The sequence below is a fragment of the Benincasa hispida genome, chromosome 10 (assembly GCF_027475165.1).
Source record: "Benincasa hispida cultivar pf3 chromosome 10, pf3_genome.v1.1, whole genome shotgun sequence".
NCBI classification, from domain to species: Eukaryota; Viridiplantae; Streptophyta; class Magnoliopsida; order Cucurbitales; family Cucurbitaceae; genus Benincasa; species Benincasa hispida.
The window spans coordinates 16,970,000-17,042,088 of record NC_143487.1 but is presented as its reverse complement, the minus strand read 5'-3'; the positions used below and the strand labels follow the sequence as shown (position 1 = coordinate 17,042,088).

Below are 72,089 nucleotides of genomic sequence, written 5' to 3'. Positions count from 1 at the left end.
GTATACCTCGCGCCTAAACGATCGCACACTGTTGCCTAGACGATCGGATAGCTTCTCTATACGATCGTATAGTGTGCCGATTTAGTTAAATGATCATATACTTTTTCCTAAATGATGGTTCAGCAAATCCTACATGATCGTGTAGCTTCTCTAAGCGATAAGCACTTCTGATATACGATAGCATTGTTTACTCTCCCACTTGCTTATCGCCTACACGACTTATTTTTCCTCCGTCCTCTACCAAATTCACCAAAGCCCACCCTTTGGGTTTTCACTCCGAGAATACCCAGGGCTCATTAGTGGTGGTGTCGTCCCGATTACAGCATTTGTGTTCGCATTGATCGTGCTGTTGAAGTCGACGTTTCCGCCGGGCATTGGTAGATCTCTTGAAGGGTTTCCGCTGCGTTGGAGTTCCGGAGTGTGAAGATAGTCTTCAATGGTATGGAACGCTATCCCTTATGATTTTGTTTGTTCTTAGCATGCCGATAATTAGATTTATTTGCATAACTGTATGTGATGAATGTATATTGTTATATTTTAGTCACAGTGAGATCGGAGCGATCCGAACGCGCTCATGAAACTCTCGGTATAAGATCCTTCAATTGGTGTCAGAGACAGGTTCTGATACTCTAATTTCATCTGTTGCAACGAAATGACTTTTACATTCATGGTGGGTGCATTTCTACGTTGTTTTAATTGTTAAATCTGCTGTGGATGTGCCGGATTAATGGATGTTCTCGGGATGTTTAGCCTCAGTTTGACTTAAATCCTTTTACATTTGCGGTTGTTTATAAAGGCCCCTGCGTTTATGGGCATTAATAATCATTATCGAGTCTGCATTCAAAGTTCGTTTGAATTTTTGGTCATTCGTCGAAGTTCTGGGCAAAGGTTGCGGCTGTTCGAGGAAGGAGGCGATCTAGGATTGATCGCATCGTGCAGAAGAAGTTCTACACGAGCATTGTCCATCACATCGTAAAGATGAAGGAGTACGCGATCGTTGATGAACACATCGATTAAATGATGGGGAATGCAATCAAGAGTTGGTCACATTGGGTTGACGATCGAGTACGCGATCCCTGAGTATCACATCGTGTAGACGATGAGATACTCGCAGATCGCTTAGCGCGTGGGCGCACTAGACAATCGTTTAGGTCAGCAAGCTTCATCGCTTAGTAACTGACTAAATGACCGCTTAGTATCGCAAGGTAAATCGTTTTCCTGGTTGCACGTATTGTGTAGACGATGAGACGCTCGTGTATCGTTTAAGGCGCGCACGCTAGACAATTGTTTATGTCAGCAAGCTTCATCGCTTAGTAACTCAAGGTAAATCGTTTACCTGTCGTCACGCTACACGATCGCGTGGATGGTCAGGCTTCGCAGCATTGTCGTCATCTACACGATCGTTTTCTTATGCTCCTATCATCTAGTGCGCGCTGAATGAACGTCTACCTACTGGAGTTTGCTACACGTTGAAGACCTCCTGGCGGTTCAAGACCCGGTTCACCTGTGAACCGGTTTGCTCGATGAAAAATGTAATAGATAGGGTTTCTCATTCCATTTTTTTTTTTGTAAAGGCTTATCCCGGTCCATTAATCCTTTGTTTATTACATGCAATGTATGTTTTATATATGTCATATGGTATGTACATATAGTAAATCCCACCTTAGGTTATGCAATGGTCATGCATCATCTCTTTATTGTAATTGTTATAATTTAGAGAAGCATGTTTTAATTATGTAAGAGCATGCTCATACATCATATAATATAAGAGTTATATTTACGCATGCATAAAAAGCATTAACATGCATCATCTTTATATTATAAATATTATAGTATAAGGGTGAATGATAGCATGTTTTCTTGGTTGTTACGCGTTATATAAAAGTTATATATAGTAATGACCGGACATTGCATGAAGCATGACACATAGGTTATTTTATAAATGTTATAAACGCCTCGTTGTGCGCAATGTTTTAGTTGTTTCTTTTTAAAAGTTAAAGAGAAATTAGAACTAAAAGAAATAAGAAAGACATGCATGCTCACTTAGGTTTAATTCATGGTTTTAAAGTGTTTAAAACTTGGATCACATAGACCTAAGATCACGGTAATACGATTAGCTACCCTAAGGCTTTAATCTTTTAATCAATTTAATAGGATTAAATTGGCTAATAAAAGGTTAATGTGTAGAACTTGTTCATAAATTGGCTAATAAAAGGTTAAGTTGACGAAAACGTAACACCCCTACCTAGGAACCTACCTAGAGAGGTGAATTAGATAGATTTGATGCATGCATGCAAGTTAAGGACAGTCCATTCAAGTGTTTAAATGTGACTACTTGAACTTGTTCATAATTCATATACAAAGGTTGTTTATGAGTAGACTTAAAAATATGACTTATAAAGATGACTTATACTAAAATTAGTAGCTGGATTCTCTAGGTTAATGATCCCCTAGATAGAACATTCAGTGGGAGGTACTTGGGGCATATGATGCTTCACTTAAACCTTTCACGTTTCTCCTATATAGTCCACACCGTGAGATTTACCCTCGGCCTCGTGGCACCTTGGGAGTGTCCCCTTAAAGAATAGTGTTTGGGTAGGTCAATATCAAGGTGGATGGAGAGAGTGTTCATCGTATGTAGGAGTGGGAAGTGTGACAGCATATCCCACGGTCTCCCTCGTTGGATTGAATAAAGTTTCTGCGCATCGCCTCGAGGCACCCTGGGAGTGTCCCCCTATAGAATGACAGTTTTGTGCGTTTCTTTATTTGATCTCCTGTAAGAGGATAAGGTTACTTAGTCTCTTGTCTTAATCTATCTTTTCCCTACGATAAGCACATTAGGGCGGGACTTTGACATCGAAAGCGAGGGGTTACACTTACGCGGAATAGTTAAAGGTTAATGATTCTAGACCGAAAAATAGTTCCAAGAGTTGGTTCTGCCTAATGGTTGAGAATGTCTCATCCCAGCGAAGGGGCAACTGATCACCCCACTGGTGGCATTTGTCCTGCCTCACTGATGCATCATTGCAAAATAGAAGTCTATAACTTAGGGTACTTGAAACTGTTTTGCAAAATTGATTGGTTTAAAAGTGGTTTAGCAAAATCTAATAAAGTTTTGTTCGTATTTTCAGCAACATTTTCAAATGGAAACAACCACGTTATCGTTGTTAAGCACCGAAAAACTTACTGGCGATAATTTCTCAACATGGAAACACATGATCACGACGATCCTAATCATCGAGGATCTCATGTTCGCTCTCACGGAGGCTTGTCCTCCTATTCCAGCTCCAAATGTCGCTCGAAATGGTCTACTTTAATGTGGTGGAGTTGAATGGGTCTACCATCGATGAGGGCAGCCAAGTTAGCATAATCCTACATTCTTTGCCGGAGAGCTTCCCGCACTTTGTTAGTAATGTGATTCTTAACAAAGTGAAGTATAATCTTATAACTCTCCTCAATGAGTTGCAAACATACCAATCTTTACTGAAAAGTAAGGAGAGGCAGAAGGGAGAGGCAAATGTTGCTTCATCCTCTAAGACGTTCCATAGAGGTTCGATCTCAGGAACGAAATCTGCACCTTCTACTTCTAATTCTGCAAAGGGGAAGAAGAAGAAGAAGGGTGGTAAGGGAAAAAGGAAGGAACCTGCTAACCCACCGCCTGTCACCCCAAGGAGGCGTCCACAAGTTACTAAAAGAAAGTGTTTCCACTGCAAACAAGATGGACACCAGAAGAGGAATTGTCCTCGGTATCTAAAAGAAAAGAAAGCAGCCAAGGCTAAGGCCAAGGCCGATAAAGGTAAATGTGATTTACTTATGCTCGAAACTTGTTTGGTGGAGAATGATGATTCTACCTGGATAGTTGATTCAGGCACCACTAATCATGTTTATTCTTCTTTTTCAGGGGATTAGATCTTGGCAACAGTTGGAGGCTGGTGAGATAACGATGCGAGTAGGCACTGGGCACGTCGTCTCAGTTGTGGCAGTGGAAGGACTCCAGTTAACTTTACAGAATAGGTTTCTTATTTTAAATGATGTATATATTGTTCCTGAACTAAAAAGGAACCTTATTTCTGTAAAGTGTTTATTGCAATGTAAATATATTGTCTCTTTTAATGTGAATAAAGTGTTTATTCATAAATATGGTGTTTTTATTTGCATAGCAAATCTAGAATCGAATTTATATGTGCTAAAGCCGTTAGCCATTAATTCCCTCCATAATACTGAAATGTTTAGAACTGTCGTAACTCAATCAAAACGTCGACGAATTTCTCCAAAAGAAAATGCCCAACTTTGGCATCTTCGTTTAGGGCACATCAATCTCAATAGGATTGAGAGATTGGTAAAGAATGGACTTCTAAGTGAGTTAGAAGAAAATTCTTTGCCAATGTGTGAATCTTACCTTGAGGGTAAGATGACTAAACGACCTTTTACTGGAAAAGGTTCTTGAGCCAAGGAGCCTCTTGAGTTAGTCTATTCTGACCTTTGTGGTCCTATGAATGTGCGAGCCCGAGGTGGCTATGTGTATTTTATCAGTTTTACTAATGATTACTCCAGGCACGAGTATGTTTATCTTATGCAATAGAAGTCTGAATCCTTTCAAAAGTTTAAATAGTTCAAGGCTGAAGTTGAAAACGCATTAGATAGACGGATTAAAACATTTCGATCGGATCGAGGTGGAGAGTTTTTGGACTCGGCATTCCAGGATTATTTGATAGAACATGGAATCGTTTCCCAACTCTCAGCGTCGGGTACACCTCAGTAGAATGGTGTAGCAGAAAGGAGAAATAGGACCTTGTTAGACATGGTTCGCTCGATGATGAGTTACGCTTCCTTACAGGACTCGTTTTGGGGTTTCGCAGTGGAGACTACGGTGTACATACTCAACTATGTTCCCTCCAAGAGTGTTGCAATAACAGCTCTAGAATTATGGAACGGGCCTAAAGCTAGTTTACGTCACTTCCGCATTTGGGGTTGCCCTGCACATGTGCTTAAGGCTAATCCCAAGGAGTTGGAACCACGGTCGAGGTTATGCCTCTTTGTAGGCTACCCCAAAGGTACACGAGGGGGTTACTTTTATGATCCAATGGAAAATAGGGTGTTTGTTTCAAAAAACGCTACTTTCCTGGAGGAGGATCATATAAGGGAGCACAGTCCACGAAGCAAAGTCGTGTTGCATGAGTTTTCCAATGAAACTACTGAAACTCAACAAGAGTTGTTGAAGAGCCTACTACATCAACAAGAGTTGTTGATGGGGGTTCATCTAGTAGGTCGGTTCCACCTCAAGAGTTGAGGGACCTCGATGTAGTGGGAGGGTTGCAAACCCATCCATTCACTATCTGAGTTTCATGAAAATCCTTGCTATGGTAGCAGATGGCGACGTTGAGGATCCGTTGTCTTATAAGAAGGCAATGGAGGATGTTGACCGGGATGAATGAGTCAAGGCCATGGATCTCGAGATGGAGTCGATGTACTTACACTCAGTATGGGATCTTGTAGATCAGCCTGATGGGGTTCACCCTATAGGTTGTAAATGGATCTACAAGTGCAAACGGGGTGCTGATGGGAAGGTACAGACCTTCAAGGCTTGACTTGTGGCAAAGGGTTATACCCAGGTAGAGGGAGTCGACTATGAGGTGACTTTCTCGCCTGTTGCCATGTTAAAGTCGATCCATATTCTCCTGTCCGTTGCAACTTATTATAATTATGAGATTTGACAAATGGACGTCAACACGGCCTTTCTGAATGGCAATCTTGATGAGACCATTTATATGGTGCAACCCGAGGGATTCATAGCCCAAGGTTAAGAGCAAAAGGTTTGCAAACTGAATCGGTCCATTTATGGACTGAAACAGGTGTCTCGATCTTAGAACATACGGTTTGATACTGCGATCAAGTTGTATGGCTTTGACCAAAACATTGATGAACCTTGTGTCTACAAGAAGATCATCAATGCTTCAGTAGTCTTCTTAGTGTTGTATGTAGACGATATCCTACTCATTGGGAATGATGTAGGTCTACTGACTATAGTTAAGAACGGGCTAGCGACCCAATTCCAAATGAAAGATTTGGGAGAGACTCAGTTTATTCTAGGTATACAGATCTTTCGGAATCGTAAGAACAAAGTGCTAGCACTGTCTTAGGCATCGTACATTGACAAGATGTTGTTCAAGTACTTGATGCAGGACTCCAAGAGGGGCCTACTGCCATTCAAGCATGGAGTCACTTTGTCTAAGGAAATGTGTCCTAAAATGCCTCAAGAGGTTAAGGAGATGAGACGAGTCACATATGCGTCTGTCATTGGCAGTTTGATGTACGCGATGCTCTGTACTCATCCAGACATCTGCAAGGCTGTGGGCATAGTCAGTACGTATCAGTTTAACCCAAGCTAGGGTCACTGAACCGCGGTGAAGAACATCCTTAAGTATCTTCAGAGAACGAAGAACTATATGCTCGTGTATGGTTCGAGGGATTTGATTCTTACAGGATACACGGATTCTGACTTTCAGACTGATAAAGACTCTCACAAGTTCACATCAGGGTCAGTCTTTACTCTTAACGGAGGAGCTGTAGTGTGGCGAAGCACTAAGCAGGGGTGCATCGCCAACTCCACTATGGAGGCGGAGTACGTAGCGGATTGCGAAGCTGCTAAAGAGGTCGTTTGGCTCAGGAAGTTCTTGATATACCTGAAAGTTGTTCTAGATATGTCTAGGCCTATTACCCTCTATTGTGATAATAGTGGGGCAGTGGCGAACTCCAAGGAGCCAATGAGTCATAGGCACGACAAACACATAGAGCGAAAGTATCATCTGATCTGCAAGATAGTGCATCAAGGGGACGTGATCGTCACATAGATCGCTTTGGAGCATAACGTTGCTGACCCGTTTACAAAGGCTCTCATGGCTACAGTGTTTGAGGGTCACCTACGAATCATGGGTCTACAGGATCGCCCGCGGTTGGACTAGGGCAAGTGGGAGATTTTCTTGTACTGGGCTTTTGTGCCCTAGTTTATTGTTTTGTACTAAGTTTTTTGTACACCTCACTTCGCTTTAGGACAAGTGGGAGATTGTTGGGGTTGATGCCCTAAAGTCTCGTGTCCTGTAGTTTGTAAATAGTTTGTACGAACGCTTGTGTTGTTAATATATGATATTTACTTCACATTTTGAATTTTTGCTCAGTTACTTGTTTTATTTGCTTTACCACAAACCAATAAACATAAAGTCTCTAGTTATCTGTATGTGACTCAAGCATATATGTGGTGACATACAAGTGAATCATGTCTTGAGTGATAACCAAAATGGTCTGTAGTATATGGATATAAGAAGGAAACCTTATCCTGGTAACGCTACGGATGTGGCCCGCTTTGTGGAATGGTCACAAGTGTTGTGACTTGTCACAGATGGTCTGATCCTGATTATTCGTGTTGGGGACATGCGAGTGGGGGCGTCCTATACAAAGAGTTGTATAAGACCTGACCACGAAATGTTAACATCTCGTTATATAACACCGTTCATGAAAGAGACTTCACTTCACTAGGATGACCATAGGTAAAATGACCTCAATCCTAAGTGAGTTGGGAACTCCTGCCATTGAGGGCGGTTCTTTGATTTGTATGGGTGCGAGTGGCCAAGTCACCGATTCAAATCTACCATTTTGGGGATTCGTCTGATTTGGGAGCTGAGAACTCAGCTACACAAGATGGAATTCACTTCTTCCTCGAGGCAAGGGTAAGTAGATAGATAGCTCCCTTAAAGGCTAATTCTGGGGCTTGAACGATGTGGTGCCACACACCTTCTCTTGGCCCGAGAGGTGCTCACACATAGTTGGACTATGTTGTATTGTTTATTAGAGGAATCAGTGGTACTTAAGAAGTGAGATGTAACTATAGGGGAAAAATGGTAATTTGGCCCAGCTGTACTTACGAGCATCTGTGAAGGGTCATCGTACTCATGATTGGGTATATCCGATGGACATAGAAATATATATGTGGTAAGAAGAGTTCAACTGTTGGTCTTTAGTGGAATGGCTGACAGTTAACAGATAGTGGATCTCGTAGCTAAAGAGTTTAGTCAGCTATTCACGTACCGTTGGAGCTTCGAGCCACAGGTCCATTAGGTCCCCTAGGTAGCTTGGATAAAGTCGAGAACCAGTATTTAGGTTAATTTGAAATGTTCAAATTGAGAAGAGGAAGTTCGATTATATATGATATAATTGGACTGGTTAATTATATATGATATAATTTGCAAATGTATGAGATACATTTTTATGGAGGAAATTAGATATAAATATGATTTATATCAAGTAAAGGAGAAAATACTATAGTACGTATGTGATATCAAACTATAGGATATAAATATAATATGATTATATTTATTTATTAATTGATCGATTGATTATATGATAATTAATCCAAATATCACGTTTGGACGTGGGTTAGTGGGCAGCATCGGTTATGGTAACCGATGAGTTAAATTGAAAAAAAAAATCATTTTGAAGAGTGCAATTGATCGTCCGTATTTCGCCCAAAAGAATTCGGAAGTGCGCATTGGTGAAAGTAAACGATCGCTTGAGAGCTTATACGATAGCGTTCTCGGCCTAAACGATCGTTTACCTCATGCCTAAACGATCGCACACTGTTGCCTAGACGATCGAATAGCATCTCTAAACGATCGTATAGTCTGCCGATTTAGCTAAATGATTGTATACCTTTTCCTAAACGATCGTTTAGAAAATCCTACATGATCGTGTAGCTCCTCTATGCGATAAGCACTTCAGCTATACGATTGCATTGTTTTCTCTCCCACTTGCTTATCACATCTAAGACCCGAGAGAGCAGATTGAAACACAGATTGGAACACATGATCGGGAGAGTAGTCTAAAAACCAAATCTAAGACCCGAGAGAGCAGATTGGAACACATAAGCAAGAATGGGGAACTTAGAGATAAGCTCCGTTTTCTATTACATAGCGTATGCACCCTATGGATAAGATATTGCATGTGTCCAGAAGTAGGATACGGTGGTATGTGGTCATCGCGCTTATGTGTGAAAGCACGTGAGCGGGTTATGGAGGCTTAGAAATAGGCTTCTTGGCCTATCGCATATACCACATGCGTCCTAGAATTAAGCACAAGTGTGTGTAGCATGATTGCATAGCTTACATTGGCTGCGGTTGCCTTTGCGGTCAAGCTTAGGGTTGCGATGAAGACATCCTCACATTTTATCTATTTTTCCATGTATTTTACTACGCGTCAACAGTTTTCGTGTCTCTACCTCTCATTCATACTTCCACTGCTTTGTCTGTTAGTTAGGATTAGGAGTAGTTTATAGCTTATAACCCCCATCATTCTTTTATTTATCCGCTGCAAATACACCACCGCATACATTTAGCTACAAGTCCCTAAGTTCGACCTCGGATCACCTGAGAAACTAGCGTTCTCTTTATACTTGGTAAGAGCGTAAGAAAACTTGTGACAGAAACACATGGTCATTGCATATGAGATCAACGCATACATTTCATTCCAATGCATGACCACCAACGCATGAGTATAAATGCATAACTTAAGACATGCATCACATATTGCATCCACCTAACTTCATTCATCAATAAGCCCTATTCCAATGTTGGTACCGAAGGTATGGTAAGGTACCGATATTTCATTTATACTAGGGATCCTTGACACCGAAGGTATGGTAAGGTGATCAAGACTCAATCCAGCTCTACGTGCACGTATGACCCATATTGTCGACGTTGATGAGATTGAGCAAGAAGGGCTCTCTCTCAACTAAGGTTATTAGAAATTGAGCAAAATTCCTTTCCCATATGTTCAGATAGAGGAGTAAGGTGCTTTATAGGAATAATAATGAGCTTCATTTCAGGGTTTAACATATGCTATGTTTTCGTGTTCCCAGTTTTATTTCCAAACTCTGAAATGATCATGTCAATGTTTTATAAGAAACCATGTCTATGTTATTTATGTTACAAGCATGTTTTATTTAATTTTTTTTGTTTTAAAAAAGTCACTCACTGGACATTTAAGCTCATTCTTTTAAATGTTTTCTCTCCCTAGGTAAAGGTCGACATCCCGAAGTCGAGTAGATCTACCAGTCACTCACTATCAGAATTCTCCAATAATTTGAAGTTTATGTGGTCCATTTGTCATGTTTTAAACCCTAATTTTGTCTGTGGAATTAAGGGTAGAATTTTGAGGTCAAATGCGGTACATGTAAATGTTTTTTATCTGGATGACTGGGATGTAAATGAATGTGAATATTCTGAATAGTGGCACTTGTGTAGTTAGGTGATAGATGAGTTTATGTATGTAATTGTTATAAGATTTTCTTTAACCTCTATTAGGTCAATAAGTGCTAAGGATACAAGTCTATAGGAACAAGTTGGACAGTAGTTGTCGTAAGAGGGTTGTTAACTGCTGTCTTCACATCTCTTCTCGGATTAAGAGGGTAATTTGGGAGGAGGTGTGACACGTGCTCATCAAAGAAATCTATTAAAATCATTCAGTAAATCATTGGCAAAGTATATAAGAGTCAATAAAATCTCAAACACATGATATTCAAATAACAACATGATCATACTTCATTAAAAGCTTATTATAAAGCATCCACGAGCTATTAGGAAACCACACAAACTTTATATCCAAATACTCATTTACAGCAGTGGATTACTCTAGATGAGGAATGTCCCTCGCAGTGTAAACTAAATAATAAGGTCATATGTGCATGTAGAGCTGCCTCATTACTAGATATGAATACACACCATAGGCCCAGGTTCCCCGGGGCATCCTAGTATACTTTGATCTCATTCGGCCCTTATAGCCCCCCGATCGTCTGGGTGGCACTACATGCGTAAGTTCCTCTGAACTTCCCGGTATACTCTGGCTACATCTGACCCCGGTAGTCCCTTGATTGCCTGACTAGTGCTATTGAAACACATTCAAGTAGCATGGAAAAAATAACCATCTCTCAGATACAAGAATTAGTAGTTTGAAATAACTTTCACAAACCATTCAACATCATTTATTCCACCATCAAGAGGTTTTCTTACAAAACCATTCAAATCATAATAACGTAAAATTAGGTTCCAAACTACATTTTCATAAATCCATCTCATACAAAATCAATGGGAGTTTAGAAATCAAGATTCAAGCATTTCTAACATAATAATAAAGTAAAACAGAACATGCCAACATATTTTACAAATCATAGCATACTATCATACTTATATACTTTTCATGTCAAAATATTTAAATAAAATCTCTCACAGTTCAAACATATAATTTATATCGAAAACAGTTGAAAATAAACCACTCACTGTTAACTGGCTTCTCCTTGGATTTCTAATTCCTCAGACTCTCGTTTATCCTAAAACTATATTAGTAATCACCTGGTTATCCTCCACATGACCATAATCCAATTAAATATAACCAATTTCACTTGAGCTTTTCCCAAAATCCTAATTTGATCCAATACTTTGCAATTTGGTTCTTTAATTACTTTAAAATTAACTTAAGATCCCAAAATTAATCTCCACTAAGAACTAATTCCACTTCAACTTTCCTTAGCTTTAGACTTGACCATTTTAGGGTTTCCCTTTCAATTTAATCATAATTTCACTCAATTTAGGCTTTACTCACAATTAAGTCCCTTTAATTACTTAAATTACCGTAATTTCCCCAAATTAATCCAATTTAAACTCAAAATATCTTAAGGATACCAATTAAGACTTAAATCAAGCTTAAGTACACTTAATTTTTCCCAAACCCTAATGCCATCCAATTTTAGGGTTTCACCTTACACTTCAATCCTTAAATTACCTTAAAATTAATGTAAGATTCCAAATTAACTCAATTGTAAGGTCAAAGCATCTTATTGATATCCATTAGAACTTAAATTATGGTTTGGAACACCTTAGTTAATCTTAATTTTGTCCAATTTTACCTAATTATTCCATTAACCCTATTTAGGGTTTTCTTTAAATTAACCTCTTAATCAACTTCAAAATTGGCTTAGGATCCCAATTTCTTCTAATTCTAGGTTTGAAGTATCATAACAATACTAATTGGATCCCTAACCATGCTTAAAAGCACCTTAATTAACCTAAATTGAATTTTCCAGCTTTTAATGACAAACAAAATATGACAGACGATGGTTATCTTCAACCTCCATCCTAGAAAATTTTTCAGATTCTGGCCAGCTTTGCGATAAGACTTTCAACGACCAAATTCTTCTATTTTAGCCAATTTCTATCTAATTAATCTACACAAACCTCTTACCTATCCTTTGAATTAGCTTACCTCAAAGTTTGGACGTCCCAATCGCCCTAAATCTCCCGAAATCAACCAAGCATTCCTCGGTCTCCTGTATTTCCAATGAGAAAATTATAGAATTTTTAGAACCTAAAATCAGAGATTCCAGCCAATGACAATCAAATCAAAAACCATAAAACTCAATAGGGACCTTAGAAGTATATTACCCTCAAATTTGGAGCCATGAAATTCCTTCAAAAACTCTAAGTAAGCCCACAAAATCAAAACTGTGTTTCTATTCAAATCTCCAACCAACACTGATTTTCTTTCATTTTCCTTGCTTTTCTAGCCACAAAAGCTCATGGAAGACCCCTCTTCATCTTCTCCTTAGTTCCTTTTTGCTTTTCATCCAAAAATTCCAAGTTTGGCGCGAGCCACCAGTTTACACCCAAAAGCTCTCCCTTTTCTCTTCTTTAAGTCGGCAGCCTATCTTCAACAGCCAACTATAGTCAGTCAGCACTGTAAAAGTATATCAATTTTGGCAGAAACTAAAGCATGCTCATCTAATATAAGAGGGTTTGAAGTCATACCTTTGTAGAACTCTTATAGATCTTGATCCTCAGCAGTTGTCTTCTCCAAAACTTGCCGTGAATCACCTCAAGAACTTCCCCACTATCCTCTTGGAGCTTTAGAATGAGTTGTGAGGCTCAAGAACAGCTTAAACGAATGGAAAACTTGGGAGAAGCTCACTGCATCAACCCATTTGAAGAACTCTTTCTTCAGCATGAATTTTCCTCAAAAACCTCTTTGAATGCATGCCTCAATTCCACTCCAATCTTCTTTATTTATTACAGGTGAATATGCAAAGAAGATGGTTGCATGGGATGTAGCTCATGCTAGGAGTAATTGAAGAAAATGTGAGTGGTTTTTGTGTGAGCTAGTTGAAGATGGTAATGGAAAAATCTATTTTTCTATTTTGTGCAAATCTTGTAATTTTTCAATTTTTCCAAAAAAACAAATGATTTTAATAAATCAATTTGATTTTAAAATTGAAAATATTATTAATTTCATAAATAATTTTATAATAAAATTAATAAATGATTATTTAAATAATCATTTAAATAATTCTAATTAATTTAATATTAAATATTAAATTAATTTTTACACAAATCTACCTTCATATATCTAAATCATATTTAAATATAAATTCGTCTATTCCGTTTAATTCTAATTTGAACGTTTCAAATTAACTTATCATGCTACTCTAAAACTTATCCATTTATGAGCTAGTAAGGGGACCTTACGGACCTACAGATCATGGGCTCCAACGATCCGAGATTAATTGGCTAAATTCATTATACCAAATTAACCCTCATTCATTAACTAATGGGCCACTCCACTATAGCCCATAGTTGAACTCCCCTCATTGTAGATATATTATGTCCATTTAATATAATCATAATTAGTAAGTCGATCCTTCATAGGTTGTTCGTATTCACAGCTGAGTCAAGATCACCGTTTTACCCCTGTGAATACATCTTGTTCCTTAAGTTCCAACTGACCCTCTAATGAACAATTTTGATTCATAATACCTATGAATCAAGTCCTTTCTCTATCATGAGAAGGTGGGGCCCAGATTGTTCAAGACTTGGAATCAGTACTTGAGAGAACAACCTATCTGCTAATTCTAAATCGGGTAGGAGTGAATTCTATCTCGCAGGGCTATGTCCCCAGCTATTCATCTGGTCTCATCCCCAAAATGAAAGACTTATTGAGCAGTATTATTGGACTACTCTCACTCACGCAGATCAAAGGATAATCCCAAACAAATAGGAGTTCATAGCTAGCTCAGGATTAAGATCGAGTTAACCTAGGTTACTTAATAATGAAATAGTCAGTTTTAACAGTAAGCGGTCGCTATAAAAAAAAGTGATTATCGTGGTCTAGTCTATATGAAAACTCATTACATAGGATGCCTCCACTCACATGTCTCAACATGAATGATTTGTGGATCACATCATTTGTAGCATTTTACAACTTCTTGTAACAACTACAGAGTGGGCTGCATCTAATAGTGTTACTAGGATGAGAACCCAATTTCATCATATACTTATTAGACCATTTAGGCTATATACTGTTAACTTGATCCTGTTTATGTCACCATATAAAGTTAAAGTATTCAGACTATAGCCATGGATATGTTTATTGGATTTTCATAATAGAATGCAAAATCAACAACTTATTATTATCGATAAATAGAATGTTTAACACGAAATGCGAGTTCTAGGACATTCCCAACAAGCTCCCCCTTCTTGAGGTAGAACACATGCCCTAAGCTGGTTAATCCTTCCCCTTTCTTAATTTTTAAGAAAATCCAAGAAATTAATGAGAATCACAAGGAAATTCTCTTAATTTCTTTCAATCTCTCTCTCTCAGGTCCAGCACAATTTCTTCGTCAATTTCTCTTCAATTCTGGTTCAAACTAAGCTTAATAGACTTTAAGCATCCTAATTTTACCTTCATAACTCAAAAATTACCAAAATTTCACCACTTTTCCAAAATGTTGACTTTTTGTTGACTTTGACCGTTTGACCATTGATTGTCTTGAGCATGCCTACTTCACCCTCAAATGTCCTTTATAAGCTCGACTAAGTTCGTTACCCTCAAAATATTCCTTGGATCCTTACTTTCTCTTCCTCAAAAAAAAAAAAAAAAAAAAAAAAAAAAAAAAAAAGTCTTTCTTTTTATTTTTAATTATAAACCTTAACCAAGAGGTCCAAGTCAAACTTAATCTCGAGTCCCAGAGTTCAACTTCAACTATAAGTTCCCTAGCATTTCCAAGAAAGAGTAAAGTAGGAGAGGGCTTACAGAATACTATCCCTTTTGGGAATTTCATCCTTGAAATTCAATGAAAGTCATCCAGACTTGAAACATCATAACAAATAACATCACAAGAATAAAGCCACAAGATTTAAAGCTTCTTATTAAAAACTTATTTATATACATCATTCATTACTTACATACCATTCCACAATTATTAACATACCTTAAACCTATTTATAACTTCAACACATGAAGCTTGACTACTACCCTTTACCACCGGTGTTGGCAAGCCTTGCTTATACATCCTTATCTTTTTGCTTCAACTAGGTTGTCCACATCTATAATAAGTATGAGTTTCGCTATAACACTATCCCTAATTATACTTGTTTCATACTAAACACAAATATCTCCCTCTAACACTAGCAACAGATTCCTTAGGTTGCTCAGTACGAACAATTCCCTCTGTTCCCTGAATTTCTTTGCTCGAACTCGACTCAAAACCCAATGTACCTCCATGCTTGGATATAAAAGTTCCTTTACTAGATACTCCAGTGCAAATCTTTTTACTCCCTTGACTTCTTGTTCATTTAACATATGGGCTTAGAGATTTAGATCCACTACCACTGTATACTATTACTCCTTCCTGGTTTTCTTCCGCCATACTCTTTTCCATTCTTATGGAAGCTTCCACTAGTTTAAAAAAATCATTCTATTCAGCAAAGGTTGTTACGGGGGTACATATTTCTTTCCTCAATCCTTCCTCAAACCGTCTGTATAACTCTTTCATCAATCTTGAGCTATCATTAGTCTCTCTCTAATAATTTTAAGATTCTCAGAGTAGTCTGTAGAATCTATACCAACTCAATACCAACTAATTTCTTTTCCCAAACCCAAATCTATACTGATGCATCATACAGAATAACACCAGTCAAAAGTAACTCTTATCCACCAGTTCTTGTAGTTGGATGTTTAACTCTCTTTCCAACTCTTCCAAAACGAACTTGTACATTGCTGAAAAGGTCATTATTGTCCTAGGTACCATGTCAAACCACTTAGGGAAAACATCTAGGAATTTTCACACCATTAATGATCTCGTTGACTAACTTTTCTAGCACATAGCTCAGCAGCTATGCTATCCTTCCATAATAACTTACTTTCTATTTGTGGTTTCGTGATGTGTGCTATGAGTGTATTATGAGTGAAGATGGAAGATAAAATTGATGTAAATGAAGATGAATGGTGAATGACTTCTCTAGGTGAGAATAAAGGATGATGCGTGTATACACTCTCTCGATGATGCATAAAGCTTTACCTGAGCTAGATCCAAGTATATATCTAATTCAGGTTCCTGGTAAGTCTAGGGTCGAATACAGGGATTTAGGTTGGACTAACGCAAGTCTTGCGTTGTACTGATGTAGAAGAGTTCTAAGTAAATGTCGGAAAATTTACCCTATTTTAACTGCATGCATACAAGAAGAAATAGGAGTTCAAGTGAAATATAGGGTTCAATGAAGGAATGGTGCTAAATGATAGATGGATGTGTTGATCCAAGTAAGATGAACACGAAATAGTGTGGGTGTAAGATGGAAAATGCATGTTTACAATCAAATGTATGTCAATGCGTTGAGTTTCTGTCTATCTAATCATTTAACATTTCTCGATGCAAATGCCACATGTTTCTATTGTTGAGGTTGATGCCCTAAATCTCGTAGGGTCCTATAATTTGTAAACATTTTTATGAACAAACATTTGGTGATTTATAGTATGAGATATTTTATTCACTTCAGTTTATGAAATATGAGATATTTTAGTTGCATTAACCACAAACCAAGAAACTAAGATCCTTGGTTATTGTTGTTACTTAAGCATGTACGTGAAGACATACGAGTGGATCGTGCTTTAAGTGATAACCTAAATGGTCTGTAGTATATGGATAAAGTAGGGAAACTTTATCCTGGTGACACTACGAGTGTGGCCCGCTTTATAGGTATTACAATTGTTGTAAAGTGCTACAAATGGTTTGATCCTGATCATTTATGTATTAGACATACGGGCGGGGATGCTCTATACAAAGGAGTTTATATAAGACTGGACAACAAAATGTGTAGTCTCGTTATATAACGTCGTTCATGACATAGACTTTCATTTCACTAGGATGACCATAAGTAACATGACCTCAATCCTATTGTGAATTTCTACCTATAAGGGCAGTCCTTTGATTTGCATGGATGCGAGTGGCTAGATCGCCGACTCAAACCTACCACTTTGGGGATTCGTCTAATTGGGGAGCTGGAAACTCAGCTACACAAGACGGAATTCACTCCTTCCCCAAAGCAGGGGTAAATAGATAAATTGCTCCCTTAAAGGCTGATTCTAGGGCTTGAACAATGTGGTATCCCACCTTCTTTTGGCTCGAGAAAGGTTTACTCATAGTGGGACTATGATGTATTATTCATTAGAGGAATCGGTGGTACTTAAGGAGTTAGATGTAACTACAAGGGGAAAATGGTAAATTGGCCCGACTGTACTTATGACCAATTTGTGAAGGGTCATCATACTGTTGATTGGTTATATCCAATGGACATATAAATATATTTGTAGTACGAAGAGTGTTATTGTCGATCTTTAGTGGAGTGTCCGGTAGTTCACGAATGGTGGATATTGTGATTAAAGAGTTTAGTCAGATATTCACATACCGTTGGAGCTTCAAGCTACAGGTCCATAAGGTCTCTTCGGTAGCTCAATGGATTCATGTTGAGAATCTGTTTTTGGGTTAGTTTGAAGTGTTCAAATGAACAAGAGGGAATTTGATTATATATAATATAATCAACTTGATTCAATTATATATGATATAATTGATATAATATATTTGATACATTATTTGATTAGAGGAATTAATATAAATATGAATTATATTAAATGCCATAAAGAAGAAAACGAATTATGGTTTATATGTTGCATATGATGTAATATTAAAATTATAGGTTATAAATTTATAATAAATTAGTTATTATATTTATTTATAACAAATCAATTATGAGATAATTTGTTTAGTTTTTTCTCCAATAATCGACTTAGTTGGAAGTTTTAATCGATTTATGGAAACTATTGGATAAAGATGAAAATTGTTACTCGCTTGTTAAACGATCTATACAATAGTTACTCGCTTGAAACGATCGAGTACTCAAGTCTATCTGATAGGCTTATTTCTTCTTCCACTTACTCGATCGTTCAGTTCCTCCATATCTCTAACCAAATCCATACAGAACTCACAGCTCCTGGATTCTCACACCGAGAATACCAAAGTAGCTGAGTGGTAGTGTCGAGTTTTTGTTCGAGGGTCGAGGACCGAGTTTTACTCAATTTTTATCGAGGTTTTACCAGTTCGTGCTGTGTGCTGGGTTTGATCGTTGCATTTATGTTGTTGGATCCGTTGCTAAGTTTGATCGAGGAAGTACTAAAAGAAATGGCTCTTCAAAGGTATGTTTACTTGATCTTTTTGTATTTAACATAGAAGCATGTTGTAATTTACTCTTTGATGCATAGTTGTTCTGTTTGATTGTAAATGTTCTTGTTCTTTCACAATGGGATTTGGAATGATCTACTTCCTCTCATTGATTCTCTAGATTTAGAGATCCTTCAATTGGTATCAGAGCCAGGTTGTTCTGATATTCCAAATTCCATTGATGTATTGAATTACATTTACAGTCTTGGTGGGTTTTATGTTTCTACAATGAACTTAAGTGTTAAGTGTGGTCGTGGATTGTGAATTAATGGATGTTTCGGGTTGATTGCCTCTGTTCTAATGCTTTCTTTTACATTTCAAAGTTAATTTGTAAGGGTCCCTGCGTTTTTTGGCATAATTAACTTGCTTTCGAGTCTGTATTCAAGTTTTGTTTTTGTTTGAGTCGTTCATGATGAAGCTTCAATGCATGGAGATGTTGTTCACTTCGAGGAAGAAGACCAAAGGTTGGTCGCATCGTGTAGCCCAGGCTACAATCGTTTAGATTTGGCTATGCGATCGTCTAGAAAAGTTCTACTCAATTGTTTAGCATTTGCTAAACGATCGCATGGCTGATGCTACGTGATTGAGTAAAGTTTACTCGACCGTGTTGCGTTGGCTACTCGATCGCGTAGACGCTTGGGGTAAACAATCATTGAGTATATGATACTCGATGCATGGTAGGCGCGCGCATTAAAGATCGAGTAGGTCAGCATGCTCATCGCATAATCACTGGCTACTCAATCACTCGGCATGTGATACATAACGCTTGCTCCTCGATTGTTTTGACGATCATGCTTCATCGTATAGTTGTCGTCTACTCGATCGTTTAGGCATGCGTTACTCGATGTGCGTTGCACGATCGCATGGTCTTCATGCTTCATCGCATAGTTCAAAGGCACTCAATCCATGCTACACGATTGTTTATACTCGATTAGCATTACTCAACAATCACAAGGAGCTGTTGCATGATCAAGGAACAAGGCTTCCCCTGGGTAGTTCAAAACTCGGTTCGCCTATTTGAACCGGTCGACTCATTGGCTTATGTAATAGATAGCTTTTCTTTTCCGGTTTTGAGCTAATTATCCCGGTCCATCAATTTTTAATGAATGTACATGTGATGCATGTTTAATTATATGCCATAAAGTATGTCATATAGTTTTAAAACTCACCATAGTTTATGCATATTCATGCATCATCTTTGTATTATAAGTGTTATAATATAGTAGTTTGCATGATTAAATTATATTAAAGCATGCTCATGCATCATATAATATAAGAGTTATAATATATGCATGCATTAAGCATATTCATGCATCATCTTTATATTATACATGTTATGGTATAAGGGTGTATGAGAGCATGTATGCTTAGTTCATTACTTGTACATATAACAATTATATATAGTAATGAATGAACATTGCATGAAGCATGACACTTAGGTTAATTTATAAAAGTTATAAATACCTAGTCTAGCTTAGCAATGTGGTGGTTTTTATTTGTTTCATTCTTTTTATAAGTGTTATAATTAATGAAATTAGAACTAAAATCAATAAGAAAGACATGCATGCAAACTTAGGCTTTAATCATGTTTTAAAAAAGTTTTAAAATTTGATTGAGATAGACCTAAGACCATGGTTCTAATGAGATTAGAGACCTAAGTTTAATATTTTAATTTGATTTAATAGGATTAAATTGACTAATAAAAGATTAAATATGTACCAAATATAGCTATAAGGGACCTTTTATTTAAGGTGAGTTCTAGCTAGGTTGGGGTACTTAAGATGACGGAAATGGAATATCCTCTACCTGGGAACCAACCTGGAAAGGTGAATTAGATAAATTTGCTGCATGCATGCAAATTTTATGATAGTTTGTTAAAGTGTTTAATGAGACTTGAATCAAACTTGTTTAATTATTAAAAGCAAGTGTTGTTTTTTTAGCAAATTAAACACCCACTTAGTTAAAATCCGTAGTCGGATTTACTAAGTTAATGGATCCCTAGGTAGAGCATTCAATGGGAGGTACTTAGGGTATATGATACTTCACTTAAACCTCTACACGTTTATCCCTAAAAGTTCACACCGCGAGATCTATCCTCGGCCTCGAGGCACTGGGAGTGTCCCCCTAAAGGATGGTGTTTGGGTAGGTCAATACCAAGGTGAATGGAGATAATGTTCATAGTAAGTGGGAGCGGAACGTGTGACAACATATCTCATGGTCTCTCTCATTAGGTTGGATAACGTTTTCGTTCATCGCCTTGAGGCACCTTGGGAGTGTCCCCCTAAAGGATGGCTATATTTGCACAACTCTTTATCTGATCTCCTAACAAGGATAGAGTTGCTTTAGTCTCTTGTCTTAATTTGCATTTTCCCTACGGTGGGTGCATTAGTGCGAGACTCTAGGGTCTAAAATGAGGGGTTACACTTACGCGGAATTGTTAAGGATGTTAACAAATTCTGGGCCGAAAAATAGTGACTATTAGAGTTAGTTACAAAGAGTTGTTTCTGTCTAATGGTTGAGAATGTCTCATCCCAGTGAAAGGGCACTTGATCACCCCATCGGTGACTTTTGTCCTGCCTCACTGGGGCATCATTGTAAAATAGATGTCACTTAGGATACAATAGAACTATTTTGCTAAAACCTAAAATTGGTGTTAAAAGTGGTGATGCAAGTAGACTCATTAAGTTTGTTCTTATTTTCAGCAACTTTTAAAAATGGCAACCGCTACTTTAGCTTTATTAGCCGCTAACAAACTGACTGGCAAAAACTACGCTAGTTGAAAGAACACGATAAACACCATAGTAATCATCGATGACCTCAGGTTCGTCCTTATGGAGGAGTGTCCTTCTATTCCACTTCAAAATGTCGCATGAAATGTTTGAGAGGAGTACAATAAATGGACATGGGCGAACAAGAAGGCTCGACCGTACACCTTGGTCAGTCTGAACGACGTTTTGGCCAAGAAGCATGAGCCCATGGTCACTGCACATCAGATCATGGAGTCCATGAAGGGAATGTTCAGACTATCGTCTGCAGCTCAAACATGACACTCTAAAGTTCATCTTCAACTCTAAGATGAAGAAGGGAACCTCTGTTCTTGAACATGATGGTCCACTTTAATGTGGCAAAGATGAACAGGTCTCGTATCGATGAGGCCAGCCAAGTTAGCATAATTCTAGAGACGTTGTCAGAAAGCTTCCTCTATTTTGTTAGTAACGCTGTTTTGAACAGGGTTGATTACCCCCTTACAACTCTCCTCAACGAGTTGCAGACATTCCAATCCTTACTGAAAATCAAGGAGAAGAGGGTTAGTGAGGCAAATGTTGCTTCATCATCTAAGAAGTTCCACCGAGGTTCGACCTCAGGAACTAATTCTACAAATTCTTCTTCCGACACCAACAAGTGGAAGAAGAAGAAGGGTAGTAAGGGGAAAGGGAAGGCACTGGCTAACCACAACCTGCTGCTCTGCGGGGTAGACGACCAGTGTCGGTTGACAAGGGAAAGTGTTTCCACTGCAACCAGGATGGGCACTGGAACTGGAACTGCCCACGTTATTTAAAGGAGAAGAAGAAGGCCAAATAAGGTAAATATGATTTACTGGTTTTAGAGACATGTTTAGAGAAAGATGATTATGCCTAGATTATAGACTCTGGGGCCACTAACCATGTTATTTCTTCATTTCAGGGGATTAGATCCTAGCGATAGGTTGAGGCTGGTGAGATGACGATGCGAGTTGGCACCGAGCACTTCGTCTCAGTTGTGGTAGTGGGAGGCCTTCGGTTTACTTTACAAAATAGATTTATCATTTTGAATGATGTGTATGTAGTTTCCAAGTTAAAGAGGAACTTAATTTCTGTAAATTCATTGCTTGAATGTAAATACACCCTGAACTTTTCGGTTAATAAAGTGTTTATTCTGAAAGATGGTGCTGAAATATGTTCACCTAAACTGGAAAAAAAAATTGTATGTCCTAAGGCCATAAGCAACAAATTTCCTCCATAACATAGAGATGTTTAAAACTGTCGTAACTCAAAACAAACGACTTAAAGTTTTTCCTAAAGAAATTGCCCAACTTTGGCACCTACATTGGCACATTAATCTCAATAGGATTGAGAGATTGGTGAAGAATGGACTTCTAAACGAGTTAGAAGAAAATTCTTTACCCGTGTGCGAGTCGTGCCTTGAAGGAAAAATGACTAAAAGACCTTTTACTAAAAAAAGTTATAGGGCCAAAGAGCCTCTAGAGTTAATGCATTCAGATCTTTGTGGTCCGATGAATGTGCGAGCTAGGGGAGGCTACGAGTATTACATCACTTTTATTGATGATGAAAAGTTCAAAGAGTTTAAGGTTAAAGTTGAAAATGCATTAAGTAAAAGGATTAAAACACTTCGATTGATCGGGGTGGAGAGTTTTTAGATTTCTAGTTCTAGAACTATATGATAGAATATGGAATCGTATCCCAACTCTCAGCATCTGGTACACCTCAGCATCGAAGAGGAGAAACAAAACCCTATTGGACATGGTTTGGTCGATGATGAGTTACGCTTCCTTATCGGACTCGTTTTAGGGTTTTGCAGTAGAAACTGCAGCTTATATCCTCAACTATGTACCCTCCAAGAGTGTTGCCAGAACAACTTTGGAGTTATGGAATGGGCGTAAAGCTAGTTTGCGTCACTTTCGCATCTAGGGTTGCTCAGCACTTGTGCTTGAGGCTAATCATAAGAAATTGGAACCACGTTCGAGGTTATGCCTATTTGTAGGCTACCCCAAAGGGACACGAAGGGGTTACTTTTATGATCCTAAGGAAAACAAGGTATTTATGTCGACAAACTCTACTTTTCTTGAGAAGGATCATATAAGGAAGCATAATCCAAGAAGTAAAGTCGTGTTGAGTGAACTTTCCAAAGAAACTACTGAAACTTCAACAAGAGATATTGAAGAGCTTGCTACATCAACAAGAGTTGTTGATGGAAGTTCATCTAGTAGGTCAAATCCACCTCAAGAGTTGAAAGAACCTCAACATAGTAGGAGGGTTGCGAACCCCACTTATTCGCTATATAGGTTTAACTAAGATCCTAGCTATGGTAGTTGATGGCAAGGTTGAGGATCCGTTGTCTTACAAGAAGGCAATGGAGGATGTTGACAAAGATGAATGGGTCAAAGCCATGGATCTCGAGATGGAGTTGATAACGGGCAGAAATGCACGTTATTACAGTGCTAAGTTCTTAAACAATGCTGGCTTGCGTTGATAAAAATATGTTAGATTGCGTCCAAAAAGCATTAAGTTCATAACATAGCGGTCGCATGCGTTAATTGCATAAAAATAGTTAATTTTTGTATTTTTATACAGAATATGCATTGACGCAAGGCGAAAAGCACGATCGAAGGAAATCAACGGACGAGTAAAGCATTACTGCAAGGCTTTGCGGTGATTTGTGTTTGCATACATTTGTTCAAGAAGGATTGTCATATAGAGCTGGCGCAACTTGGTGGGTGCATCTGGGTGAAAGGCATAATTAATCATGATGGGACAGAAAGCTGATAACGGTCGAATCCGAATTAAGTTGATAAGTCGCTAATGATAACAAGTACACTCAGCTTTTCGGTGACAAATATTCGGCGCATCAGTCAGAGAATTAAAGCCATCCCATCTGCATAATCATAAGAGAAAAGCCGCCTTTCACTCCGAAGCTCTATAAATATCGAAGGCATCCTTCAGAAAAAGGGTTCACAAGTTCACTAGTTCACGAGTTTAGTTCAGCAGTTCAGCAAGTTCAATTTTTTTGTTCATAGTTTTAACCTTGTCCATAGTTTTCTTTTATTTTTAAGGCGGAGCAAGAGAAGGGAAGAGATGCAGGAAGATCGCTCAGGGCAACTCGAGAGAGAACCCGAAGGCATAGAAAGCAGAGAGCGGGCCGACTCTCACGAGAGTGAGATTATCTTTTGAACACGAGTAGAAAAGACAGTGTAAAAGCCTGGGAAGCAAGAGATTGCTACCAGGCTCTTTATTCTCTTCTTGCATTGTTATTTTGTACTTCAACTCTATATCTATACAATGTAATTCTTTATCTACATCTGTTCACTCTCTTAGCACGCATGAGTAGCTAAACTTTTCGAATGGGGTGAGAAGAACTAAGCTAACATGACCTAGGATCTATATTGCTTGTGATTATCTTGTTTTATGTTGTGCCCAACATACCTTTAGAGCTACTCGAGAGAGAGTCTAAAGACAGAACCTAAGACTTGAGAGAGCTAGGTTAGAATTTAGACTCGAGAGAGTAAGATTAGAACTACATAAACAAGAGATAGGGACTTAGAGATAAGCTCTGTTTGTCAACCTGCATCGCATGCATCCTAGAGATAAGTAGGATATTATGTGGTCGTCTTATTTATGTGTGTGTCGCTTTGTCATCGTATAAATAAGAATAGAGGCTTATGTGTAGGTTCTATAGACTTGTTGCATATATCGCATGCGTTCTAGCATTAGAAGCCGTAGCATTCGCATCGAGAGATGGTTTGCTATTGTATGTGTGTTGCATGGTCGCATAACATGAACGCATCCTAGGAAGTGTTAGCCGAACCCTTCCCAACCCGTTCACCGCATACTCATCACATCTTCGTTTTGTCAACTCTTTTCGAAACTCCGCTGCATTTGTTTATTTTTATTATCGCAAACAACTTTCCCAATAACTACTTGATTTATTTGGTTACCGCAAGGTCTTCTGAAAATTACCACCGCATATTGCTTTCCCAAGTCCCTGAGTTCGACCCTAGACTTACCAGAAAACTCAGTGAGGTTTACACTTGGATTCCACTGAGAAAACTTGATTGCTCAACGCATTTTCATCATCACATTTCATCCATAATTCCACCTCATAAAATAATGTATCAAGTTTTTGGCGTCGTTGTCGGGGACTTTGGAAAATCAGTGTGCTAACGGTAATCTTTTTTTTTTCTTTCTTTGCAGACTCTCAATCTCTGGCGAATTACGACCTGAAGATTAAGAGGACGTTCAGACAGAGACTACGAAATAGTCGGCAACAACAACAGCCAGATAAAGAAGATATGGCGAAGCAGCCTGAAAACGGAGTACCAAACAAAAACAACGTCATGGCGAATCCAATTCTCCTGGAAAATGATCGCAATAGGCCTATTAGAGACTATACATCACCAAACCTCTACGATTTCTCTCCAGGAATCATGAGGCCTGCCCTCGATGGAAGCCGATTCTAAATGAAGTCGGTGATGCTGCAGATGATTCAGACTGCAAGACAATTCAAAGGACAACGTGTTGAGGACCTGCATGCCCACCTCCATAGCTTTATAGAAATCTGCAATACTTTTGTGTTCCCGAACATCTCTGCCAAAGAAGTTTGACTAACTCTGTTTCCATTTTCTCTGTGTGATCAGGCAAGAAAATAGGCATATTCCCTCGAGCCGGGAAAGATCACTTCATGGGAACATGTCATAGAGAAATTTATGAAGAAATATTTTCCACCTACCGAGAATTCTAAATGAAGGAAACTAATCAGCAATTTTGAATAAGACATGGACGAATCGCTCAGCGATGCCTAGGCGAAGTTTAAAAGGTTGGTCAGGGACTGTCCACACAATGGATTACCAGACTGCCTTCAGATGGAAATCTTTTGTCATGGTTTGAATCCCACTTCGCAGACCGCTGCCAATGCGACAGCCGCTATTGGTCTGCTTGACAAAACGTATGAGGAGGCAAAGAGTATACTTGATCACATTTCCAAAAATCACGAGGATTGACGAGAAAGCGATCAGAGATTAAGAATAAAACATAATGACGTAAACAACAGGGCGCATCCCTGCAAAACCAGATGACTACGATGATGAGTTTGATTCAAGGCATCGCAATTAATAACACGAGAGCGAAGAAAGGGAAGGTCAACGCAATTGCTCAAACGACCGCAAGTTGTGTAATCTATGGAGATGTTCACTAGATGGAAGAATGCCCAACAAACTCGCAGTCAGTGTGCTTCATAAAGAACAATCCAACTCTAATACATACAACCCCGGGTGGAGAAACCACCCAAGTTTTGCGTGGAAAAATCAACAACAAAACTTCCAACTAGTGGCGCAAAAAGAAGGGCCACCCGAATTTTTCCCGCAAAACAACGGTCCAACGCATAGTCAAGCTAGCAGCTCGCAAACATCGCAATCTTCGTCCTTAGAGAGCTTGTTGAAGCATTACATTGAGAAAAACGAATCAGTGCTTCAGAATCAAGCAACATCCATTCGAAATCTCGAAATTCAACTAGGAAAAATTGCGGGCGAGCTGAAAAATAGACCGCAAGGAGCGCTGTCGAGCTCAACTGAGCTTCCTCGCAACGTTGGGGGTAATGGGAAGGAACAATGCTTAGCAATCTCTTTGCTAGGCGACAAAATGACTGCGGAAGTAAGGGAGGAACCCATCGCGACCAACTTGAAGGTGATGACAACCGAGGACCCGTTGACCTATAGTTCGAAAAAGCCCGAGAAAATGAACCCTGAAGTTGCATCCATCCTCAAACCTCCAGAACATGAAACAGAAGAAGTCCAGTTTCCACCAGCTCTGCAAAGATTGAAAGAAAAACAAAATGATGAAAAAAAGATCGCAATAGTGACAGCAACGCAAAATGCTATGACCCCACCAAAAATGTGTGACCCAGGAATCTTCACGATACCATGTTCCATGGGAGGGGTCTACAAAGGCCAAGCAATATGCGATCTTGGGGCAAGTATAAACGTAATGTCGCTATCAATCTTCAAACAATTGAATGTTGGTACACTCATGCCCACGACAAAGACTCTCCTACTTGCGGATAGATCCCAAATACATCCTGAAGGAGAGCTGAAAAATGTCGCAATCTCAATTGATAAATTCATCTTGCCGCAGACTTCCTCATTTTAGATTATAAAGCGGACGAAGATGCGCCCATTATTTTGAGATGACCATTCCTTTCGATCGGGCGCGCTCAAATTGATGTGCGAAAGGGGGAAATTGTAATGAATATTCAGGGGAAAAGCTCCGGATTAAGGTAGTCAAGATCCCAGAGGACAAAGAAAAAAGAGAAAAGTCACTGTGGACGTGAAAAGACCAGCTTGGAATAAGCAGTCCCTGAGTTACTATATAACTCAATCTCATCATGGACGCAAGTTTGGAATCATGAAATCTTCAACTTTTCTCTACTACTCAGACTTTTCATTTCACTATATCTTTTCAGTTCTTTATCTATTATTTTTTATTCTACATTAAAAAGAGAGAGAGAGAGAGAGAGAGATTGCGGTAAAAGAGTTTGTTTTGTTTAATATTATTTGACCCTCTCACTGTTTTTCTTGCAAACGATCGAGGCGAACGACTGCGGAGGCGTTAGACGAAGAAGCAACTTATCTTATTCCATCACCGCAATCCCAAAGAAGATAGATCGCTGCAAAGAAGGATGCGTCAACAAACAATGCGGGTGATAGCGTAAATTTGGGGGTTGTATTCTTTATTGACTTTATTCCAAATTTTGCACTATCGCATCGCGTTTTAATTTTAAAAGTTTTATCACCGCATCCCCTTTGATTACTGCGATCATTTAACATTGATAAATTTAGTAAGTCACCGCATGCTGTCTCTTTGCCAATCATGATTTCAATGATGAAACACATGCTTCTATTTTTTTCATATATACTAGAATAAACTTAATCTTAGAAAAGTTACCTCGTGAAATATTTCTAGAAGTTAGAGGTCTGCTAGATTTCTTTCAAACTCTCGTTACGTAGTTTCCTAAGAACATTGCATGACTTCTTTCAATCTTATAGCAATAGGGACATTGCCGCATTTTAAATTGGAGGTGAGGTTTTTATTTTTCGACTTTGCTATTTTTAGCTTTATCTAAAAAAAATAATTCTGAAAATAACAACTCCACTGTCAACGCAATGGGGAAACCCATGTTGATAAGAGTTAAGTTGTGAAGGGTACTTACCCATAGTTGGATGTCCGCATGACACACGTGGGGGCAAGCCAAAACGAAAGTAAGTCACCAGGATCAACACATAAATAAATGACCGCAACTCCGCTGCCAAGTAGGTATGAGTTTAGTCTGAGAAAGAGCGCATTGCTCGTAGTTGGATGTTCACATGACACACGTGGGGGCAAGCCAAAACGAAGGCAAGGCACTTGGATCAGCGCAAGGTTAGAGAAAAAAAAATAATAATGTCAAGAAATATGCAAGGATAAAAATCATTTGACACCCCAATGGCAAAGTTTTCTTTTTTGAAATAAATCATGCGATGTCTCGGAATTTAGTAAATCCCTTTTGAAGATTAAGCTTGCGGTCCCTAGGTCTTAGAAATATTTTAAGAGGAGACTTGAATAAGACTTAAGGAAATTTTGGTGTATAGAATTTGAATGAAGTATCCTTGAGAAATCTAGGAAAAGAGATTTGCGGTCGACTTGCTAAAGGAAATCTTTAGCTTATGCTTGAGGACAAGCATTGTTTAAATTTGAGGGTGTGATAACGGGCAAAAATGCACGTTATTACAGTGCTAAGTTCTTAAACAATGTTGGCTTGCGTTGATAAAATATGTTAGATTGCCTCCAAAAAGCATTAAGTTCAAAACATTGCGGTCGCATGCGTTCATCGCATAGAAACAGTTAATTTTTGTATTTTTATGCAGAATATGAATTGACGCAAGGTGAAAAGCGCGACCTTAAGAAATCAACGGACGAGTGCAGCATTAACGCAAGGCTTTGTGGTGAATTGTGTTTGCGTACATCTGCTCAAGAAGGATTGCCGTATAGAGCCAACGCAACTTAGTGGGTGCATCTGGGTGAAAGGCATAATTAATCATGATGGGACAAAAAGTTGGTGACAGTCGAATCCGAATTAAGTTGACAAGCCGCTAACGATAATAAGTACACTCAACTTTTCGGTGACAAATATTTGGCGCATCAGTCAGAGAATTAAAGCCATCTCATTTGCGTAATCATAAGAGAGAAGCCGCCTTTCACCCTGAAGCTCTATAAATATCAAAGGCATCCTTCAAAAAAGGGGTTCACGAGTTCACAAGTTTAGTTCAGCAAGTTCGATTCTTTTTGTTCATAGTTTCAACCTTGTCCATAGTTTTCTTTTATTTTTAAGGCGGAGCAAGAGAAGGGAAGAGACACCGAAAGATTTCTCAGGGCAACTCGAGAGAGAACCCAGAGACATAGAAAGCAGAGAGCAGGTCGACTCTCGCGAGAGTGAGATTATCTTTTGAACACAAATAGAAAAGACAATGTAAAAGCTTGGGAAGCAAGAGATTGCTACCAGGCTCTTTATTCTCTTCTTGCATTGTTATTTTGTACTTCAACTCTATATTTATACAACGGAAGTTCTTTATCTACATCTGTTCACTCTCTTAGCACGCATGAGTAGCTAAACTTATCGAATATGGTGAGAAGAACTAAGCTAACATGATCTAGGATCTTCATTGCTTGCGATTATCTTGTTTTGTGTTGTGCCCAACATACCTTTAGAGCTACTCGAGAGAGAGTCTAAAGAAAGAACCTAAGACTTGAGAGAGCTAGAGAATCTATACTCGAGAGAGCAAGATTAGAACTACATAAACAAGAGATAGGGACTTAGAGATAAGCTCTGTTTGTCAACCTGCATCGCATGCATCCTAGAGATAAGTAGGATATTATGTGGTCGTCTTATTTATGTGTGTGTCGCTTTGTCATCGTATAAATAAGAATAGAGGCTTATGTGTAGGTTCTATAGACTTGTTGCATATATCGCATGCGTTCTAGCATTAGAAGCCGTAGCATTCGCATCGAGAGATGGTTTGCTATTGTATGTGTGTTGCATGGTCGCATAACATGAACGCATCCTAGGAAGTGTTAGCCGAACCCTTCCCAACCCGTTCACCGCATACTCATCACATCTTCGTTTTGTCAACTCTTTTCGAAACTCCGCTGCATTTGTTTATTTTTATTATCGCAAACAACTTTCCCAATAACTACTTGATTTATTTGGTTACCGCAAGGTCTTCTGAAAATTACCACCGCATATTGCTTTCCTAAGTCCCTGAGTTCGACCCTAGACTTACCAGAAAACTCAGTGGGGTTTACACTTGGATTCCACTGAGAAAACTTGATTGCTCAACGCATTTTCATCATCACATTTCATCCATAATTCCACCTCATAAAATAACGCATCAAGTTTTTAATGTACTTCAACTCAGTTTGGGATCTTGTAGATCAACCTGATGGGGTTAAACCTATAGGTTGTAAATGGATCTACAAGAGGAAACGGGGTGCTAATGGGAAGGTGCAAACCTTCAAGGCTAGACTTGTGGCAAAGGGTTATACCCAGGTAGAGGGAGTTGACTATGAGGAGACTTTCTCGCCTGTTGCCATGCTTAAGTCTATCCGCATCCTCCTATCCATTGCCTCATATTATGACTATGAGATATGGCAAATGGATGTCAAGACCGCTTTTCTGAATGGCAATCTTGAGGAGACCATTTATATGGTGCAATCCGAGGGATTCATAGCCCAAGATCAAGAGCAAAAGGTTTGCAAGCTGAATCGGTCCATTTATAGACTGAAACAAACATCTCGATCTTGGAACATAAGGTTTGATACTGCAATCAAATCTTATGGCTTTGACCAAAACGTTGATGAGCTTTGTATCTACAAGAAAATCATCAACAGTTCAATAGTTTTCCTAGTATTGTATGTAGACGATATCCTACTAATTGGGAATGATGTAGGTTTACTGACTTCAGTTAAGAACTGGATAGCGACCCAATTCCAAATCAAATATTTGGGAGAGGCTTAGTTTATTTTTGGGATCAAAAGAACAAAATACTAGCACTGTCTCAGGCATCGTACGTTGACAAGATGTTGATCAAGTACTCAATGCAGAACTCCAAGAAGCGCTTATTGCCTTTTCAGCATGGAGTTTCATTATCTAAGCAACAGTGTCCTAAGATGCCTCAAGAGGTTGAGGAAATGAGACGAGTCCCCTATGTCTGTACCGTGGGCAGTTTGTTGTACACGATGTTATGTACTAGACCTAACATCTGCTATGCTGTGGGGATAGTCAGTAGATATCAGTTTAATCCAGGATAGGATCACTGGAAACCGTCAAGAACATCCTCAAGTATCTTCAGAGAATGAGGGACTACATGCTTGTGTATGGTTCTAAGGATTTGATCCTTACAGGATACACGAACTCTGATTTTCAGACTGATAAGGATTCTAGGAAATCCACATTAAGATCAATGTTCACTCTTGATGGAGGAGCTGTAGTATGGCGAAGCACCAAGTAGGGGTGCATCAGTGACTCCACCATGGAGGTCGAGTATGTAGCGGCTTGTGAAGCTGCTAAGGAGATCGTTTGGCTCAAAAATTTCCTGACAGATCTAGAAGTTGTTCCAGACATGACTAGGCCCATCACCCTTATTGTGATAATAGTGGTATTGTGGCGAATTTCCATGAGCCTCGGAGTCACAAGCGCGAAAAGCATATTGAGTGGAAATACCATCTCATGAAGATAGCTTCAGAGCACAATGTTGCTATGACAAATTCCCGTGAGCCTCGAGGGGACGTGATTGTCACGAAGATAATAGTGGTGTTGTGGCGAATTCCCGTGAGCTTGAGGGGATGTGATTGTCATGAAGATAGCTTTGGAGCACAACATTGTTGATCTGTTTAAGATGGCTCTCACGGCTACAGTGTTTGAGGGTCACCTGCAGAGTATGGGTCTACAGGACTGACCGCGGTTGGACTAGGGCAAGTGGAGATGTTGTACTGGGCCTTTATGCCCTAGTTTATTGTTTTGTGTACTTGTAATGAGATTATCTTATACACTCCACTAGCTTTAGGAGAAATACGAGATTGTTGGAGTTGATGCCCTAAATCTCGTAGGGTCATGTAGTTTATAAACATCTGTATGCATTTGGTGATTTATAATATGAGATATTTTATTCACTTTAGTCTATGGAATATGAGATATTTGAGTTGCATTACCACAGACCAATAAACTAAGATCTCTAGTTATTATTGTAACTTAAGCATGTATGTGGAGACATACGAGTGGATCGTGCTTTAAGTGATAACCTAAATGGTCTGTAGTATATGGATAAATGAGGTAAACCTTCCTGGTAACAATACAAGTGTGGCCCACTTTGTAGGTGTTACGATTGTTGTAAAGTGCTACAAATGGTCTGATCCTGATCATTCGTGTATTAGACATACGAGTGGGATGCTCTATACAAAGGAGTTTGAATAAGTTTGGACCACGAAATATTTAGTCTCGTGATATAACGTCGTTCATGACAGAGACTTTCTTTTCAGTAGGATGACCATAGGTAACATGACCTTAATCCTGAATGAGTTAGAAACTCCTATATATGAGGGCGGTCATTTGATTTGCATGGGTGCGAGTGGCCAGATTTAGTCTCGTGATATAACGTTGTTCATGACAGAGACTTTCCTCTCACTAGGATGACCATAGGTAACATGACCTTAATCCTGAGTGAGTTGGGAACTCCAGCCTATGAGGACGGTCATTTGATTTGCATGGGTGTGAATGGCCAGATCGACGAATCAAACTACCACTTTGGGGATTCGTTTGATTGTGGAGCTAGGAAGTTGGGAACTCTTGCCTATGAGGACGGTCATTTGATTTGCATAGGTGTGAGTGGCCAGATCGCCGACTCAAACCTACCACTTTGGGGATTCGTCTGATTGGGGAGCTGGGAACTCAGTTACACAAGACGAAATTAAGTCCTTCCTCGAAGTAGGGGTAAGTAGATAGATTGCTCTCTTAAGGGTTGAATTCGGGGCTTAAACAATGTGGCACCACACACTTTCTCATGGCCCGAGAAGTGTACACTCATATTAGACTATGATGTATTGTTCATTAAAGGATTCAGTGATACATAAGAAGTTAGATGTAACTACAGGGGAAAACGGTAAATTGGCCCAGCTGTACTTACGAGCGATCTGTGAAAGGTTATCATACCGATGATTGGTTATATCCAATGGACATAGAAATATATTTGTAGTGCGAAGAGTGCAGTTGTCGGTCTTTAGTGGAGTGCCCGGCAGTTAATGGACAGTGGATATCGTGATTAAAGAATTTAGTCAGTTATTCACGTACCGTTGAAGCTTCAAACTACAGGTCCATAAGGTCCCCTTGGTAACTTAATGGATTTAAGTTGCGAATCAGTTTTTTGGTTAGTTTGAAATGTTCAAATTAACAAAAGGGAATTTGATTATATATGATATAATTAAATTGATTCAATTATATGTGATATAATTGATTTGATGTATTAAATACATTAATTGAAGGAATTAATATAAATAGGATTTATACTAAATAAAGGAGAAAAGAACTATGGTTTAAATATTACATATGATGTGATATTAAAACTATAGGTTATAAATATAATATGATAAATTAGTTATTATATTTATTTATAATAAAAACAATTATGAGATAATTGTGATCGGTTTCTCCTTTAACCGTGCATGAAGTGGGAGGTTATTATCAGTTTTAATAACTGAAGAATAAAAAGTGAAAAGTGTTTTCATTTTTTTCATTATTGCAAAGTGCGCATCATTTTGATCGAGTGAAAAGAGAGAGCTATACAATAGCGCTTTGAGAGAGTAAACAAAGAGCAAGTTTACTAGACGATCGAGTACCCAGTGTCTATACGTAGACTAAGCCTTTCTCTCAATTACTCGATTGTTTAACTTGATCGTATACTTCCTTCTTCCCTCTACCAAATCCATACAGAGCCCACACCTCCTGGATTCTCACACCGAGAATATCAAGACAACCGAGTGGTAGTGTCGAATGTTGCTGTTCGAGGGTCGAGGATCGATTATCACTCAATTGGGTTTGAGAATCTGATAGTTCGTAGAATTCACTGGTTCATCATTGTGTTCATGCTCGTGATCGAGTTTTTTGGGACGTGTGACTGGTGTAGATCAAGGGAATAAGTGAAGAACAGTTCTTCAAAAGTATGATACTCGATTCCCTTTGTTTTTATTGAAAGCATGCTGTAATTTGCTCGATAATGCATAATAGTGGTTGTATGTTTGTAAATGCTTTATTCTTTCACAATGGGTTTGGAACGATCTGGCTTCCGCTCAATGGTTCTCTTGAATAAGAGTTCCTTCATTTGGAAGATCTACTTCTGTTCATTGGTTCTCTAGATTTAGAGATCCTTCACCTATCTCTAAGGTGCATGCGTTGGGTACATAAAATAGTGAAACACAAGTATCTTTATCTCTAAAGCTATTGTGCATTCTGACATGATGCATTTCTAGTTATCATATTCTCTCGAATGGTTTAGTTGAGATAACTTCAACCAAGTGATCAGAATTATTAAATATTTTAAAATTTTAGCATGCACAAAGTCACAAACACATTTAACACAGTAGATTGTAAGCATAGGCAAATGTGAGTGGATTGAATTCATGATTTTTATAAAGATTGATTTACAATAACACACTTAATCGCATGAATGATGAATGGAAATAAAATAAAAAGAAAAGAGTCAAGCTGCAGAGTCCAATTTCTTGTCTTCTTTGGCTTGATATTAATGTGTGTACAACCAACTTGTTAAAGTAATGAAGAAAAGTTCTCTCTCGAGCTTGGCTCTCTTCAATTCTCCTTGATCAACAATGGTGATGGTTCTTTCCTCCTGTGATCTTCTTATAGCAGCAAAACTACTCTATTCTAAGCTCTAAAATACTCTCTCTACATTATTCTACATTTTTCGATCGCAAATTTTCTATTTATAGGAATTTTCCCTCAATAATTTATGATATGACAGCATTAATTTCCATGCCCTAGTTAGTCGCCTGGCATTTCAGTTTCTTTTCAGATCCCGACATTCAGATGCCCATACTTGCAAGTGGTGATTTGATAGGAACAGCTCGAACCAATGTATCTGCTATGCATTTGAATCCTTCAGATGTGTGCCCTTGCGTTAGTTGCGTCTGCGACACTTACTGAAATTTATTGAAATTCTGGGATGAGATGTGTTAGTGACACAATTTTATTAAAAAGAATGTTTTTGTAAAGGTTAGTAATGTTTGAAGGATTCTATGCATTTTCCTTTAAGAAAGATGAGATTTTATCATTAAGAATTCTGATTGTACCAACTTTCGAGAGACGATAACTTGTATTTCTATAAGTTATCACTTGTCTTCTTCAACAATAACATACTAGCTGAAAGGATTCTCCTGCCACTCCTTTACGTTATTTCAAGAGTAACATCCACTTTTGGATAGCTCAAGGTATCAAACCATACCACTATGTCATTAATGCTAACAAACCCACATAGTCAAGCAAAAAACACAACACACAAGAATTCAACCCATAAATATTCTATACAATGAACTTCCAGACACCAAATTACTCATTTGCATATCACCCCCAAGTAACAGTTGTGGACACTTTTCCTATAATGACCAAGTTGTCCACAATTATAACATACAATGGTTCCTTTCAAACACGAACTCTAGTGATGCTTGCCACAGGATGAATAATAATGTTGCACATCTCCACTTGCCACTGCTTCTCTAAGCTTTCTCTTACTTAGCCTCTTAGTCAAAACTACAGGACGATTGAAATCTCCTAACCCTAGGTTTTCCCTTCCTGCTGTCACTCTTGAATCACACCTTAATTTGAAACTTCCTCCGCTCATGACACTAAGTACAAAACTCCTATTTAACTATTCATGCGGTGTATTCGAGGAATTGCCCACAAAACATCCCTTTTTGCTTTTCCTTTATCTCTTCTTCCCAACAAACTTTTCTCCACTCTTTTAGCTACCTTTATCAATTTTGAGAAATATTTCCACTTCACACTTACTATGATAGAGGTTTGAATTTCATCCTGTAATCCATTCTCGAACCTTCAACACTTATCAACTTCGTTTTCAAACAGAACAGTGGCATACTTGAATAGTTCCTTAAACTTTTCTCCATGTTGTCATGGAGCCCTATACCAATCTCAAAATTCATTTCATTTTTAATTGTAATATACAAATAAATTTTTTATTAATAAAATATGAGATGTTTTATTTAACATCTAGTAGCATTAACCAACAAAACCAATAAACTAACATCCAAGGTTATCTTCTGTAGCTTAAACACGTATGTAAAGACATATAGATAGATCATAGTTAAGTGATAACCTAAATAGTATGTAGTAGATGGATAAGGCTAGGTCCCTTATCTTGGTAACGCTACGAATATGACCCGCATTGTAGATTTTACAATTGTTGTAAAGTGCTATAAATGATCTAATTCTGATCATTCATGTAGAAACATGTGAGCAAGGGTGTTCTATACAAAGGAGTTTGTATAAGACCGGACCACAAAATGACTAATCTCATTATATAACACCATTAAAAGAAAGACTTACATTTCACCGGGATGACCATAGGTCACATGACCTGAATTCTGGGTAAGTTGTAAACTCCTGCCTATGAAGGTGGTCCTTTGATTTGTATGGGTAAGAGTGGGCAGATTGCCTACTTAATAAGCCTATCATTTTGGAGATTCGTCTGATTGGAGAGCTAGGAACACAGCTACGCAAGACGAAATTCACTCATTCTCTCATGTCGGGGTAAGTAGATAAATTGCTCCCTTAAAGGCTGATTCTGAGGCTTAAACAATGTGGCGCCACACCCTCTCTTAGCTCGAAAGGAGCTTGGTTATAGTGGAACTATGACTTATTGTTCATTAGAGGAATCATGGGTACTTAAGGAGTTAAATGTAACTACAGGGGCAAAATGATAATTTTGGCCCAGTTGTACTTACAAGCAATTTATGAAGGGTCATCGCATCGTTGACTGGTTATATCCAATGGACACATAAATATATTTGTAGTGCAATGAGTGCAATTGTCGGTCTTTGTGGAGTGACCGATAGTTAAAGGATGTTGAATAACTTAATTAAAGGAGTTTAATTAATCATTCAAGTACCAACTGGAGCTTCAATCTACCCCTATGTAGCTCAACAAGGATTATTGAGAATTAATTTTGGATTAATTTGAATTGTTCAAATTAATTGAGGGAATTAATTATATATGATATAATTAATTTAAATTAATTATATGTGATATAAATAATATAATGTATTTGATACATTATCATATAAAGTTTATTTTGAGAGGAGTTAAATATTTGAGTATGATTCAAATATTAATTATATGGATTGAATTCATATAATTAAATTTAATATAAATATGATTTATATTAAACACCACAAATGATTGAGAGAAATAAAACTATAGGTTATGTGATATATTTGATATAACATATAGTTTAATATATGCTATATGATAAGATGGTTATCATATATATATATATATATATTAATTTATTGAAATAATTTGTTAAATTATTTTAATTTTTTAAATTAATTTGGGATGGAGTTGTAACTCTCTCTCCCTCTTTTCTCTTTGGTGGAAGACGTGGTGTAAGGGGTTGGTTTTAATGTATTCATCTTCTTTATAGAGCTTATGGAATACGATTGATCTCCCTAGATCAACCAACACTCACACAGAAGAAAATTTTCTCTTCTCCTCTCAATCAACTCTCTCTCCCTAAAAAGAATACAGAGGAAACTCTTGTGGTGGTGGCCATCTTGGATCATCATTTTTGGAGAGGGAATTTCGTGAAGAAGGTTCCAATTCTTCAAGGGTAAGTCTTTCCTAAACCTTAATTTATTTTTCCCTCTCTAACATGTTGTAATTTCTGAATAATGCATATTTTGTGTTCTTTAAAATTTATTTTCTGTGAAAATAAAATCTTGGGACCAATCCCCGCTTCTGCTGTGGAACTTCACCGTTCCTGCAATTGGTACTACATAATGACCTTGGATAAAACTCTTCACGGAGGGCTTCCTCAAACTTTTCTCAGCTTACCTCTTATTTTCCCTCATGACTGATTTCAAACATGCGCCACCAATTATCAATTTCACCTACAAGGATGTAATAAGTTTTACTCTTTTGTGAGCAGGATAGTTCATCTTTTTGAAGCATTCTCCTAACTTGGCTAACCATATTCTTGCATCCACATAATCAATTGCTCCATTGAAAACTGTTACTCACAATGCTTTTAAGCATTTAATCTCAAAGCTTTTCTCATGACTAACCTGTCTAATCACTAGTTCTTGTAACAACTTCCTGATTTAAATGACCATCCATCGATTTTCTTTAAGTCATTTTCGATCTAGAAGTACTTAGTTTCACCACCAAACTCTTTCTTTCTCACCTTAAGTTTACCAGTAGCACTTATAGTTCCTTCAATGGTTGCCTTTGTCATTCGCCATGATGAGACACGATTCTTATAAATGCAATGATGTATCACACACATTTCGTGAAAAGACCAATGCAAACTTATTAGTGTAACTGTAACTCATGTTGACTCTCTGGCCTAAAACCCTTAGGTTTCCCAAAAAGCCTGCCTTTGATACTAACTTGTCATACCCAGTTCCAGATCTCTCCTCTAACCTAGAATGAAGCGTAAAGACATTAAACATCACTTCTCTCTATGACATCTAATGTCCCAACTCTTAACATATCATGTACTCAAGATCAACTCAAAATTCCAAACCAATTTTTAATATAGTTTACATTCATTAACAGAGTTTAATAATTCAACTCAGTTTAAATCACAATACTGTTTAAAAAGATTTACAGACAAACAGTAAGGATTATTTTTAACAAAACCTCCCATGACATGTAACTCACAAGGTTAACAATCCTGAAATACTCTCAAATATATGCACAAACAATACAATAGGTGTCTAATAGCACTAGTGGCGTTTGTTGAATCAGCAGGCGCCAGAAACTTGGTCGTTACCTAGGGGAAAATATAAAATATTGAAAACATGAGCTGAAGCCAAGTGAGTGGTAATTTCATATAAACATAAGTTTATCTTTCTTAAACATCATTGAAATTCATCAAAATCATTATGTAAAATATTGGTAAAGCATATAAGATTTAGTAACATCTCAGACACGTGCTCATCAAAGAAGTCATGGAAGTTAAAGAAGTAAAAAAAAACTATTTGTTGCCCCTTTTCATTTTTTATTGAAATTTTCACTCTTCGTAATATATCCTGAAAAGACTTCGGAATGGAGTGTCTATTGATCATCAAACACATGTGGTTTAACCGTTCCCACTTCTCAATATTAGATTCGGTTGTTCCTCAGTACAAGTAGGTTTATTGGTCCTTAATGCAAGGTCAAGATCCATACACCCGAGAAGTATCTATAGCCTTTCCTTCTAAATTCTTGAAGTTTGATCCATTCAACTTAGGGATTATACTCAGATTTTCATATATTTGAGTAAGGCCAATTGAAACAATAAACCATAAAACATATACTCACAATTAAAATATGAAAAATTAATTTTACATATATGGTGGACCTCTTTAACAAGATATCTAGCACAACATTGATTCTAGCCTTTGGGCAAAGACACCAACTATAAATGGTATTCCCAATGTAGTAATCAAAGTATTGATAGTAAACTCTTTAAAAAAAATAGCATTTCTTTGGACTGACTATTTTCCACATGAGTAGTCCTTATAATTGTCATATACTCATTACTACATTCATGTCCACAATTTGGCTAAATGATTATTTTTCCCTTGTGTCGATAATTATCCGCATAAATTCATGAATATGTACATCTTGTATTTCATAATTAAACTAATATAGATAACAGAGGCTACTTTGATAACATATTATTTTGACCAATTCAATCCACAATAACATAATAATGTTATTGTACAAAAATAATAGAAGAATAACATTAAATAGTCTTTACCAGAATTCACCCAATAATTGCATACAATAGAATACAATTAAAGTAACATAAATCTGTGAATATTACCAAAAATTATGAATCAAATTCAAGTTTAATCCACAACATGATTAATCAAATTTAAACTTAAATCCATAAATAATCAATTTAAACTTGATCCACAACATGATTAATCAAATTTAAACTTAAATTCACAAATGATTAGTTTAAACTTGAATCCACAACATGATTAATCAAATTTAATCATAAATTCACAATAGGATTAACCTAATTTTAAACTTAAATAATCAATTAAACTTAGCAAAATCAAACAAAAAAGATTCGACAAAAATTTCACAAAATTATTCTCTTCTCTGCTACAAATTAATCTCTAAACAACCGTCGACAAAGTATTGGTTTGTCGGATTCCATTTATGTAATTAAATGATAAATATTTTTAAAAAAATGGCTACTTTTGGACTATGTTCTTTTTTCCTTCTACGGAAACCCATGAAACCAAAGAACACACATACTTTAATTTTTTTAACTATTAAATCCTTGTTACATTTTGACAAAATCACCAAATTCATCTAATGAAAATTACGGCACTAACCCTTCGCCTGCATATAAGTCACAATCTTCCACCGACATACAATCATGGTTCAACCTTGCGTTTTAGCAAAAATTGAACATTGCTGGTTGTGATAGATCTGTGTTTTTGTGTGTATTTCGTGTATTTCTTAATGAATACATAGGTAATGCCTCAATAAATATACATAGGGGAAGCTAAAAATAGGGTAAAAATCCTAATTAAGTAGAGCAAACTAACCACAAACCAAAAATCCCTGAGATACTGCTAAAATTAAAATATATTAACACCCTCCCTCAAACTCAAGTTGGTAGGATCGAGACCAACTTGATTTTGCAATGTAACTGAGTGAAACGCGCAGGAGAGAGAGTTTTGATGAAGATGTCTGCTGGTTGCTCAGTAGTGGATATGGACTGTAGACTAAGAGTGGAGCTTTGAAGATGGTGTCAGAAAAAATGACAGTCATTCTCAATATGCTTAGTTCGTTCATGAATAACATTATTATGAGCAATCTGAATAGCATTACGATTATCACAGTGAAGAATAGTGGCAAAGTGTTGAGGAGCTCCCATATCTAAAAGGAGCCAACGAAGCCATAATAACTCTAAAGTAGCATCAGCAAGTGCACAATATTCAGATTCTGTGTTGGAATGGGAAATAACACTTTGCTTCTTATTACGTCAGAAGATGAGAGAATCCCCTAAATAAAAACAGAACCCTGTCGTAGATCGTTTATCAGTAGCATCTTCAGCCCAGTCTGTGTCAAAGTATCCAGAAAGAACCAAGGACGACTGAGAGAGAACTGAAGACCATAGCCCAAAGTACGTTTGATATAGCGTAAAATGCGAAACCCAGCGAAGTGTATAGTCCGAGGAGCTGTCATGAATTGATTAACAACATGAATTGCATAGGCAATATCTGGACGGGTCACCGTTAAGTAGATAAGACTCCCTAAAGTTTTCGATATAGTGTGGGATCTTCGAGAGGTACACCATCAAAAAGAGTTAGGCGGACATTTGAATCCAGCAGGGTAGAGGACGTGACAGAGTCAGTGATGCCAGATCGAGCCAAAAGATCAGTGACATATTTTGCTTGTGATAAGTAGTATCTAACAGAATAGGGTGTCACTTCAAGACCAAGAAAATAACCGAGTGGTTCCAAATCCTTCATTTCAAAGTGTTGGCTCAGATAGCATTGCAGATCAGATATAGCTTGGGAATCATTACCTGTAATAATCATATCATCCACATATAAAAGAAGAAGAACAATATCACAAGGCATTTGATGAGAAAATAGTGATAAATCATGAGCACTGGATGTGAACCCCAACCGAGTGATGGTGGAACTGAAGGTTGCAAACTAAGCTCGTGGAGCTTGTTTTAACCCATATAGAGCACGATGAAGAAGATACACTTTCTATAGTGGAGGACAAGTGCCAGGAAGGGCTTCATGTAAACTTCTTCAGTTAGAGTGTCATTGAGAAAGGCATTTTTGACATCCACTTGAAAAATAGGCCACTATTTAGCAGCAGCTACAACCAAAAGACTGCGAACAAAAGTCATATGAGCAACAGGAGCAAATGTCTCCTTGTAATCAATACCATATTCCTGAGAATAACCTTTGGCCACCAACCAAGCTTTACAACGTTCAATAGATCCATTAGAGTGGGTTTTGATTTTATAAATTCACTTACAACCTATAGGTTTCTTTCCTGGGGAGAGGTCCACATAATCCCAAGTATGAGTCTTTTCTAAAGCCTGAAGTTCTTCATTCATTGCTTGCTTCCAAAGAGGGTTAATACAAGCCTTTTGATAGGAAGAAGGTTCAACTAAAGACATGATAGTAGAGAAACAGTGATAATCTTTGAGATGAATGGGTAGTTCTCTTACCTAAGTGGATCGACGAACAAGCATAGGGTCAGTTGTCCACATAGGAGGCAGATGGTAAGGTCGAAATCTCGTCAACAGGAGCAGATTGATTGAGCTTGGAGACAGAGAATGGGCAAGACCCAGAATTGGGTATAGGATCACAATCGGGAAATAAAGGACCAGAAGGATTAGTGAAAAATGAATGAGGGCTAGATAGGGATGAATGAAATGAAGAAAGACTGGAAAACATGTGATGTTTCCATAACATGACATGACGAGAGATATATAATTAATTAGAGATAGGATCCCAACATCGAAAACCCTTATTTTTAGTACCATATCCAAGAAAACAACACAGATAGGTGCAAGGTTCAAGTTTGTTATGTTTGTAAGGCTTAAGCAAAACAAAACATGCACAACCAAATACTTTAAGATGAGAGTAAGAAGGAATAGTACCATATAGTCGTTCAAAGGAGATAAGTTGTGAATAGCAGAGGAAGGAAGTTGATTGATAACATATATAGATGTGAGAGCAGCTTCACCCCAAAACTTCTCAGGACAAGAAGTAGAGAGAAGTTGAGCATGAACAGAATCCAAAATATGGCGATGTTTTCGTTCTGCTCAACCATTTTGTTGAGATGTGTGAGGACAGGAACGTTGGACAAGAGTGCCCTGTTCGACGAGAAAGGAGAGGAGGTGGGATTCTTTATATTCCATTGCATTATCTGTGCGAAGAATTTTGATGGGTTGAGAAAATTGAGTGTGAACCATATTGGCAAAGTCAATATAAATCCGTAGAGAATAACGATTTTTAAGAAAATATATCCAGGTAAAACGTAAGTAGTCATCAATAAATATAACAAAGTATCAAAATGGAAAAGACCAAAAGGTGTATCACACAATGATGATGAATGAGGGAAAGATAAAGCAGGTTGTTTTGCAAGTTTACAATGCAAACAGTCAAAAGAACTAAACTTAGAGACATTATTTAAAGTACCAACTAAACTACGAAGTTTGTTTGAAGACATGACCAAGACAAAGATGCCACTGATAAATATTAGAATTAGCAATAGAGGTAGAAATATGAGGCACGTCAAGTGGCTGAAATGACGTGAGCTCAAATAATCTTCCCACCTTTTAACCCATACCAATCACCTGTCCCATTTATGGATTCTGAACCTGACAACCATGGGAAAAGAAAAGAACAGTTAGACCAAGATCACACAAATAATCAACCGAGGCAAGGTTAAACGTCAGATTAAAGACATGATAAGTATTAGAAAGATTCATGGTGGGTGTGTCAACAATTCAAATATGAGAGATAGGCATGCGATTTCTATCAGCAGAATAAATTGGAGAAAGAGAGTGAACAGGTGTAGAGGAAGATAATAACAATGTCATATGATTACAGCAAGCTAAATCAAGAAGCCACGAGATACCTGGTGTGATAGTAAGAGCAGGAGATTGGAAGCGATCATCTATTTCAATAAATCATGAAGATCACTAAGTTGAAGACTAGGAGGGTTAGGGATATCAGTGGAGGTGGCAGCAACAACAACAAGTGAAGAACCTGATTTGTAAGAACTCTTTGGTTTTGCAGGGTAAGAAGGTCGAGTAGGGCAGTTGTCTAAAATATGACCTCGCTTGTGGCAATAATTGCATTCAATGATGAAATAATTATTAAATTTATGTCCATGAAATTTACAATTCTTGCAGAAAAATGATTCAGTTGCAGGTCATGGATGAATGGTTGCAAGAGTAGTATCAAAAGATAGAGAGGAGACTATGCCAAGCCTTTTCTCCTCAAAGAAAATTTCCTGAACTATTGCATCCAATGATGGTAAGGGACTGCGATGAATAAGGCTGCATGAACTGATTCATATTCTAGACGAAGTCCCATGAGGACTTTGATGAGCCCTAGATGCTCAGGGCTGATTTTAGCCTAATCCAACTGTGTCCAAATAGGCTGAAGAGTAGTGATACTCATTTATAGATTGTCCAGCTTCCTAATTGAGACTGATAAGGGTGGAGTCAACTGATAATAATGAGCAAGACCAACAGTAAAACTTGTAAAATGATAAACATTTTCTATTATCAATATACTTGTTATTGATCTCATAAATTGTATGAAAGTCTAAATCCAATAAACTAAGACCCATGACTATTGTATGAGTACTTGAACTTTATCATAAGAGTGGATCGAGTTCGAGTAAATAGTCAAAATGATCTATGGTACATGAATGAAGTTGGGTACCTTATTCTGGTAATACCATTGGATGCGGCCTACTCTGTAGTTGTTACAAAGAGTTGTAAAGTGCTACATACGATGTGATCCTAATTCGTACATGTTATGACATGAGAAGTGAGGGCGTCCTATGCAATGAGTTTGCATAAGATCAGGACCAAGAAATAAGTCACTCTTACTTTATAATGTTGTTTACTGTTTAAGACTGACTATTTCACCTAGATGACCTAGGCAACTCAATCTTAATCCTGAGCTAACTATGAACTCCTGTTTATTCAGGATTGCCCTTAGATTTGCATAGTTAAGGGTTGGCTCAACAGTGCCGGCTTAATAAGACTCCCATTTCAGGGGTAAGACCGGATAGATAGCTAGGAATATAGGGTGTAAGACGGAGTTCATACCTACCCGATTTAGGGATAGGAGAAATGTTGTTCTCTCAAGTATTGAATCCAAGTCTTGAACAAGGGGCCCCACCCTCTCACTGAGCTGAGAGAGTTTGGTTAGGTGATTGGATAATAAACCAGTTGTTCATTAGAGGATCAGTAGGGACTTGAGAAATAAGACGTAATCTCGGGGGTAAAACAGATATTTGACCCAGCCATTATTACGGACAACTTGTGAAGGGTCGACTTGCTGATTATGGTTAAATCATGTGGACATAATATATCTACAGTGAGGGGAGTGAAACTATGGGCTTTAGTGGAGTGACCCATTAGTTAACGAATGGAGATTAATTTGGTCTAATGAGTTTAGCTAATTAATCTCGGATCAGTGGAACTCATAATTTGTAGGTCCGCGAGGTCCCCCTACTAGCTCGTAACGGACTAGCTCTAGAATAGCGTGATAAGTTAATTTGAAACGTTCAAATTAGAATTAAGGGAATTAGTAATTATATGAGATATAATTATATTTAATTTTAGAATTAAACAGAATAGGAGAATTTATATATTTAAATATGATTTAAATATATAAAGATGGATATGTGTTAAAATTAATTTAATATTTGATATTAAATTAATGAAGTTTTATTTAATATTAATTTATGAAATTAATTTATTTTTCATTTTTAAAATAAAATAGATTTTTTAAATCAAAAATTGATTTTTAGATAAAATTGGAAAAAATTGGAAAACAAAAACACAAAATGGAAAAATGGATTTTTCCATTATCCATCACCTAACTAGCTCACACATATTGCAATGTCTTGCCTTTGTCTTCTCCAAGCATGAGCTGCAACTCATGTAGCTTTTCTCTTTGCATGTTGATCTGCAATATAATGAAGAGATTGTGAAAATCGGGCATGCAATCTATAGAGTTTTGAGAGAAAATTCGGTTTGAAGAATGGTTCTTCAACAAGGTTGTAGCAGTGAGCTTTTCTTCTTCATCCCTTGATTCAAGCTTGTTTTGAGTCCTACAACTCAATCTAGAGCACCAAGAGAATAGTGGAAAAGATCTTGAGGCGGTCTACAACAAGATATGGAAAAGATTGCAACTGGAGAAGGAGGTTTGAAGAAGTTCTACAAGAGATATGTCTTGAAACCCATTTTTCTACAGAAGCATGCTTTATATTATACCAAAATTAGTGAATTTGAGTGCTTAGATGATCCTTGTGCTTCCACTGCTGTTGATACAATCCTATAGCCACAACTTCTCTTTGGAAGAGAGGGCTCAATCATAGTAGGATTATGACTTATGTTCATTAGGGAGATCAGTGGTACTTAAAGAGTTAGATGTAACTACAGGGGCATAACGGTTATTGGCCCAACTGTACTTACGAGCGATCTGTGAAGGGTTGTCGCACTGCTGATGGGTTAAGATGGACATATAATATATCTGTGGTAAGGAGAGTTCAGCTGTCGGTCTTTAGTGAAGTGTCTGGCAGTTAACGGATGGTGGATCTCATAACTAAAGAGTTTAATCAGTTATTCACGTACCATTAGAGCTTCGAGCTACAGGTCCATAAAGTCCCCTTGGTAGCTCAATGGATTCGGTTGAGGATCAGTTCTTGGTGTTGATGTGAAATGTTCAAATTGACAAGAGGTAATTCGATTATATATGATATGATCGGTATGATGTATGAGATACATCTAATGGAGGATTGTTTTAAATGAGATTTACATTAAGTGTCATGGAATAGAAAAAGAGCTATGGTTTATATGTTTCATAAGATGAAATATTAAAACTATAGATTATAAATATATAAATTGGTTATCATTTATATTTATAATAATATTAATTATTGGATAATTAATTCTTTTTCTCTAATAACCAATTGAGTGGGAGGTTATTGGTGGTTTCATGGTAACCGTGAGATAAAAATAAAAAAAAATTTCCTAATTTTAGTAATGTTGGAGTAATGTTGAAGTTTTGAGATTTTGTGAATTCTCTCTCTGAAAACAATCTCACGGAAGTTGTCAAGTAAATAGGATTTACTAGCGACAACTTGGAGAGAGCTAAACGATCGTGTAGTGTTTGTAGGCAACAGATACGCAGCTAAACGATCGCTTAGCTTTTGCTAAACGATTGGGTATCGACCTGTACGATAGGTTCAGCCTTCTCCCACTTGCTCAATCGTTTACATGATTGTTGATTCCTCCATTCTTCTGCCTCAAACCAAGTCCGAACAGAGCCCACCCTCTGGATTCTCACACCGAGAATACCAAGGTAGCCTTCTTGGTAGTGTCATACTCAACTCGACACCGTCGAGGTTTTGTAGAGGTCGTTCGTGCTGTTAGGGTGTTCGTGACCGAGACGATCGCTGAGTTTGAATGCGCGGTGTTCGTGCAGTGTAGTGGCCGTGTTGGACGAGCGTTTGAGGTTGTTGTGTTCGAGCGTTCGTGATCAATGAGCGTGGAGATGATTCTAAAAATGTGTGTAGATTTCTCCTTGATTATTTGTTGTATCATGCTATAATTTCTGTAATGAATGCATAACCGTATATTTTTATTTATGATTGTAATTGTAAAATTCATATATGATTGTAATTTGGAATCATCTTTCCTCTGCTCATGGAAATCCTCGTGATCGATTTCCTTCAACTTATGCATAGTATATAGCAAAACCACAATATTAATCAAAATAATTATCTCCAAAATATCTTTCCTCTTATTTAAAGATTGTATGTTGAGTCATAGACCACCTCATATGAGCCCTCTAAAAAAAATAGTGCTTTGTGTCTATCATTGCACATTTTATTCTCTTAGACAAACTTACATTGTGGGCGATTATGAATCAGTACTATTTGGATGTCAAGTCTCTAAGCTCTTACGATATTAGACAATATGAAAACTCCTCTGACTTACTTGTCCATCAACATATGAGAGTATAAAATTGTAAAATAATTAATGAAAATGGAAATGAAATTAATGATATGTCTTTAAAAGTGAGATTGCCCTTTTCAAATGACAGTGCCAGACCCTTTTGAATTTCTAATATCTGAATGGCAACATTAGAATTTAGTGCTTGTTTGGAATAATAGAATCAAGAAGAGTGCTAAGCAAAGTTATGCTCTATACTCACTTGTATTGGCTTTTTCATTAGTGTCCTTGAATATGGTATGCTTGAACACACTCATCCTCGTAACTATGCTTTTTCCTTTTTTTTCTTTCTTGAGTATAATAAAGAGTTGAGAGCCATTGACCTCTTAATCACTAACACATGTTTTTTTTTTTTTTTTTTTGATTATATGATACAAATCTCCAAAAGTATCAAATTAAATACATATATATTCTATAAATAAATAAATAGCAATAAAGTGGTTCTTAAAATATGGTATCCTCGTGTTTGTGGATGTTTACGAAGTTTGAATATTGTGGGGGTGGGTTGAGTTTGGTTATGATTGTTTTGGGGAAGCTGGAGTTTTTTGTGTATTCGTGGATGTTTATGAAGTTTTAATGTTGTGAGGGTGGGTAGAGTTTGGTTATACTAGTTTTGGAGTTGAACTTTGAGTTTTTTGTGTGTTTTTTGATGTTTATGAGTCAGAAATGTTGTGGGGGATGGGTAGAGTTTGGTTATACTCGTTTTGCCGTTGAACTTGGAGTTTTTGTGTGTTTATGGATATTTATGAAGTTTGAATATTGTGGGGAGTGGGGAGTTTGGTTATAATTATTTTGGGGGGAAAGTTGGAGTTTTTTGTGTGTTTGTGGATGCTTATGAAGTTTGAATGTTGTGAGGGTGAATAGAGTTTGGTTATACTCGTTTTGGAGTTGAATTTGGAGTTTTTTGTGTGTTTTTGGATGTTTATGAGCGCCGAGAATATTGTAGGGGATGGGTAGAGTTTGGTTATACTCGTTTTGCCATTGAACTTGGAGTTTTTGTGTGTTTACGGATGTTTATGAAGTTTGAATGTTGTGCGGGGTGGGTTGAGTTTGGTTATAATTGTTTTGGGGGAAAGTTGGAGTTTTTTTTGTGTTTGTGGATGTTTATGAAGTTCGAATATTGTGGGGGTGGGTAGAATTTGGTTATACTCGTTTTGGTGTTGAATTTGGAGTTTTTTGTGTGTTTTTGGACGTTTATGAGCATCGAGAATGTTGTGGGGGGTGGGTAGAGTTTGGTTATACTCGTTTTACCGTTGAACTTTGAGTTTTTGTGTGTTTATGGATGTTTATGAAGTTTGAATATTGTGGGGGGTGGGTTGAGTTTGTTTATAATTATTTTGGGGAGAAAGTCGGAGTTTTTTGTGTGTTTGTAGATGTTTATGAAGTTTGAATGTTGTGGGGGTGGGTTAAGTTTGGTTATACTCGTTTTGGAGTTGAACTTTGAGTTTTTTGTTTGTTTCTAGAAGTTTATGATATTTGAATGTTTTTGTTTTGTTGTAGGATGTTGTTCGGAGATGAGGTTGGAATGTTGTTGGAGATGTTGTGTTATGGACGTTGTTTTCATGTTCATTCTTTTATGTATTTGTGAAGACATATTTCTTGACGTTGTTTTTATGTTGTTTCTTTTAAGTATTTGTGAAGACATATTTCATTTGTAAACTATCTTATGACTTTTCTCTATTTTAGGTAATAAAGAATAGTATGGACTTTGTTTGTTTGTTTTATTTCTTATATGAATATGTTTGAGTTGGTTAATGATGTTTTATAGGTTATTCAGATCAAATTAAAAAAAAATACAAATTACAAATTAAAAATTATTTTTTAAAAAAGAATGACTATCTCCCGAAAATTGGTAAGCCACGATCGAAATCGAACGTCCGGAGTTATTAGCACTCACGATGCCATACATTAGGTGTCGGGAGTTTGTTCCAACTCTCGACGTCGTATATGAGGCGTCAGGAGTTTGTGCACTATCCCGATGGTCGGTCTTGGGCGTTGGGAGTTCTACTCCCAACGGACTTCTCCCGACCAAACTCTCAACAACCAGCACGTCGTTAGAAGAGGGTTTTCCGACACTTTTTCCACCATTTTCCGGCCATTTTAGGCATCAGGAAAGGTGTGATTTCTTGTAGTGGTTCCTATTAAACCCTAATTAACTAGAATGAGCTTCTACCCATTAAATCCATATTCTAGAATAATCACATAATAGGGTTTAATCTAATAAAATAATTGAATGTGATAAAACTATAATTTTTTTTAATGATTTTTCCAACTAATAAAAGGATTTTTTTCAAGTAGGTAAATATTATTTCTATCTACATCAACACTTATTGGTACAATCAACATTCCGTTAGTTTAATATTAAGTTAGGGACCATTTAGAATCATATTGAAAACCTCGGAACTAAAGTATATCTTTTGACCAAATAGACTTTAACTCCAAACATGGGAGATCAAAAGTGTATTTTGCCCCGAAAAAAATTATTGAAAACCGTTGGAACATGTCTCACTTGACATGCTATTAAAAAAAATAAAAAAAAATGGGTCTTTTTATATATAAAAAAATATTTAAAAGCATTTACACTTTATAACAAAAAGTTCCAAAATTATTACACTTTTGAAACTTTTTTCTATAAAATGTAAATATTTTTTAGAATTTTCTATTTATAAAAGAATTTTCCTAAAAAAAACACTCCCATTTTAATTAATTTATTCATTTTTTTCTCTGATTTTCTTCTTGATATAATTATATTTTAGTTCATAATTTGACTGTTGGAACTTTTTGCTATAAATGATAAATATTTTAGGATTTTTCTATTTATAAAAGAATTTCTCTAAAAAAAAAAAAAAAAAAAAAAAAAAAAAAAAAAAAAAAAAAAAAACCTCCCATTTTAATTAATTTAATCTTTTTTTTTCTCCTCCGACTTTCTTCTTAAATGTGATTATATTTCAGTTCATAACTCGCAGTCCCGCTTCGCGCCAAGAACTTCGCTTCTTGCGTAGAGCCGTTTCGGCCAAAGGTATGATTAACATTTTCAATTCTAAACCTGCATTTCTCGATTCTTTGCGCTTCAGGTAACCTTCTGTTCTATGTTCATCCTGTTCTTTCACTATGACTGATCATCGTTTAAGTTTTCTCAGACTTGAATTGTCATAGCATTCAATTGAGACGTACGTTACTGACTTGAGTATTCGTTGAGAATGAGAAATTGTTTTTCCATTTGAATTCAACTGAGTGCCATGGCTAGTTTGAAGCTTTTGTTCGTCCTCGAGCACATTTGAAACTGCTGTACAAAGTGTAGCTTCTTCTTGTTAAAATTTCCAGAAATTTCAAATTCTCTTCGTTATTTTTTCATGTTTTCAATCGCTCCTCGGATTGGCTTCAGTAGTGCAGAAGAAAAGCAAGTTGAACGAATTTTGAGAAAATATTAGCTGAGTCTTATATCAATTAGTCGTTGTTCATGGCGTATCCCCTCTGATAATGGTTTTCGTCCCGTTGAATAATCTTTCGACAAATTCTTGAGCTAATAAGTTGGGATTAAGAATTTTTTTATGAAACGTGAATCGTTTTCTTCGTTTTTTTTTCTCAAAACTCTAGGTTTTGGTCGTCAAATCCTTTTAGCTTCATGCTTTTCAAACTGAACTGTACTTCATTTGTCGATTGATCATGTATGTTGGAAAAGAAATTTTTGAAAATATATTTTCATTTTCCATTTTCACTTCATAGTACTCGGGAGATATTTCACGTTGTTCTTTGCCTTTTCATACTATTATGTTATGAAATATGATACGATTTGCTTGTTTTGTTTTTAGGAATGTGTTATTGACATGGTGAATGTTGTCAGTTTTCTCGGGGGTGCTGCTTCTTTTTCCTTGTGCAATAAGGCTTGGCTTCATTTCAAAATGTTGCAGTGGATGGGAGGATCCAGGCGGAAAGTTGCAACGGTAACTTTGGCATCAGCTAATCTAACTTAAATTGGCTGCATTTAGTTTTTGTTTTTCTATTAGCCGTTTGTCTTTCAAATCCTAAATATCATTCATGAAACATCAAGGTCAAACTTTTCAGTTTATTAATACCTGACCGTTTGAATCATATAGCCTAGAAGTAGCAGCTTAAACACTCGATATCGTTTTTCTTCTCTCCCTTTCTTTTCTTCGGCTAGCTTTCTTCTTAGGAAATAAACAGTCTAACACTGGGCTACAGGCGCTTGTTGTTCTTTGGCTAGCTTTCTGAAAAAAGTAAAATGTAAAAAGATAAATGAACAAATAAAAGTTTAGAACTCAGTGGATTTTTCACTTGACAAAACAATAGTCCATTTCAGTGCATGACTAGGTGATCTAAACAGGTCGTACAGGCTCTGGGCGGATTAAGTTTATTTCTTCTCCTCTCGATGTTCTTTTGTAGTAGTCATACATTGTCACAAATGTAGGCCTCAAACTAGATATATTGTGCTATTATTTATTTATTTATAGATTTACGTACTCCAACAGCATGTGCACCCATTTTCTTAATCCTTCTGTTCTAGAGGAAGAATTCACATGAGTTACTTCCATTATAGTTGTATCTACGTCTGATTGTCTATAGTTACTTTTAAAATAGGGCTAAAGTTTTGTTCTGATTCACAAGCATTTCCCTTTTGCATGATTAAAATTGATAATTGCTATGAGGAACTATTCAGTCGAGGAAATCCACACAAAACAGGTAAAATAATTAGTAAATTCTCAATTTTGTTTGTGGTTATGAATTTACTATTATTTTGAAATCTTCATAACCTTCTCGAATATAGAATTTGATGAATTTGTTGTTTCGAAAATAAAGATCAATTGATTTGAATGGTAAATGCTAATAGAGCATCTTCATAAAATCTGCAACATCACTTTACCGAATCTCTAATTTCTTAAGTCCTAACTTTTAAGTCTAACCTTTTCTATTATCAAGACAAAAGCAGTATTTTGAGCAAAGAAAAAGACGACAACAACTGTCCTCTGGCTCAGAGAATTGTCATGATGCAGCTGACACAGGCAGGGAACAAAAAGAGCATCGGTCATTGGATATTATAAGTTTCCTAAATTTATCAACAATTCCTCAAGAGAACAAAGCTGCTTACTCCATTGGTAACCTTCCAAAACTATTGCATTGAAACATAGAACTTATTTTTCATGTTTTTTTTTTTTCTAAAGCATTTGAAAGTAGAAACGAAAGGAATTCTTCCATTGTAGATGCACTCCCATATAAAGGTTTTGCAGTTGCATTCTATAGAGATTAGACTAGTATGCAAAGTTACTTTTCCATATATCATTTTGCCTGGTATGGTAATCCTTGTCCCGCAAGTTTGGATTCTCAGCAAAATATATTGTATTCTTTTAATGGAATGCTTGAAGTTAAGCGAATATGTCAACGAGTAATTATATAATTTAATAATGTAGGTAAAAGGACGTGCATAAACTATACTGAACAGATTAATTTGTGATATTTGATCTTGAGTGGAATTATTTTGGAATCTTGAGTGAGGTTTTGTTTGGGGGTGTGCGTTCTGTATTTGGTTTAAGTGAGGTTTGGTTTGTGAGAGTGGACTTTGTTTATATTTAAAAAAGAATACGGCATGAACTCTTATTTGTTCCAAAGAAAAAAAGTGATGTTTGACCTGCAAGCCACCGATTTTTTTCTGATCTCCTTATCCTTTGTTGTTTAGTTGATGATTAATTATATGTTGATATTGTTTTATGGTGTTTTGTTACAGAGGCCAATACTTCAGTGCGGTCTCATTTCATGAAAGAGCCAATTCCAACCCTTTATAACATAGAGACATTAGAGAAATCTTCTGAGTTTGAAAATAAACGTGATTTTCTAACTAATTCTTTGATTATGCCTATTCTATCCCAAGTTGTTTCTCTTAGACCATTTAATCTGAAGTGAATGCATTACTTTGAAGAGCAAAATGACAAAACAGGAGCTCCATCCCGCTATAAAGAGCAGACTTTATCTCCAGTGAAGTGAGTGAGAATTGTTTTGATACCATTATGCATATGAGATTGATATTTCTTCTCATATTCATTCACATATTTCTTCTCAATTTCTGCAACTGAGTTTGATCTGTATTCATATACTTTCAAACTGATGTAATTACTGGTAAATAATCTTTTGATCAAGCTGCTGGTATGTATATATATATATATTATGGAAGAGTGACGTACTCCTAGATATTATATTTACAATTCTTTGTAGAATTTTTGCTATATATAACATGTATTTTTTTTTTTTTCATTCTAGCAGACATGTTATTAGTGACCCCAACAATGGTAATAACGCTAAGAACAAAGTAGATTCTCAATCAGATCAGGGGAAGATATCTGTTGATCAAAGTAAGTAGGCAAAAGCCATTGAACTCTTGTTATTTTCCATCCTTTTCCTTCTATGTTGGTTTTTGCTGAATTTGACACCCGAACTGTTTATTGTAGAGCTGCCATAGTAATGTAACCATGTTTTTTAGTTTGTAATTGTTATTTGCCATCAGCTGCTCCTATTACTTCTGGTTATAAAATTTGTGCCTGAACTCTAACTTTCCCATTTATCAGGTCTTTCTATATTTGATTTGCTTGGCGATGATGGAATGGCTGTCAAATCCGAAGGAAGTCCAATGAAAGAAGCTCATGTCGCATTTTCAGTTGATGGTACAGATTACTAACTAGAGAATATTTAACTTAGGATTTATGTGTTAGGTATCTACTTCCCTGCACTCAGTAAAACCCAACAAGACAAAGGACTAGGAAAACAGATCAACAAAGCTCTGATATATATTGAGGATATAAAGAGATGATGTAAGCTCCTATTACAATAGCTAAGAGAAGAAACAAGTACTCAGGGTAAAAAACTTGCAAAGTAAAGCAAAATTAGCACATTCGAGAGAGTTGGTAATCCTCTCCTCAAAAGCTCTTCCAACCTTTACCAAAAATGTCCTCCTTGCACTGATTCCGATCCATTCCTTTTATAGTAATTTCAGTGGTCCCCTCATATCAAACCCTCACGGTTCACATCCTCTGCAGGTGTAATCTTTTGTGCAATCCCTTTCCTACCCCTTCTCTTATATGGATAAAGTATCGGGGGTTTAACATCATGTCTTGCCCTACAACTATAGGGATGATTTTAAGGGGGGGTCTAAACCAAACTCATTCTGCCGGTAGACTCTTTAGACTTGAATTTCTCGATTGACTCGTGTTTTTCATTTTAGAATGTTGTAGACAAAATTGTGCCCAAACAAGATGCTTCTAAGGTTTCGGTGAGATAATATAAATGATAGAAATTGGAAATATTGGCAGATACCAAGTCACTATTTCATCAGAAATGGAAATGACTTTATATATAGTTTTTGAATGCCATATATTTTTCTAACATTTCATCTATAACTGGAACATAGTGTCTGAATGCTATATGCATTTTCCACTATCATATATGTTGTTTCCAGTATGAATGAGTAAAGCACAGCAACACATGTATCTCTTTCAGAAGCTAGTGCCTTTTCTCCGGACTATTTCTAATGAATGAATTTTTGTCAGGTTTGGGCAGAGTAGGAATGGAAACACCAGCATGTTCCCCACAGCACGCCAGCAGGTATTCGAATAATATTTTATTGTTCATTCCATAACCATAAAAAAACATCCTTGATTAAAATTATAAAATTAGAACGTATGAGATTAAATTTCAGCCTAACAAATATTTCCCACTGCAATGGCAGAAGCTATGGCTTCTCATCTTGCCTAGAAAGAATGCGACCTTGGAACGCCTCTAAGAACACCAAAGTGTTGGATGACTTTGAACTTGAAGGCGTAAGAGCATTCCGGGATGCATCTTGCTACATTCTTTTGATTTCATATAATTCGTATGCTATTGATTTTTTCTGGTGGTATTATAACCTTGTATTCCACAACTCCTTATGGTCTTCTTCTCACTATTTTGTATGCTCTGCTTACATTCTGGCATCTCATGAAGTTTTGTCTTTAAATTATTGTTGTTCTGCCTCTTAACAGAAAAGACTGCTATAAAGTAACCTGGATTATATTATTCTCTAAAAGCTAAATAATGTCTATCTGTTGTATTTATCTAAGTTAATAATTTGAGTCTCATAATTTTCAGTTAGAGTAGTGTATCTTTATCGTGTTTTTATTTAACTTGAAATTGACAATGTTGATATTGATACACAAAATGCAGGATATCAAAATGCACTGTGATGATGGTTCTTTAAATTATTCCTTTGACATCATGGATACATGTGATAACCCAAAGAAGAAATCACCTTCTAAGATCCATTTCCGTTCCGTTGAAGATTGCAAGAGAAATGAACATGGTGGCAGAAGTATCTTTGATGGCACGGATGGAGAAAGAGATGGATATGAAGGTAAATCTTTTGTTCTCTTATTCATCCTTGTGAAGGTTTAGTGTAAGTTGGTCTATTTATTACCACCAGTTTTCATGTATTTTTTATAGTTTTATCCTTGAAATTTAACTTTTTCCTCTTTATGTCCAATTGGAACATGCATCAATAAAATGTGATTTTGTTTTTCCTAAAAAATAACCCACGAAGATAGTTTATCTTCTTTTTTTTTTCTGTAGTTTTGTCAACTAGTCGTCTACTATTTCATAGATTTGTGCTGCTTCTCCTTCCCTTGTGTTTGTCAAATACGTTGATTATCATTTTACCTTTTAAGTTATTTTATCTCAACATCTTGTGTCTTCTAGGTGGATTCAACTTCTTAAATGACACCTTCCTTGGGGAGATGGAATGTGATCTCTTCGAGAAGACTCATTTTAATGGCATTAGTAGCATTGCGTCTGATTTGTTGAACTATGAAAAGTATGATATATCAGAAAATTCATTTGACAGCCCCTATCTACCAAAAAAGCGGTATATGTTGATGAACGCTAACTTCTTAGGTTTTTCTAAAGTAAAGAAAAATTTATCTGAAGTAAATATTATGTGCAGAGGTGCAGGTGCTACAAGAACAATGGACAGATCCAATTTATTTGGTAATCTCCTTTCCCCCCCGCCCCAAAAAAAAATGATAATATTAATAAAATCTGGAGTCTATGTAGATGTGCAGTGAGTTTTCTCTTCTCTATGGTTGATTTGCTGTAGTGAAACAATCAAGTGAGCAGCTTATAATGCCCCGTTTAGTGTGAACGGTTCTATATATCAATACAGAGAACCTACTAGAATGTATAGCTGTGTTTATGTTACATTGTTACTGACTCTGAGGGTATCATCTAGTTGCTTGTATCCATCAAAATTCATGTATTGGGTGATGTCCAACATGTGCTTCTCCTTGTTATGTTGCTTGGCAAACTTTAAAGCTTTTTCCTCCCTTCTTTTGCTTCCTTTCTTTTGAAATTCTTGACATTTAAATTTATTACAATGAGAAGTTCAAGAGATTTTGGAGATTCCAGTGTTGATAACTCGGTGTACACCTAAAAGCTTGATTTTTTATAATTAGATCCGGTCGACTCAAGCTCGAAGCACCATACCTTAGGATATGATTATGATTTAATGGCGGATGTAAAAAGGTATTCCAAATTTCAAATAGAATGTTAATGAGGTGGTAAAGCATATAAGTATTACGTAAGTTTTGTCTGTGTTAGCAGGAACCCAAAAGCCACAAGGATTTCTGATTTCGAAGATAAGTTACACCAACCAGATTGGTTTTACTTTATGGCAGATGACACAACAGACAACTTCAGCTTGTTGAGGTCAGTAAAACAAATTTCTTTGTCGTTTCATTTTATTGTCTTGTTTTTCCTCTCGCTCTGACTTATGTGTCAGACTTTTTCAACTTTTTGGCAGTGAAGAGTCATGTGCAACCAGTGCAGGTGATATGAGTTAGTTTCTTAGGAAACGTGCTTCGAATACAGTTTCTGGGAGAATATATATACATACATACATACATACATATATATATATGTATGTATATATAAATATATATATATGTATATATATGTATATATATTCTTTCGTCTTCTTCTCATATTGATCAGAATAAGTTGACTTGCTTTTCTCTTATGCTGTTTATGTCAGTTAGGGGCGAGGCATTCAATAGCACGCCATTAAATGCAAATCCGAGACAGAGCATGAGAAGAGGCATGGATGATGATTCTGGCCCTAGGAATAGTTACAGTGTTGACAGAATTTACTCCGCGGACCCACGTTACAAAGTCAGGGACAAAGAGCAAAAAGAGTATGTGCGGAAATCAAATTCAACAAAGTTCAAGCCAGTCCATAACTCAAACTCTCCTTTCATGGACAAACCACAGCCATTTCAAACCTGGTCGTTTGAGAAAGAATGTAACTTCAGCTCTCCATGTCAAAGTCCAGTAGCAGATCGTCCATTCAGAGGCTCTATGCGTTGGAATGAATATCCCTGCGCTGAGCCTTCTCTTCCTGAATCCTCCTTCACAAACAAACACGTTGAAACTGTTCCTCATCCTTCTAGCAGTTCAACCAAAAGGCCTTCCTTTCAACCATCAAATATAGCGACTGCTGTACTTGAGCGCAGCCTGTGTTCAAATTCAAAATTTGTAGGAACGTATACAAGCATGACAGAAACTACAAGTTCTGATGGAGAAGACCCAATTTCTCCTGTACTATCAGCTCGGGGAAGTGTCGGAATAGGCGAAAAAAGCGAATCCAAAGTTCCATCATTAGGAAGTGAAAAAGTTGATTTCCATGAAGACAAATGCACCAGAACTAGAAGCAAGAAGGTCTGTGTAGACGACACTAACAGAGAGTGGTTGGATGATTCGAAACATGAGAAGAAAAATTGTGATAGCATCAGAAATAAAGCGGAAAATGAATCTCTGGTAGTGGAAAATGTGGAGGCCTTCCATGATTCTGACCATGTAGAAAACGACGGCAAAATTGACAAGTACGTAATTGCCATTCTTCATACTTTACTATTTTTGTTCGTTAACAGATTTCCATGATGAACTGCACTTTAGATCTCTACTAAATAAGTTTAAATTGGGTCTAGATTTAGCCCTGATGATAAAGTTTCTGTTCCATATTCTAAAGGAGAAAAGGGTATGTACATTCATTTCTTTTTCTTTGTTTTGATTTTAATTTTTTTAACTTGCATTATCCAATGGTAGCTATAGGATTGATGAGGTTCACTTGTAAAGTACAGAAGTAAAAGATGTTAAGGTGGAAGGAAGAAAGACAAAGGGCAAAAGTTGCAGCATGGACTCATCTTCACAAGTGATGATGCTTGAAAGTTATGTTCTTCAGCTTCTCTTCGTGCAAAAGGTACTTCTAAAGCAAGCATCTTCTCAAGAATTTATGAAAAATGCATGAAATTCTTCTCTTTGGTCATTTTCATTTACTCTTCATCTGCTGAAAATTTGAAGGTTTGTCCGAATATTACGTGCTTTTGCCTTAAAATTTCTTGTATTTTGTCGCATGGATTAGTTGGATGATAGAAATTAGTTTTTTGGTTTCTTTTCAACAAATTGATAAAGACGTAGCTAGGCCTACTTTGGTCCACAATCTCAATTTCCCGCTAAACCATTTTTTGTCATCAAACAACAACAGCTCTGAACTGTGATAGGGACCCGTTGGAATTTGGGCGTGGGTCGACAAAAGGAATGGTCTTATCTTATGATTTTTTTCTTTTTCTTAACCCAATAAGGATCCTTTATTCACGCCATAAGTTTATCTTCTTAAATATTAATAGACCCCAGATTAATATCAACTGACCTTATTTTTAATGATACAATAAATTAAGAGTATGGAAATTTTTCCTGTTAAGGTGGAATTCCATTATAAATTAAATATAGTATGCCTATCTTAAATCATTGATTTTTTATGCCTCGTATCCTCAACTAGGCTTAGGCAGAATAACAGAGCAAGTATATAAGCCTTTCTGGAATAGCAAAAATGTGTTCCTCATCACTCTGTTGGCAAGGGAGAGAGACATAAGATTTTTTTTTTTTTTCCTTTTTCTTTTATTGGGTTAAATTAAACAAAATACTTTTAAAAAAAAGTTATATGCTTAAATTATCTCTAAAAATCTATATTTGATAACTATTTGGTTTGTAGTTTTAATTTTTTAAAATTAAGTTTACAACCACCTCTCCAACCTCCAAATTTATTGCTTTCTTATCAACTTGCTATCCATGTTTTAAAAAAGCATGACCAAATTTTGAACACTAAAACAAATGGTTTTAAAAAACTTATTTTTGTTTTTGAAATTTTGCTAAAAATTCAACATTTTTACTCAGGAAAGATACAAATTACTGTAGAAAAATGTGAAGAAATGGGATTAATTTTTGAAAATCAAAATAAAAACGAAATGGTTATCAAATGAGGCTTATAAGTTTCATTCAGTTTTGAATTTCTATATTTGTTTCAAATTAACATCCTTGGAGAGTTTTTTTTGTTTTTTTTTTTTTGTTAGAATAAGATAGAAATTGGCTCTGCAATTAATATGTAAAAAATTGAAAAACATGTGACATTATTTACAATATCATTCATGCAAACTTGCGTGGTAATGTGTAAAACATTGGTTATGCAAATAATCTTAACGATATTGTTACGAAATCGATAATTAAAGAACACAAAAAGGAACGTAGAGATAGAGAAGATCGATACACAGATATACGTGATTCACTAACGGTGTGTTAGTTATGTCCACAGGCAGAGGAAGAACAGTATTATTAGGGAGAATGTTTTCAGAAAATTACATCATACGGCGCCTGTAGGATTAGAGAGATTATCTAACGCACTACTCTAAACCCTAGGATCATAATCGTAAATAATTGCAAAGAAATAAATATGCATACATGGTTGTTCGAAACACCAACAAACAAATTTAAGGTATTCCAATAGATATCTTTCAAGATGAAATAAATGGTAACAATTTCACAGAGCTTTTTCTTTGGAGCAAATTTCAATATTCAAGTGAAAAATAAAATTTCAAAGTTAAAGGAAGCATAATTGAAACTCATCTCAAATAGAACATTATTTGATTTAGGTTATATTTGGGAGTGATTATTAAATTGTTAAAATCAATTCCGTTGTTTTTGAAATTGTTCTAAATTATATTTTTAATCATTTAAAATTAATTTTAATGAATTTAAAACGTGTTTTAAATTGATTTTAGAGTTATAGTAAACTTTTTTACGGTCAAAACACCTGAAGTTCGTGAAAAAGGGGACAAGTTTTTTTCTTTTTTCATCGGCCCGGTTTTACATTTTCTTCGGCTACTCAAAATTAGGTTCTCCAGTGAATTCTTAATTCCTCTTCATATTCGTTTAAATTAGGGTAAAAAGGAAAATCAGAACATGAGAGAGCAACGATTTTGAGACTAATCATTTTTCCAATTAAAACGGTAGTAACATGGAGTGGGCTCACTTTTGTTTAATTAATCAAAATTACTTTTCATATGTTAATTTTTTTTGGGTAAGCACATATCTAACATAAAATATTATAAAAATAGTGGCTAAAACAAAGTGAAGTCTAAATTTTCATAATGTTGATTGTTATTCTCTTTTAAACTTTTAAGTTTGTTTCATTTTAGTTTTTAAACTTTCATAGGATTTTTGTTAGCCTTTGAACTTTTAGGAAATAACTATGTTGATGCTTCCTATATTATTCTTTTTATCGCCTAATATCTACTTGATGGAATTTGAATCATGCTCATATTAATACACTAAAGTCTTGTCATTAATGTTTTAAAAGTCAAAATTAAAGTAAGGATCAATTTGTTATTTTTTTAAAAAGTTCAACAAATATAATAAACATTTTATTTTAAGAGTTTAAAAATCAAATCCGATATTTCAAAAGTTGGAGGACCAATAAGCATAAAAGAAGAGAAAAAATGAAATTCAAACCTAATAGAGTTGATTATAACTAGTAAAAATTAGAATATGAAATTTAATTAAGATCTACATGAAATTGATAAATTCTTTTTAGAATCGATATCACCATAATTTTTAAAATACGTTAATATTAAAGTTTAAATTCTCATATGCTATAGTTTACTAATTATAACAAGAAATATGTATTAAATCCAATCCATATTTTTGCAGTCTAACGAAGCGAAACCAACTCAAATTTTATTGATTGAAATTAGAAAAATTTATAGATTAAAACGAATACTAACACCATTTTTGTATTACATTTCTTATTTTAAAAGAATTTCTGATATGATTAAATCCTCGATAACTAAACTTTCTTGTGGTAAATTCTTGAAAACAAACACAAAACTGATGTATTTTAATATTATGAATTAGCTAAACCAAATCAAACTAATCAAACACCTAAATTTGGATATAACTCAAAACAATACGCAAGCAAATAACTTCAACTTTGGATATCACTCGTTAAGATCTTGCCAAATTTAGAGAAAGACGAAGGCTTTTCACAATTTGATTGTTTTGTTGTTTCCAGATGTTTCGGTGTCTTGTCTTTAATTAATTAATTTTTTTTCAAAAAAAAAAAAGCTATTTTTGGTAATTTTGTAAATTTGTTAAAAGAAAATAAAAACGGTGGCAAGATGTGTATGGAAGACTTATCCACTATTCCTAAAGTCAAAATCCAACGACTTACCAATGTCAACAAGCATTAACGATGTCGTTTAAGAAAACTAACAAGAAAACTGCAGAGTCGAAATTTAGTAAAGAAGTAAAAAATAAAAATTAAAAATTACAGTTTTTTTTTTTTTTTACGAGGTTTTATTACGAATATAGAAGAGAAGGGGGAAAAAAAAGAAAAAGAAAATCTTTTTTCTTTTTGTTTTATATTAATTTTCCTGTGAAGAAGAAGCCGAAGCACATGGCAGAGAGAAGGAGATCTTAGAAGAGAAAAACTCGGCCGAAAAATCACAAAGAGAAAGAGAAAGAAGAGAGAGAGAGAGATTAGCCCTAAAATTGTGGGCAAAAAGGAGAAGAAAATGCAAGATCCAGCGCCATCGAACCCTATCCACACTCCCAATTCCAATCAAATTCCTCCACTCAATGTTGCAGCACCGCCGCCGAAGACTCACAAACCGCCGCCGGTGGCGAATGCGACGGCCTCCTCCTCGTCATCGATGTTTGCCAATGTGAATGCTGGAAATGCTTCATTCATGCCTAGAGTTGGCTCTCATCATCGGAGAGCTCATTCAGAAGTTAGTTTCCGGTTGCCGGAGGATATGATGGATATTTCCGCGTCGGATCCGTTCAATGGCGGTTCGTCGACGGCAAGTCTGGAGGAGATCGGATCGGAAGATGATCTGTTTTCGACTTACATTGATGTGAAGAAGCTTGGAGGTAATGGAGGAGGGAATTTCGTAGATCATAATGGTAATGGCGGAAGTGAAGGTGCTGGTGCTGGTAGCGAAGGGGAGAAGACTTCGAAGCCAAGGCATCGGCATAGCGTTTCGGTGGATGGAACGACGTCGTCGTCGAGTATGTTTGGGGAAATTATGGAAGCGAAGAAAGCTATGCCTCCTGATAAGTTGGCTGAGCTTTGGTCCAGTGATCCAAAACGCGCTAAAAGGTTTTTCTTCTTTACATTTCTATTGTGATTTTCTGTCTCTGTTTTCTTCTGAGTAATTCTTTCGCTTTCGATCCATTTTTGTTCGATTGTTCCACTATATCTGTTTGGCCTGCTAGATTATCGCCATTTTCAATGCTTTTGAGTTTTTATTTTCAATAAGTTTCAGTCGCCAATCACAGAAGTTTTCGGCATTTCTGTTTGCTTTTCACCTAAGCTAGATTCTGAAATGAGATGCCAAGCTGATTGTACATCATAATTTTAGTTGATTCAACTTCAATCACTGCTCCACATTTTGGTTTTCCAATTTTCATTTTCTTTTGTATGCTGATTTCTGGAGTTTTTTCATTTTTTTTAACTGGCCTTGGTTAAGTTTTAGAATCGAGTTGAGGGGTAGAGGGATCTGATTCCATTTTAATTTTTTTTTATTTGAATGTTTTGTTTACATTCCCAGATCCAAGCATCATTTGTCTTCAAATTTTTATTATAGTGTGTAAGTCAGTCAACGATCTCCCCTCTGTGGCTGGATTTATTTCTTGAGTCCAGAATATGGGGGTTTAATGAACCATTCTGCTACATGAGATTTACAGAAATAATCATGTACTTGATTTGAGTAAAGCTCTAGGTAGGAAAGATGCCGAGATAAAAATAGTTTAGAATCAAATTATGCAGCTTTTAAAACGTATCCATGCGCCTCAATCCCACGTATTTGTTCATGTACCGTTGTAAAACATGGTCTCTCGTTGGATTCAGTTAGATTTTATTTGGTTTGTTTCAAACCTCTTGTCTCTTGATCGGAAGTAGGGGTGTAAGCCATAACCGAAAAACAACCAAATCGGCCAAAACCGCCTCGGTTCGCGCCAATTTGATTCATCAGTTGTCGTGCCGGTTTTCAACCCGAGCCGACCAAAATCCAAACTCTCCTTACCCAATTTCCAAATTTTTTACGTGTGACGTGTGGCGTCTGGCTATATTTAGTTGACTTGCTATATTTTGTCCAATTTCCAACAGGTGAACAATTGATTTTTTTTTTATTATATTTAGTATTTACTCCCATTTTTAATAAGTGAATATGAACACTCAAGAGTACATGCTTTATGAGAGTTGAGATATACTCATGATGGCCTATCGGATTGTCATTTAGGAAAGAATACACAGTAAAAATGAAATACTTATTGAATTAAATCAACTATTTCGTTTCTTTTCTCGTGTCATCATACAAACAATTTGGAGAGGCATAGGTGGTGAAAGATGATGATTTCGTTGTATTGTATGATTTGTTTCATCTCGATATGTCATATACATATTGATTTCAGTTTTCACTAAACAAAATTATGGAATTCCCGGAAACCTTCTCCTCATGTCATTGCTGTTCTGTTTAGGATATTGGCAAATCGACAGTCTGCTGCTCGCTCAAAAGAGAGGAAGGCAAGATATATACAAGAATTGGAGCGCAAAGTGCAAACCCTTCAAACAGAAGCAACTACTCTATCAGCCCAATTGACTTTGTTCCAGGTTTGTGTCTATCAATATAAAACCTCAGCTTCCATTTTTCCCAGAATTTTCACCTCTGGCTATATGTTTTGGATGGAATGCATTCCAATTGTGGCAAGTGATGCATAAAGTCACTTCAATAATATGCTTGAAACTTATGTTCTTGGTTGAAAAAGGAGGGGCTGCTATTTTGTCATTTTTAAATTAAAATAGGTTAAATTATCATTTTAGTCCTATACTTTGAGTTTCATTCCATTGTAGTCGGTATATTTTCAAAGGTTAATTTCTATTCAAATTAATCAAATAAAAACAATAATTTTTATGCAAGAAAAGACACTATAAAAGGGAATATATTTTTAAAACATATAAAGAGAATGGTAATAAAGTTTTTTTTTTTTTTTTCATAAAAAACAACAATAAACACACCATGGGACCTATTTTTAGGATGTGTAGAAAATACGGAGACTAAAATTTATGAATAAAATGAAAACCCAAGATATAGGCATCAAAATGATATTTTTTTACCATCAAAATATCGTTTCACTAGTCTGAACTTCAACTATATGTAATAACAAAGGTGGTCACGTTAACTAGAAAACAGCTTAGAATTATGATCTGATTGAGACTTATCATCTTATACAGCGAGACACGACGGGTCTCAGTACTGAAAATACAGAGCTTAAGCTTCGTTTACAGGCTATGGAGCAACAAGCCCAATTGCGTGATGGTGAGAATTATACTTCATTACTTCTGTGTAATTGTAATTTTGAACATATGGTTGATATCTAAATCTATGCAGCTTTGAACGAAGCATTAAAGAAGGAAGTCGAGAGGCTTAAGATCGCTACAGGGGAAATGATGAGCCCTGCCGAGTCTTTTAACTTGGGAATTCATCACATGGCATACGCCCCGTCGTCTTTCATTCAACTTTCGCAACAACAACCAGGATCTGCTGGCCTTCAAAATATGCAAATGCCACCATTTAGCCATTCTCCATCCAATATGTCTACCCACCCTCTGCTTCCATCAGATTCTCATTCTCTCTCTGAGGTTCTGCAGACTGACTCTCTCGGCCGATTGCAGGGTCTCGACATCAGTAGTAAAGGATCGTCACTTGTGAAATCCGAGGGCCCTTCACTCTCTGCTAGTGAAAGCAGTACAACCTTTTGATGCAAAATTGGCTGCTGACACTTGACCCAACTGACTTGTTGATGATTCATGTGATTTAGTATATTGTTCATAGATCGACCTCCAGTTATTTAGAGAGTTTCTCCTCCACTTCAAATATCCCATTCATTTGATTTGTATTTAAGGACCAATTTTTTTTGTTCTATGTTTATATTCTTAAGGGGGATTCTTCAAACGGGTTTCGGTGCATTGTTTTGTTTCGGCATATGGAGCCTTGTTGTTGTGTTCATGGGTGGCTTGAAAGCTTTGTTGGAATGAAATGAGTCTGTGTTTGACGTCGGGATGCCGATTGTGTAGCCTTCTTTTTTTTCCTGGCTTGTACTAAATGACATCTTGTGGGTGTGCAGTCATTGGTAGATTTTGTCTATCCTTAGTGTTTGAAATTTGTTTCTAGCTGCATTCAGGTGTGTCTTTCAGGGTTGCAAATTTGGCTGTAGGTTTTCTACGAATTAATGAACATTTTTATCATAACAAACTATTTTCTTTTATTTTTCAGGGGAAAAAACTGCATTTCTTTTTAGTAACTTTTCTATAAGCTAAATTCGCTTGAAAATAATATAACCTAAAAATCAATTAGACAAATTTGATTAAAGTAATATTATCAGATAATCAGTGACAGTTCCTTAAAAATAATAACACTGATACTAATAAATGATAGTTTACCTAATAATCAATTAGAATAATTCCATGTCAAAAAATAATAATTCAAATAAAATAGTATAACCAGATAATCAGTGACATGAACTTGAAAAATTAATCAGAAATCCAATTCTTTGACCACATTATATTTACTCAATCTCCAAAATTTAATCCATCCTCGTCTACCAATCCGATTAGATTCTTCTTCCTCCACCCAATCAATTTTTTCTTCTTATATCTATAAGAGTATCTAAACTAGCTTACATACACCTTGACTAATCTCACTGAACAACTTGTTTGATCTCATAACATTTAAATGTCAAGAAAACTAATAGAATATTAAATCATGGGTAATTGACCGCCATAAATTGAACTCGTTAGTTACTCCCCTAAAATTCTTTATTAAACTCATGACCCTAGATATGTTGGATTCATATGCCAACAAGTGATTGGAGACATTAGAGAGCTGAATTTTTTTAGAGTTCAAAAAATAAATAGAAGTGGCATTTAAGTGACAATATGTCATTCGACTTCAACATTTTCATTTACATAGATATTTTCAATCTTTTTTTTCCACATTACAATCAAAATCCAAGGGGCATTACGAGGTCGACTACTCAAAATTACAGAAATAGCCCTGTAATTCAAGGTTAATTTATAATGCACGAATTTGGATCGGAATTTGGAAAGTCATTAGTATCTGGTCATGTTTCTCCACTTATCCTTCAGATCAACCTGAGACAAGCAACCCAACAACCTCTTACAAAACCGCTATGGACACTCAAAAAGACAAAATACCATTGTGAAATTGGTTACCTCTGTTCTTTCATCAAATATATCACGATAGCTATTTAAGATGAGCTTCCAATTTCCTTTACCAAACCTAAGTTACAAACACAAACAAGATCTTTAACTCGAGAGACAACAAAATTTAAGTTAATAGAACCACTTCACGATGCTATAAAAGGGCGGCAAGGATCAACCATTGTGCAATTTTAAGTTTCTAACTAAAGATTGTGTGTTCGTTAGGGGAAATTTGGTTATAAATACAGTGACCAAGAAAGGAAAAGGATAGGCAATATTTGGTGAAATGTATTCAGGCATGGGAGTATTCTCAAACATTTGATTTATCTTGTGATTTTGTGATCGTTTATCTTTTGATATATTCGAGTTCTATCATCATCCTTCTACAATCAAAAGAAAATGGTAAGAACTGAGAGCACATACCTTTCCACAGCAGTTCTTAAGGTGTCTTCTTCAAGCAAGCTCCACTTCTTACACTGCCTTCTCCGTACAATTTTAGTTTCTTCGTACTTCTTCAAGGGAGAAATAACCTTTCTCTTGGGACTAGGAAGGTGAAGTCTGTCGGCATGACTTCCTTCAGGTGAATCATCTATTGAATCATTCCACTGCAACAAAAAGAAAAGTCTTACCATAGAAAACAGTGAATTTAAAAGTAAATAAAAACATACAGCAAGAATGATTAAGAATATAGAGTAATCCACTCAATTAGAAAGGAGGGAACATCAAGAATCAAGATGAATATTCCATCTTCCAAGTGTGTGTAGACATGAAGTACTAAACCATTATAAACAATTGTCCTATCATAACTACCAACTTCCCTTTTAGTGCAAAATACAACACGATATTAATATCAAGTGCAACTACAATAAAATTGTATATATTTACAAGTATCTTTTTTTCCCTGCATTGATAACACTATAATTCTTGATTAAAATGAAAATGGTTGACAACACCGTATATTAAACTAAAAAATGATGCTCCGACATTTAATTCAGACCCAGCAATGATATTCTTGAGAACATAAAATAGTCGATATCGCACAATTGGGCACAAAGCCTTTAAAAAGCAATGTAGAAACTATCTCAGGCAACTCAAAACAGAAGGCAGAAAAGGCATGGTGGCATGCTAACAAAATGGCATCGAACATGGCTAACATTACCTCATATGAACAAGCTGTACTGTTGCGTTCCATGATGCTAGGCCGTGTCTTTTGACCATAACCTGGATTTTTAAGATTTGCACTCACAGATTGAAGAGGCACGGCGTCCTTGTTAATTGTTGGATTGGCAGCACCAGCATCATTTCGGCCCTCCGAAGAATGCTCACGAGTTTCATTCTTTTTGGCAAGATCATTGGCTACAGATTCTGCTATGCGCAATGCATCAGGAAGTGGATCTTTCACCACTGCCTGCAGCTCTACAGAGCTAGTCCTAAGTGCTTCTCGCACCCGGTTAACTTCAGTAGTATCTGGGCAAGTATATCTTTCAAATGAATTGCCATTCTCATTCTCGAAGTCCTCCAGTTGACTAATTTTAGCTCTGCCTCTAACACGTCTATGAAATGCAAGGGACTTGCATCTTGGCATAGCAGGAGTCCTCACGTTTTCTGATTATGCAAAAATAAATTGAGATTAAAGATTATTAGACCTTAAATTGCAAAAAATCACAAACTGAATAAAAACACGATAGAACCAAGAGAAAAAAAAGTATATAAACTAGCATCTATCATCAATCTATTATACAGTGGATATACATATCAGTACCATCTCGACGTGGAGTTGGATTGTGCAAAACTGCAACCTCCTTCTCAATCGATTCTTGCCCTTCCTCTGTTTCAGTAGCCAACTCTTGAACTCTCTCCGTGGTCGTAGCAACAATGTCTGGTTGTTTAGAACCCTCGTTGGTACCCAAACCCTGATGGCTATTTAGCAAATCAGTTCTTCTTTCAGGCTGACTAAGGACTTGCCCACTTTCGTGCTGCTCCGGTCTCACACGATTATCCGCTTGGGAGGGCACTTCAATCTCATCACCGCCACCTACATCCTCACTCTCAATAGCCATTTTGTTTGTTTTCTGCTCTAACTGACTAGGCTGCATTTCATTGACCATCCTTTTATCCATCAAAGAAGCACACAATTCAATAAATGACGAACCCATTACCGCCCACGCCTCACTCAGATAGTCTCCTGTCAGTTTCAGGGCATCATATCTCGTGTTCATGAGCATCAACTTCTTCCTAATATTTTTATCACAAAGTGACGCTTCAAATTCATCCTTCCATGCTTTCAATTCCCTCGAAACCAACTTACTCTTGCCCGATTTCACCAATTCAGTAACTCTTCCATTCCATATCCTCCTCACAGCATCAAAATACCTTCCATGTTTGTGAATGCCTTCCACCAGCAAGTACTTCACGGTGCATTCCACTGCCACAGCACAATATGCACCTTTCATTGATTCCATGATTGCAAGGCCTTCAGCCTTGTCTAACTGCTCAATCAACTCAAAATTTACAAGTAATTTCTCCGTTAAAACAGCATCCAATATTTCGCTCTCTAGGGACCTTAAAAGCACCGTTTTCTTCAGGCGAAAATCCTTGTCTGAGAAGGGAACGACCGCCATAACTCTCTTCTGCAAGTGATCGTCCATTTTACTCCGGAGTATGAATTCGATAATCCAACGGCAAATGTCCTCGTCCATGGTTCAAATAGAGTGGGAGGCAGAACAAACAAATGGGGAAAAACCCTAATTGATGAAAATGCTAACAGAAGAAAAAGCTAGGGTTTTTTCAATCCCTACTACAATGGGAACTACGATTTCGAGAAACTGGAGATATTCTTCGACGATGATAAAGTTAAAAGAGACAAACCGTCCGGCGGTGGAGATTGCAGAGAGCAAAATTTGAATTCGACAGATTCTTCTATGACGACCCCAATGCTATGCCGTTTGGAGGGAGGGAAGACGGAAGGGATATTGAAATTTTTGACCCCCTACCAAGTTTTTTTATTTATTTATTTTTAATTGATCTATTTTGAAAAAGCTGTTTTTTTTTTTAACCCTTTTTGAATTTTAGTGTGCCCCTCTCCAAGAGATAACAAGCCAGGCTACCGAGCTCGGTCCGTCTTTTTGACCTTTTGACGATGGGAGTGATATAAACATTGTAAACTTTTCATGTATAATTACTATTTTGCCCTCACATCTCATAATTAAATTTATCATACCTAATTCAACGATCAAATTCTTAACAAATTAATTTTCTTACCCGCAAAATAATTGTTTTCTCAACCAATTAATTCTTTTACTCACAAAATTAAATTAATTGTTTTTTCTAATTGTTAGGGAGTCAAAATTTTGGTAGGGGGTCAAAAATTTCAATTTGTGAATCTGGGTGAATATAGGTAAAACATAAGTTATATTGGTATACAAATTTTAAATGAAAATAATTGTTAAGTTTTATGTCATAAAACTCGTAGTTTGTAAATAATAAACATATTCTATTTTATAATAAAGTTGTTTTTGAGATCTATTTAGTAAAGATGATATTGAATATGTGGATTGTATTTCAAAACCCTAAATCCAATAAAATAAGAACCCCTAGCTATATCATGAATACTTGAACTATATGTAGAGACATAAAAGTGGATCAAGTTTGAGTAATGGCTAAAATGGTCTATAGCTAGGGATAAGGATGGGTACCTTATCCTAAGACACTATGGATACGACCCACTTGGTATTTAATACAAACAATGTGATATTGAATCGTTCATGTGAAAACATGAGAGTGGGGACGTCTTATGCAACGAGTTTGCATAAGACCAAACCGAGAAATAGTCACTTTTACTTTATAACATCGTTTGCTGTTAAAATTGGCTATTTCAATACAATGATCTAGGTAACTCGATTTTAATCTTGAGCTAACTATGAACTATTTTTTATTCGGAACTATCCTTTAATCTGCATGAGTGAAAGTGACCCGAGTTCACCGACTCAATAAGCCTACCATTTTAGGGATAAGTCCAA

The 72,089-nt window shown here is 36.5% G+C and overlaps 3 protein-coding genes across 4 annotated transcripts; 2 read left to right on the top strand and 1 right to left on the bottom strand.

The window, feature by feature from the left end:
• Nucleotides 1-51,371: 51,371 nt before the first annotated feature.
• On the top strand, nucleotides 51,372-59,955 carry LOC120087857 (uncharacterized). The gene is made up of 19 exons (XM_090305707.1): nucleotides 51,372-51,447; nucleotides 52,273-52,372; nucleotides 53,107-53,129; nucleotides 53,441-53,542; nucleotides 54,169-54,267; nucleotides 54,361-54,421; nucleotides 54,699-54,790; nucleotides 55,004-55,099; nucleotides 55,982-56,036; nucleotides 56,161-56,251; nucleotides 56,634-56,820; nucleotides 57,162-57,327; nucleotides 57,406-57,449; nucleotides 57,914-57,983; nucleotides 58,059-58,166; nucleotides 58,261-58,295; nucleotides 58,492-59,338; nucleotides 59,444-59,493; nucleotides 59,597-59,955. The coding sequence occupies exons 5-19, from the start codon at nucleotides 54,198-54,200 to the stop codon at nucleotides 59,761-59,763; spliced, it is 2,139 nt and encodes a 712-aa protein (XP_090161833.1). The 5' UTR covers nucleotides 51,372-51,447; nucleotides 52,273-52,372; nucleotides 53,107-53,129; nucleotides 53,441-53,542; nucleotides 54,169-54,197; the 3' UTR covers nucleotides 59,764-59,955.
• A 3,227-nt stretch (nucleotides 59,956-63,182) lies between these two features.
• On the top strand, nucleotides 63,183-67,010 carry LOC120088244 (transcription factor RF2b-like). Its single transcript, XM_039045397.2, has 4 exons — nucleotides 63,183-63,948; nucleotides 65,328-65,460; nucleotides 66,082-66,166; nucleotides 66,239-67,010. Exons 1-4 carry the CDS (start codon nucleotides 63,362-63,364, stop codon nucleotides 66,607-66,609), a joined length of 1,176 nt encoding a protein of 391 aa, XP_038901325.1. The 5' UTR covers nucleotides 63,183-63,361; the 3' UTR covers nucleotides 66,610-67,010.
• Nucleotides 67,011-67,604: 594 nt separating this feature from the next.
• LOC120088243 (uncharacterized) lies at nucleotides 67,605-71,189 on the bottom strand. Of its 2 annotated transcripts, none has more exons than XM_039045396.2 (5): nucleotides 69,833-71,189; nucleotides 69,230-69,675; nucleotides 68,494-68,675; nucleotides 68,083-68,149; nucleotides 67,605-68,001 (listed from the first exon to the last, which is right to left on the bottom strand). In XM_039045396.2, the coding sequence occupies exons 1-5, from the start codon at nucleotides 70,767-70,769 to the stop codon at nucleotides 67,960-67,962; spliced, it is 1,674 nt and encodes a 557-aa protein (XP_038901324.1). In that variant the 5' UTR covers nucleotides 70,770-71,189; the 3' UTR covers nucleotides 67,605-67,959. The 2 variants fall into 2 exon arrangements, 1 of the variants encoding a protein (XP_038901324.1); XR_016524015.1 differs by having other exon boundaries at nucleotides 67,651-68,001; nucleotides 68,494-68,694; nucleotides 69,833-71,102.
• Nucleotides 71,190-72,089: the final 900 nt, after the last annotated feature.

Coding starts and splice junctions, on each gene's coding strand:
- LOC120087857 (XM_090305707.1), top strand. CDS start 54,198: ATGAAAGAGCCAATTCCAACCCTTTATAACATAGAGACATTAGAGAAA. Junction 57,450..57,913: donor GGACAGATCCAATTTATTTG/GTAATCTCCTTT, acceptor TTTTATAATTAG/ATCCGGTCGACTCAAGCTCG. Junction 59,339..59,443: donor AACGACGGCAAAATTGACAA/GTACGTAATTGC, acceptor AATTGGGTCTAG/ATTTAGCCCTGATGATAAAG.
- LOC120088244 (XM_039045397.2), top strand. CDS start 63,362: ATGCAAGATCCAGCGCCATCGAACCCTATCCACACTCCCAATTCCAAT. Junction 65,461..66,081: donor CCCAATTGACTTTGTTCCAG/GTTTGTGTCTAT, acceptor CATCTTATACAG/CGAGACACGACGGGTCTCAG. Junction 66,167..66,238: donor ACAAGCCCAATTGCGTGATG/GTGAGAATTATA, acceptor AAATCTATGCAG/CTTTGAACGAAGCATTAAAG.
- LOC120088243 (XM_039045396.2), bottom strand. CDS start 70,769: ATGGACGAGGACATTTGCCGTTGGATTATCGAATTCATACTCCGGAGT. Junction 69,676..69,832: donor TCCAACTCCACGTCGAGATG/GTACTGATATGT, acceptor TTGCATAATCAG/AAAACGTGAGGACTCCTGCT. Junction 68,150..68,493: donor TTAAGAACTGCTGTGGAAAG/GTATGTGCTCTC, acceptor TTTGTAACTTAG/GTTTGGTAAAGGAAATTGGA.